The 60,948-nt window shown below is 40.7% G+C and overlaps 2 protein-coding genes and 1 non-coding gene across 6 annotated transcripts; all 3 read left to right on the forward strand.

The window, feature by feature from the left end:
• Positions 1 to 14,217: 14,217 nt before the first annotated feature.
• LOC102916392 (olfactory receptor 10V1) lies at positions 14,218 to 15,190 on the forward strand. The gene has a single exon (XM_006996731.4). The coding sequence runs from the start codon at positions 14,261 to 14,263 to the stop codon at positions 15,188 to 15,190; it is 930 nt and encodes a 309-aa protein (XP_006996793.1). The 5' UTR covers positions 14,218 to 14,260.
• A 14,419-nt stretch (positions 15,191 to 29,609) lies between these two features.
• On the forward strand, positions 29,610 to 60,140 carry Patl1 (PAT1 homolog 1, processing body mRNA decay factor). 4 transcript variants are annotated; one of them, XM_006996732.4, is made up of 19 exons: positions 29,615 to 29,787; positions 32,171 to 32,282; positions 38,386 to 38,603; positions 39,024 to 39,107; positions 39,692 to 39,886; positions 40,784 to 40,885; positions 41,466 to 41,555; positions 41,896 to 42,113; positions 43,261 to 43,350; positions 46,336 to 46,516; positions 48,557 to 48,680; positions 49,337 to 49,434; positions 50,106 to 50,165; positions 52,699 to 52,847; positions 54,413 to 54,572; positions 56,631 to 56,786; positions 57,903 to 57,994; positions 58,101 to 58,250; positions 58,539 to 60,140. In XM_006996732.4, exons 1-19 carry the CDS (start codon positions 29,773 to 29,775, stop codon positions 58,558 to 58,560), a joined length of 2,316 nt encoding a protein of 771 aa, XP_006996794.1. In that variant the 5' UTR covers positions 29,615 to 29,772; the 3' UTR covers positions 58,561 to 60,140. The 4 variants fall into 4 exon arrangements, with proteins under 4 accessions (XP_076416446.1, XP_006996794.1, XP_006996795.1 ...); XM_006996733.3 differs by having other exon boundaries at positions 29,646 to 29,787; positions 39,027 to 39,107; XM_076560331.1 differs by lacking the exon at positions 38,386 to 38,603 and having other exon boundaries at positions 29,610 to 29,787.
• LOC121826912 (U6 spliceosomal RNA) lies at positions 44,600 to 44,706 on the forward strand. The gene has a single exon (XR_006069073.1). It is a non-coding gene; the product is annotated as a U6 spliceosomal RNA (small nuclear RNA).
• Positions 60,141 to 60,948: the final 808 nt, after the last annotated feature.

Consider the following 60,948-nt stretch of genomic DNA (forward strand, 5'->3'; position numbering starts at 1 on the left):
ATCAGTAGCACAGACACTACAATTGACAATTAATAAATGAGACCTCATGAAACTGAAAAGCTTCTGTAAGGCAAAGGACACTGCCAATAGGACAAAAAGGTAGCCCAAAGAATGGTAAAAGATCTTCACCTATCCCATATCTAACAGAGGGCTAATATCCAAAATATACAAAGAACTCGACAAACTAGACATCAAAAAACCAAATAATCCAATTAAAAAATGGGGTACAGATCTAAACAGAATATCTCAAATGGCAGAGATACACTTGAAGAAGTGTTCAACATCCTCATCCATCAGGGAAATGCAAATCGAAATGACTCTGAGATACCATCTTACATCTGTCAGAATGGCTAAGATCAAAAACATTGATGACAGCTTATGCTGGAGAGGATGTGGAGCAAGGGGAACACTCCTCCACTGCTAACGGGAATGCAAACGTGTACAGCCACTTTGGAAATCAATATAGAGGTTTTTCAGAAAACTGGAAATCAACCTACCACAAGACCCAGTTATACCACTTTTAGGCATATACCCAAAGAATGCTCAATCATAGTATAAGGACACTTGCTCAACTATGTTCATAATAAGCAGCTTTATTTATAATAGCCAGAATCTGGAAACAACCTAGATGCCCCTCAACTGAAGGATGGGTAAAGAAAATGTGGGGCATTTATACAATGGAGTATTACTCAGCTCAGTTGTTAAAAGCAATGACATCATGAAATTTGAAGGCAAATGGATGGATCTAGAAAAAAAACATCCTTAGTGAGGTAACCCAGACACAGAAAGACAAATATGGAATATATTCACTTATAAGTGGATATTAGTGTAAAGTAAATGATAACCATGCTACAATCCACAGACCCAGAGAGACTAGGTAACAAGGAGGGCCCAAGGGGAGATGCATGGATCTCCTGGGGAAAGGGAAATAGAAGAGAGTTTGTAGATGAACTGGGTACAGGTGGAGATGGGAACATGAGGTATCATGTTGTGGGGTAAATGGAGGGAGAGAGTACTGAAAGAGATGACTGGAAGGAGGGAGGCATTTCAGTGTCAGGTAGAAACCTGGTGCAAGAGAAACTCCCAGGAATCTACAAGGATGACCCCAGCTAAGACTCCTAGCAATGGTGGTTGCATAGCCTGAACTAGCCATCTCTTGTGACCAGGTGGGACTTTCAGTGGAGGGAGTGGGAAACCAACCCTGCCACACAACCTTGGACCTACACTTTGTCCTGCCTATGAGAATTGCAGTGGGGGCTGGGGGGTATAAGGGTGGCACAGAAATTGTGGGAGTGGTTAACCAATCAGACCCATTCCATGAGAGTGAGTCCCCCCCCCCTGACACTACTAGAAGTGCCAGAAGCCAGAGGCTGGGTGGCCAAGAGACCTAGGATAAGACCAAACATGAACAGGAGAAAAAAAAGTCAACATAATGTTGCCTAACAATATTCTGCTATACTCATTGATTGGTAACTACCCCAACTGTCATCAGAGAGCCTTCATCCTGTAACTGATAGAAACAGATGCAGAGACCCACAGCCAAGCATTGAGCTGAGCTCAGGGAATCCTGCTGAAAGGGGGAAGGAAAGATTGTATGAGCCAGAGCAGTCAAGGACATTATGAGGGAACCCAGAGAAACAACTGACCTGGGCTCATAGGAACCCACAGAGTCTAAACTTACAGTCAGGAAGCCTGCATGGGACCAACCTAGGCCCTCTACATATGTGTGACAGTTGTGTAGCTTGGTCTACTGGTGGGAATCCTAGCAGTGGGAGCAGGTGCTGTCCCAAACACTTTGACTAGCTTTTGGGAGCCTATTCCTCATACTAGGTTGCTTTGCTCAGCCTTAATACAAGGGGAGGAGCTTAGTTCTACCTCAACTTGATATGCCATGCTTTGTTTATAACCATGGGAGACCTGCCCCTTTCTGAAAAGAAACAGAGGAGGAGTGAATTGGGGGAAGAGGATATAGGGGTAGGGATGGAAAGAGAAGAAGGAGGGGGAATATTGTTTGGAGTATAAAATAAATGAATAAATTTAATTAATAATTTTTTTTAAAAAAGTCTACCATCACACATGCATTATTTGATTCTTTCCTCACGGTGTTTTTCAGATCTTTACATTTGATTTTGAAAGCTTGATTGAATCTTACTGAAAACATTCCAGAGCTCAATATTTATATATCCTCCAGAATTTGAGTTTATCAGCTATTACATGTCCAATCAGTTTTCCTTTGTCTTTGTCCCTCTCTAACATCAATAACTTCAATGTTTTATCTTTTAATTATATCCAATAAATCTGGAATCTTTACCCTTACTCTTCATTCCTTTTTTCATATTTCTCTTTTAATGAATATTTTCAAATAATGTATTTTCTAGTTCACAGATTCTTCTACTTGATCAGTTGTTATTGATGCTCCTTATTGCACTTTTCATTTTGTTCACCACATTTTTCAACTGTAGGATTTCTATTTTATTTCTTTAATTATTTCAATATCTGTTAAGTTTCCCTAATAAATTCTTGAATCACTTCTTGTATTTTCCTCAAGTTTGCTGAGCCACCGTCAAGCAAACATTTTGAATTCTTTGTTGAGCTGTTTGTTCATTCATCTCCATTACCTTAAAGTCGGTCGCTAGTACCTTATTCGGTTCATTTCATGAAAAGTAGGAAGTTAACTGGAGCAACAAAAGGGACATTAGGAAGCAGGAAGAGTGGAGGATAACAGGGCATAGAGGACTATGCTCAAGGTATAATTTATACTTATACAAAAATGGCCTCATGTAACCCAGAATAAAGAAATTTTAAAACGTTAAAAAAGCCTCTCCACTGAAATACATGATATTTTCCAGCATATTCCAAGATAAATGCTACTTTATTCTCAGGTTAGCGCATTTTGGTGGATTTCTCTGATTAGTCATTATCCTTGACATTTATAGCTATCATTCAGTCATGACTTTTTTTCAGTCCTACAGTCCAGGGAGGCAGTGGTCAGCCTTAGTCACAACTTTTGGGATTTTCTGAGCAGTTTTCTTGCCTCTGTGTTATTAATAGTAGTTAGATTTCCATGAGAAAAAGTAAATCTGGTGAACAACTGGTATCTTCCTAATCAATCTATCCTCTCTCTTTCTTTCTTTCTCTCTCTCTCTCCCCCTCTTTCTCTTTCTCGTTTATAAATTTATATATTTATATAAGGATTTCACAAATAGGAAAATGTGAGTGGGTCAGATGCTTTGGGAGAACTGAAAATGTTTAGTAAGTGGGAAAATTGATTACATCCTTTGGTGGTATTGTGTTCCCCAAAATATTGTGCACTCTAATAAACTTATCTGGGGTCAGAGAACAGAACAGCCACTAGATACAGAGGCTAGAAAATGGTGGCACTCATGCCTTTAATCCTAGCATTCCAGAGGCAGAAGTCCATCTGGATCTCTGTGAGTTTAAGGCCACATTGGAAACAGCCAAGCATGGTGACTCACGCCTTTAATCCCAGAAAGTGAGCCTTTAATCCCAGGAAGTGAGGGCAGAAAGCAGAAGGTATATAAGGCCTGAAAACCAGGAACTGGGCTGGTTAAGCATTCGGGTTTTTAAAAAGCAGTTCAGCTGAGATTCATTTGGATAAGGACTGAGGCTTCCAGTCTGAGGAAACAGGATCAGCTGAGGAACTGGCAAGGTGAGATGGCTGTGGCTTGTTCTGCTTCTCTGATCTTTCAGCATTCACTCCAATAACTGGCCTCAGGTTTGATTTTTATTAATAAGTACCTTTAAGATTCATACTACACATCCTCTTGCAATTATCAAGTAGCAATTCCATAATCTAAAAGATGTCCATGCCCTGAAGTTTAAGAGGTTTGATTAAACATACCTAACATCTTAGCTACTAGGAGTTGTTGCTTCCAGATGGCATCACAATGATAATGAAATTAAAATGAGGCATTCTGAAGTCAGACAGCTTGTAATAAGTATTTGGTGGTTGCAGAAGTAGAATGTCAAGGAACAGTAAAGAGTTAAAATGTAGCAGAAGGAAAAGATTAAGAGGAGTTGGTATCTTAATGGCATACACAGATTGCCCCCAACTTACAATGATATTATCCTAATAAACCTAACACAGGTTGAAAATCTGTCATAATGCATTCAATACATCTAGCCTACTGCACATCACAACTTAGCCCCCTTAGTACTTACTTCAGCCCACAATTTGAGAAAAGCCACCTATCATAAAAGCTGTTTTATAGTGAAGCACTGACTGTCCATTCAATGTATTGAATTCAGTATCTTACGGACTCAGAATCCGCTGCTTTCCTTTGCAATCATGTAGTTGGCTAGAATCTATGCCTTCCTGCTGCTGTTTTGCAGCATGAGAGTATCATGCTATAAACTGCTTGCTTGGGAAGAGATAAACCCTAATATTTCAAATTTCAGTTCAATTTGTATTTAGCCTCTAATGCACTATCATAATTTGAACCATTATAAATCGGGAACCGTCTTAGCATGTGTATGTGTACATATATCTGACTTCAAAACTTTGTCATGGTCTGGAGTTACTATCAAAGAGACAAATCAAACATTGAGCCCTCATTCTTTCTGGGTAAATGAATCCATTGAAATACTTCTCTAACAAAGTTACAAATTGTTTCTTGCATTTTCTTAAAGTCTTCAAAGCTAATGTTTTAAAATTGTCAGGCAGTAAACTTTGTGCTGGACAGTAGAGTGACATGTTTCTATCATGGATTCAGCCACTTGAACACACAAACAGAATATATTCTAATATATGTAACTAGAGGTTTCCATGTGGATTCCATTTGTTTTCTTTTGACCCTGTGCTTATCTAACTTTCTGTCCCTGTACACCCTCTTCCATCCCAGGCATTTTCTTCTAGTATCAGTATGAACTCACTACACTCATAAGTACTCTGAGTAAGTAACTAGTATTTTTACACATTGTGGCTTCGTGGATGAAAAATAGTCACCCTGATTTACTAGTCTGTCCTCATCTCCATACTTTTCCCCTTGTAGAGCACAGCTAATTAGCTATTTCAGAGAAAATGTGAACAACATAATTTCATTTTTAACTTTTACACTGATGCCCTTGGAATGACGTGGACCTGTTGGAAGAAGTGGGTCACAGTGTGGTAGCCTCAGTCTTTGTTATAGACCACTTACACCTCATGCCTTTGTGTGATACTCTGAGAAAGTGAAGTTGTACGTCAGATCTCATGGTCATCATCAAGTTTTTCCTCAAGGTTTTGATCTATATCTGACAATAATTCTGTAGGACTATTATTTCCTTTGAAGTCTTCATCCCCTCTGTCCTAATTTAATTTCCCATTGTGGATGATCTGGGTTACTTAATTTCTGCCCAAAATAGTAGATGAATATCCATATTGGAAATGGGGTTAGATTACATAAGCAATTCTCAACGTTCTCTGCACCATGGGGATTTTACAGTGTTCTCTCTAAACAGCATAGTAATTGTAATAGAGCTAATAGTGTGCTAAGTCTTGTGATTAGCATTGCCCATGTGTTATCTTAGTCTTTCTCCAGAACTACTAGCCCATGAGGGGAGGGGAATAGTATTACTTACAATTTGCAAATTAAGAAACTGAGGATTTAAAAAGATAAGTAACTTATTCAAAAGCATACAACTGATGGATAGCTATGCCAAAATTTCAATTCAAAAATGTCTGAATCCAGACCTTTTGGTGTGTGTGTGTATGTGTGTGTGTGTGTGTGTGTGTGTGTGTGTGTGTGTGTGTGTGTGTGTGTGTGTTGCCCAGAGGTTAACATCAGGTGGCTTCCTTTGTCACTGCCTTATTTTCTGAGACAACGTCTCTCTCTAAACCTGAAAGTTTCTAATTTAGCTAGACTGGCTGGCCAGCAACAGAGATCTTCCCGCCTCTGTCTTCAGTGCTGAGATTACAAGTGTTTTACCTCAACTTTTTAAATGCATGCTAGAGATCAAAACTCCCAAACACTTTGCCAGCTGAGCCATCTCCCCAGCATCAGACCTGCACTATCTTTTAACCATTCTTGTACTTTGCCTCAAACCCTATTTTGAAAAATAGTCTACCCAATTTAAGCCTTTAAAAACAATAATCAAACAAACAAATGGTTTTTCAGGTAAACTAAGTGGAAACATTAATTTGTCTTGCCCCCAACTGACCTCATCACTGAAAACATGAACAAGTTAACTAAAATACAGTCCTTAGGGAAATTGTACCGGTGGAATAGCCCTGATACATGTTAACTCTTGGGTACAGTGTTTTTTCATCTTGCTAATTTATGCTTCCCAAGCTGACCTCAGTCATCTCAGGGGACCAACAATGGCTTGTTAGTTAAGTTAGTTATGATTGTTGTTTAACAATATTTTCAAGTCTGAATACTAGTGCAACTTCAAGGCTAAGTTCCAAGCTACAAAGATGTCATTAGTAAAAGCCACTTGTCACTTTGAACAAAGAAAAGGGTAGGATGGAATGTACACTTAGAACTAATGGGATAGGAATTTTGTCTGTTTTTTAAATGCTTTACCATCATGTTGTCGATTAGCAACACGTGTGATCTAGAAGTGGTCACCATTGCAGCCTGGAGATTTTACAAGAACAAAAAAGCCTTGAGGCACAGCCCTTGAGGTCTCAGAATTTTGCCAAGGATTCTTGTAAATTCATAATGTATAGAAGTCCAAAGGAGTCCATCAAAAGGTAAGAATTTCATCCCTTACATCAGATTTTATATTAGAAAACTCATGTGCCTGTCATCAGGCCAAGGCTTGAGTAGCCATTGTTCAAAGAGAGGCTGAGTGTGGAGCTTTGCAAAGGAAGCCACTGTGTCATTCCTACTCAGAAGCAGCATTTGATACTTGGAAGCTTTTCAAGAACTCAAGCATTGTGAAGCCGTGCTTGTCAAACTGATGCCAGGCAGGGAGAAACATCTGTTCCAAAGAGTAAGAGGTCACACATCCTAAGTTGGATAATATATACTCAACACTAAATCAGCCCTAAAACAGAGATATGAATATGTTCAAGGAGTTCTCTGCTTTTTGAAAATATCTACAATTTTAATTTCACAGCAAGAGAAAATAGGAAATACCAGTATTAAAAAAGAAATAATCAAATGTTTTTGGATCCTCCTTTTGTATTAAAAATAAAAACTGTGATGGCACACATCTTGTTCAAAGGCATTGCTGCAAAGAGAGGAAAATGTCTGGCAGCCATAGCACATTGTCCTAGAGCAGGCCTCAGCTGGATTTGCCTGGTGTGTTTTTCACTGTCTTCTGCATTCAGTGTTGAGCTCTCTCATTTTCAACTCTTCTTTCTCCAGAAACTAGAGCTAGGCCTTGTACAAGATAAAGTCTCCAAAAAAAAAAAAAAAAAAAAAAAAAAGGAAAGAAAAGATAAAGTCTCAATAATATTTGTTAAAATAAAGCCAAGTGTTGTGATGTACACCTTTAATTCTAGCACTCAGGAGGCAGAGGCAGACTGAACTCTGTGAGCTTGAGGCCAGCCTGGTCTATGTAGCAACTTCCAGGCCAGATAGAAATACACAGTCGGAGCCTGTCCCACAACCCCTTCCCTCCCTCCTTCCATCCCCTCCTCTCCCCTCCCCTCTGTGTGTATGGAGGGGGATGTGCGAATTTCCCTGGAAACATCACTCTCTCCCCAAAATGTTTATAATGTACACACATTTGTCAAAATTATTCAAGAAAATAAATATTAAGTAGGTAGTGAAAGAGGAAGAAGATTGGAGAGGAAATAGAAGTTCAAAATCAGCATGACTTTTTAAAATTTATTTATTTTTGTTTTATGTGTGTAGGTGTTTTTTCTGCATGTATTTATATACACCCTGTGTGTGTCTGGTGCCCATGGAGGCCTGTAAAGGGCATTCAGTTCTCTAGGACACTGAAGTTAGTAATGATTGTGAACTGTCATGTGGGTGCCACACATACTCAACCATTGAGCCAACTCTCTAGCCTGATAATCAACATAATTTTGTGATGAGATGCTTGGGTGTACCAATTTACAGTGGTATAGTTTATTTGTTAAAAAAATTAAAATATAGAATTAAAGGACTTCTCTCCAGGACAGCTGTCACTTACTCTGCATCTAGTGCATTGTTCAATGAGCTATCATTTATGACAGACTTAATTCCAGGTTGATCTCAGCATTAACTCCTGACCTGTCACTTACCAATTGGGCAAGCTAGTTAAACTTTTAAACCTCATTTTCTTCATTCAGAAAATATGAGGGGCTGAAGAGATCACTCAGCAATTAAGAACATTGGGTACCTTTCCAGAGGAACCCGGTTCAGTTCCCAGCACCAACATGGTGGTTCACATCTATAACTCCAGTTCCAGGGGATCTGACTTCCTCTTTTGCCCTCACATGGGCATTCACATGGTCCACATTCATACATGTAGGCAAAACACCTATACACATAAAGTAATAATAATAATAATTTTTAAAATTAAACATACACGAACAATAAAATCACAGGTTTTATGTGATACCTTCATGGTTCACTTGTAGACATATCGTATCACATTAAATTGCCTGCCTGGATACTGCCATTGTTGAACTTCAGGAGTATGCTATCAATAAAAGGGTCCAGTTTTGGCTCTGCTTCCTTTCTAGATGCTACTGACAAAAAAAAAAAATGAAAAACAAAAAAACAGCAAATCATACATAACTTTTATTCAAGAATGTCACAGCTGAAACCTGGCAGTGGTGGCACACGACTTTAACCCTAGCACTTCAGCCTACTCTATAGTTTCTGGCAAGTCAAGGCATCATAGGTAGACTTTGTCTCAAAAGATAATTTCTCATAAGGATGCAATAGTTTTTGTTTGGATGCATCTAACATTGAAACCTGCAGTGCTGCTGCTGCTGTTGCTGCCGCCGCCACTGCTGTCATTGTTTGGGAAGATCCAGTGCTTTTGTTTAACAAAAGCTGAGGCCAGAGATAAAGGGATTTTCACTGATACAAAATTGTCTTGATCCTTTTCCAACAAGATCATTATAAAACAAAAGAATAATTAAACGGGCTAGTGAATAGCAGAGGGGTCCAATTTTGTTTTATCTCCACTTTGCCAACTTCCTGTCCTCTGTTGCTATTAACTAGACATCAGCAGCTCTTCCAACAGCTGTAGCCAGTGTGTCTCCAGAAGCTACCACATGCTGTATTGCAGGCAGAGCTTTTGCCCTGGCTATGATGGTTATGATGCTCTTCCTCCAGCTCTGCTTATCTCACAATCAAAATCCCCAAACTAATGTTTTATTCCCCTCCTTGGGTAAGTACAGATTGATGCTAATATCTAAACTTAGGTCAGTCCTGCCATGCAGATGGACTTAAAGTCAAAATATTTTAAGATGGGGCTAGGGAAATGGCATGGGAATCTGAGTTAGAATCTTTAGCATCCGAGTGAAAAGCTGGGCATGACCACACTGCGGTGGGGCAGAGACAAGATCACTGGGACTTAACGACTTTTAGCTTAGTTCAAATAGTGGGCTCCAGGTTCAGTGAGAGACTCTGTCTTGTGGGAATAAGGCAGAGTGCACATACATGCCCATACCGCACAACACAACACACACACACACACACACACACACACACACACACACACACACACACTTTTACATAAGCTAGTATCTTTTTAACAGTAAAAGGTGATATAGAAAACTAGAAATGGAACCAAGTGAGCCACAGAATCTCTTCCAGAAAAAATGAGATAGGTTGCCACATATTCTATCCACTCAGAAATTATTTTCATCGCCAGGACAACGAAGGAATGAATCAATGAATCTGCCCACTTTACTGAATACTTCATAGATGCTAAGCATTTTAGATTATTTTTCTCATAGATGTTTCATTTGCACCTAACAATAACCTTATAGTGAAGTAGTGAGATGCTAGTCCAAGGAGATAAGGTAAACTGATTTACAAGATTACAAAACTAGTTAAGTGAGAAAGATGGAATTCTAACACACCCCATGTAATTCTATCATAGCCTACTTTCTGTCATCTTCCCTGAAAACATCACTCCCAAATTTATATAATATATAGGAGCATACATATGTAACACACACACACACACACACACACATACATACAACTGAAATTACATTATCAAGAAGGCAGTTTTATTGACCTACAGCCACTGAGATTTTCTTTTGAGGTTTTTAGTAAATAAAGTTTCTTTCAATATACCCTTTTCTCGCTGCAATTAAATGTTGTCTACAAATCAAAACTGACAGAAACTGACAAGGTGGGATTGTGCAAAAATTTTGGTAAATGGTGTTGTCCCATCAATCCAATAGAGGAGATGGCATCTCTATCATCTTTGAGTCCCCTTTAGCATCTTGTGTATTTAAATGACTAATTTTTAAACTGATCCATCATCAATCTTAGACAAATCAAACACTCTCTTCCTCGAAGAGAGAGACGGGTAACCTACAGAATTCTCACTCTACAGGTATCAGTGAGTTTCAAAGGCCACTAGCCAACTGGTACAGGGGTAAATTGATGGGCAAAGAACTTGTAAGCTGTTGCTCTTGGTTCATGCTGGTGAATAATCTCAAGAGATAATAATAAACTATCTTTTTAAAAAGGAGAGGCCTCTTGGGAGTTTTCTGAGTTGTATCTGTCTCAGAAGAAATTGCCTGATCCTTTAAAAATAGTTTTGTTTAAAAATATTAAGAGAGGAGCTGTTCTAAGTGAAGATTCTTGAAAACTTTGGGGAATTGTGTCTTGCACTAGGCGGTAGTCAATCCATGCTCTAAATCAACGCACCTAAAATCAGCAACAAGACAGTTTACACTTCTAAGAATTTAGCCACAAGGGGAAGGAAAAAAAAAACTTTACTTGAAATCTTATGGTTTTGATCCTCCCAAAATCACACAAACAAACCAATGTTTGTTTTGATATAAAAAATTATTGCCCCCAATTTTTCAAATTAAAAATGATTCTTAAAAGGTCCTGTGGCTTCAGTTTTCCAGGAACACAGCTTTGTACCCTTTAGATCCTAGAGCATAACACATTCCAACCCAGGAAGGATGCATGGATTCAGTGTCACCCCAAGACTTATATGAAGAATGAAATCAGCACTGTTTAGGGCTGTGTGTTTTCACAACGCCCAATGTTTGGCTCAATATTTTGCCCATGTATGACCTAACTTACAGCTTTGCCTCATCACCAGGTAGGAGGGGAAATGATGAACATGAAGCATTTTCATAAAGAAACTAAGATGGATGGTATGCCATAATGCTATGATACTTGGAGTTCTATTTTGTTTAGTGAAGTACCCTGGACTATGCAATATTTTTCAATGATTGTCCTCTCCTTTTCTCTAAACATTATTATGAAATGAAAGCTTTGTCATCATTGAAATACAAATGCTTTACAATTAGGTACATTTATGCCTAAATGGTGACTTCCTGAGCCTAGGAAGGCTAAAGAGAACATGATCTCTAGAGTCCCAGTGAATTGAGTAGTTCATTGTGTATGGGTTTACATTAATTTCAAGACACTGTTCTGATCTTTGAACTAGAATCTTGGCAACCAGGATGCAGGTGTTTCAAACCCTAGGCACCTAATGAAAATTCTTGGGGCATTGCACAAGGCATCAGGTCCTAGCTCACAGAGGACTCTTTGCTTCATCCCCATTCTGTCCCTCATGAAGGATAAATTAAACCACCCTCCCTCTCCCTCTGTCCAGAAACAGCATTGCCTTTAGACAAATATTTTCCCCCATGATTAGGAGACAAAGAACAGAGGTTCTTTCTGCTGCACTGGCGGGCAGCCCTTACTGGATAAGTCACAGTCTAGGTTATGGCAGCATTTTGAGTCTAAAAACACTATAACCTATCAATTTGTCCTTAGCTCCATCTTAGCTGTATTTTCCCCACAATGACCAACTAGAGTTCTTCCTAAGGCTATAAACATCAACCACTCAACAAAGCAACTTAACAGATAAAGAGTGAGGCAGTACAACATAACCTAAGGTTAAGTAGAAATGCTACATAACCAAATTGATCAAACCACGGCTTTCCTGTGTTATGGTTTTGGAAATTCCGACACCTTCTTTTTCTTTCTTTCTTCCTATTTCTTTCTTTAGAAATAAATATAAAGGCAGTTTATTGACAAAAGAAATGTATTTTTGAGAATGGGAGTGGGCTAGTGAAATGAGGGAAAAGCACCTGCTCAAGTGCTGGATGACAGACACCTCCTTTGATTTACATATCATTTGCATAGTGGCTGTCTCTTCCACCTTTGTATGTCACTGGGTTTTTTGTTTGTTTGTTTTTTTGGGTTTTGTTTTTTTGTTTTGGTTTGGTTTTTGTTTTTTTTTTTGTTTTTTTTCGAGACAAGGTTTCTCTGTGTAGTTTTGTTGCCTGTCCTGGTTCTCACTCTATAGACCAGGCTGGCCTCCAACTCACAGAGATCCACCTGGCTCTGCCTCCAGAGTGCTGGGTTTAAAGGTGTGCACCACCCGCTGCCCAGACTGGCTTTCTTTCTTAATTTAGAGTTAAGTTCAACAATGAAGGTCAGCCACATGGCTGATAAGCACCAGCGGGACAAAGGGGGACTATGTGGTCAAGAGAAGGAGTAAGGAAACCCACAGTGTCAAGGAAAGCATGCATATGAAAGAGACAGAAAGAAGAAAGGGAAAGTTATGCTTTTCTGCGTCACTGACTTCCTTAACCTCCTATGTGTGTCTTCACCTGTTAGATTGGCTTGGTGTTGATCATACATGACTACTGAAGTAGTGTTATGGATTAAGTGAGCAAATTTGTAATAAAGCATGTTTCATTGTGCCTATTTGTCATAAGAAAGAGTTCCTGACCTCAGAACCCCAGCCCTGATTTGGAAAAACTAAAAAAATAATAATAATTAGGAGCTGGGTGGTGGTGGTTCACGCCTTTAATCCCAGCACTCAGGAGGCGGAGGCAGGTGGATCTCTGTGAGTTCAAGGCCGGCCTGGTGTACAGAGTGAGTTCCAGGACAGCCAGGGCTACACAGAGAAACCCTGTCTTGAAAAAAATCAATATATTTATTGATATTAAAATTTATTATTATTATTATTATTATTATTATTATTATTATGTATTATATGTCCTGTATCCAATTATATACATATACAGGATACAGGACATAATGATACAAGAAAAGGCAGTGTGATGCCACTTAAATCATAATGTCATGAATAATTTCAGGAGGGGAATTTGAACTACAGTACCCTATAGTGATTTCATGGAAGAAGAACAGATCCTAGAATTTGAAAAGTGGATAGCTTTAGACTAAGCAGAAGAGAGGAGACTGAGAGAGGAAGTGGATGAAGTTGAAAGCAAGACTGAGATTAGAGTAAACCACATGGTACAAACATGAGTATTTCAGTGTCAATGTGAACAGTGAGGTCCAAGAAAGGCAGATGTATATGAAAGTAGGCATTTAAGCATTTAAAGAGGCAGTCACATTTACAGGAAAATTAATGGAACTACAGATCATCATATTAGGAAAAACAAGGTAGATTCAGGGCTGGGGATTCAACTTTGTTGGTAGAGTTCTTGCCTAGTGGGTACAAAATACCAGCACCCCATAAAACTGGGCATGGTGGTCCACACCAATAATCCCAGCATTCAGGAAGTAGAGGCATAAGGACAGAAGTTCAAGATCAGGTTCAGCTCCACAGTGAGTTTGAGGCCAGCCTGGGCTACAGGAGACTCTTTCTCAACAACAACAGCAAAAGCAAAATGAAACAATACTCTAGGTTTTGAAAAACACAAGAGTTTATGATATAATATCATAAAATACCAACAGCACAATTCTATCTAAATTATGAAAACACTTGCCTATTCAGTTCTAACTTTTTTATTTTAAGTTTCATAGAATGAATCAATATCCTGTTTCTCCATTTTGCAGCTTTGAACTTTTAATTGGTCTTATTCATTGATTTGTTCAGCACATACTTTGGAGAACTCCTCTACATCAGGAACTGTGGTACGCACTTCATTCAGATGTCATCAAAGCTCCCATCACTGAGGATTTCTCAGTCTTCGGCACTTGGAGAGAAAGAGAAGAGAGACAAGGAGATAGCAAATGTACAGGTCATATGTTCCATGGACTTCTGTGAAATGAACTGTGCATGTTGCTGCTGAGGTACCTTGAAAGGTACTCTAGCAGTGAATGGAGGTGTTAGGAAGGCATCATATTCAGTAAGAGATACCTTGAGACTCCTGTCATTTTACTTTGAGGTAGGTCTTACACACTCCCCGATGGAAACAACTAATAAAACTGCCAGGATCCAATTCTTCTTTCGTCCATTCTCACCTGACCCTGGGGTGCAGATGGTGATTTTTGTGGCCTTCTTGGTGATGTACCTGACTAGCCTCAGTGGAAATGCCACAATCGCTGTGATTGTCCATATTAACCACTCACTCCACACCCCCATGTACTTTTTCCTAGCTAACTTGGCAGTTCTGGAAATCTTCTATACATCATCCATTGCACCACTGGCCTTGGCAAACCTTCTCTCTATGGGCAAAACTCCTGTTTCCATCACTGGTTGTGGCACCCAGATGTTTTTCTTTGTCTTCTTGGGTGGAGCTGACTGTGTCCTGCTTGCAGTCATGGCTTACGACCGGTTTGTCGCAATCTGCTACCCTCTGAGATACACACTCATCATGAGCTGGTCCTTGTGTGTGGAGATGATGGTGGGGTCACTGGTGCTGGGATTCCTGCTGTCACTGCCACTAACTATTTTAATCTTCCATCTCCCATTCTGTCATAACAATGAGATCTACCACTTCTATTGTGACATGCCTGCAGTCATGCGCCTGGCTTGTGCAGACACACATGTTCACAGGACTGCCCTGTATATCATCAGCTTCATTGTCCTAAGCATCCCCCTATCTCTGATCTCCATCTCCTATGTCTTCATCATTACAGCCATTTTACGGATCCAGTCTGCTGAAGGGCGCCATAGAGCCTTCTCTACCTGCTCTTCTCACATCATAGTGGTCCTCCTGCAGTATGGCTGCACCAGTTTTATATATTTGTCCCCCAGTTCCAGCTACTCTCCTGAGATGGGCCGAATGGTGTCTGTGGTCTATACTTTTATCACACCCATTTTAAACCCTTTGATCTATAGTATGAGGAACAAGGAACTGAAAGATGCTCTAAGGAAGGCATTGAGAAAGTTCTAGGTGGGACTATCTTGTGATTTATTTAAATAAAGGCACTTCTGAAAGTGAAATGGGATGCTATTACTAATTATGAAGGTTCCAGGCAAACTGATGCAATCCTGTAATTCTGGCACTGGGGAGGCAGAAGCAGAAGGATTGCATGTTGGAAGCCAGCCTAAGCTACATAGGATAATCCCATTTCAAGACAAATAAACCAACTAATTATAGTAATAAAATAATGGTAGGATGACATGCATAAATTAGGAATGTCCTCAGCACTTAGAGACATGTGGTCTGATACACTAAGTCTAATTTGACTTCCAGAGAAAATTTATGCTTCTGTCTTTCTGAAAATAAGGCTATATCACATAAGGCAATATTATGCCCTGGGATGGAGAGAGGCAAAGCAACATTCATTGAGCAGCTACTATATACCAGGCACTTTGTATGAATTAACTCATATACCCTATACTAAACATCATCATTGTAACTTTTCAGAGAAAAAAAAATTAAGTGGCTAAAAAATCATGTATCCAAGATGAGAACACAGTATCTACAAAGCTAAAGGCTAAACTCTCTCTGGAAGATGTTCTTATAATTCTGGGCTTGCTTTGCCAATAGGACAATATGTAACTGCAGACAAGTCTCCCCATGTCTGTGGGCTCTAGTTTACTTATTGTACAACGAGGCCATGAATGGAAAAATAATAATAAAATATTTAAAGCTTTATAGTTAGCAATATGTAGGATAATTTTTCTTTTGTATTTTGTCGTTGTTAATCAAAATGAAAACTCACAACAGTGTTCAGAAATTTTAGAGAGACTTTCAATAATGAAAAAGAGTGGCAATAAAGGGGAAAGTTGTTTAATTTAATAAGTGAAAATAGTGGAAATGATGAAAGTAGGCATCACTGAATCTTATAATTTTTGAGAATATCTCCTCCTCCTCCTCCTCCTCCTCCTCCTCCTCCTCCTCCTCCTCCTCCTCCTCCTCCTCCTTCTTGGAGCTGAAGAGATGGCTCAGTGGATAAGAACACCTGTTGCTCTTGAGAGGACCTGAGTTCAGTTCCCAGCACTCACACAGTTGTCCATAACCATCCCTAACTCCAGTTCTAAGAAATATTATGCCCTCTTCTGACCTCTTCAGGCACTGAACACATGTGGTACACATACATTCATGAAAGAAAAACACTCATACACACAAAAATAAGTCAAAAAAGATTTCTTCTGGATGTTCATCAGGATCTGCTCTGGCTCCCGGTAGGAGAGATCACTACCTTGTAAGATGGACCATCCCTTACAAGATAGCTCAAGTCGTTAAACTTCATCTCAGGCTAAAATCTATCTACAACTCACATCCTTCTACTGGTCCCTTTGTTCCTCCTCTCTAGAGGTTACTTCTATCTGACAGTTCTTCAAAGATTTGTGGCAGATTTTGTATTTTATTTTACACTATACACAAAAATCAACTCAAGTTTTGGGAGTGTAACTTATTGGAAGAATCTCCACCTGGCATGCATGAAGCTTGATTCCCAGCACTACATAAAACTGTATGGTTCATGCCTATAATCCTAGTTCTTGAGAGGTGGAACTAGGAGAATAAGGAGAGCAAGCTCATCCTGAGGAATGACAGTTGACTTCTGACCTCTCCATTCATACACATGCACATATGCCTGTACACATGTGTGCACAGGCACTTGGGGGGGGGGTTAACTCAAAATGGATTAAAGACTAAGGATTGGAAAGATGCCTCAAAGGTTAAGAGCACTTGCTGTTCTCCAAGAGGACCACAGTTCAGTTCCCAGCACCCAGTTCAGTGGCTTACAACAGCCTTTAGCTCCAGCTAAAGGGGATCCGATGTTTTCTTCTGGTATCAGTGGGTATCCCACACATATGTGTACACACACATCCATACATACACATACACACACACACATGCACATAAGTAAAATAATAAAAAAAATCTTTAAAATGAATTTAACACTTAAACATAAAATCCAAATTATAAAATGCCTACAAGAAACATAAAAAGAAATATTCCTGATCTTGGTCTGGGCAATGGATTCAAGGATGACACCAAATACATTAGCCACAAAGTAAAAATAGGTAAATCAGGCAGCATCAAGCTAAAAAGCTTATGCATAACAAAGGAAACAACAGAGTGAAAAAAGGACACAAAGTAAGATATTATATTTGAAAATTATACATCAGAAACAGAGTTTATCTCCAAAACATGTATGGAACTCACATAACTCAAAACTGAACATCTTAAAAACTAGCAATTTGATCTAAAAATTACCTAAGAACATAAACAAACATTTCTCTCAGAAGACATACAAATAGTCAACAAGTATATAAGATGCTCAGTGTCATAAGTCACCAAGGATTTTGTAAATCAAAACCACAATTCAGAACCTCAATCATGTTAAGATAGCTACTATCAAAAACAAAAGATACTAAAGGTATAATAATAAATAAGCAAACAAACAAACAAAACAAAAGATAGGGCTGGAGAGATGGCTCGGCAGTTAAAAATATTGGTTGCTCTTCCAGAGGACCTGATTCAGTTCCCAGCACCCACATGGTGGTTCACAACCTTTGTCAAAAATTATATGTTCATAGGTGTGTGGGTTAATGTCAGGGTCTTCAATTCGATTCCATTGGTCCACATGTCGGTTTTTATGCCAATACCAAGCTGTTTTTATTACTGTAGCTCTATAGTAGAGCTTGAAGTCAGGGATTATGATGCCTCCAGAGGTTGGTGTCCACGTTTTAAAACTATTTTCCTCTGAAAGTTTATTCACTATTAACTATTATTCATATGAAAACACAAAGGACTCTGAATAACTAATGCAATAATTATCCGAAAGAACAATGCTGGAGGAGGATAACAATGTAGTGGCACACGTCTTTAATCCCAGCACTCAGGAGACAGAGGCAGGGGGATCTCTCTGAGTTCAAGGTACACTTCACACAGTGTGTTAATATATAGACTACATGAAGGACTGAGAAGAGAATTAAATGCCAAAAACTCATCCAGGGGCCGGAGAGATGTCTCAGCAGTTAAGAGCACTTGCTGCCCTTGCAGAAGACTCAGTTTGGGTCCCAGCACCCACACAGCAGCTCCACTTCCAAGAGAATCTACCTGCAAATCCTGGCTTCTTTGGGCACTGCAGACATGTAGTGCACTGACACACATGCAATCAAAACACCCATACACATGGAATGAAAATAAGTAAAATCTCAAGTTATTGTAAGTTAAATTCACGTTCATTTACATTTGAGTCGTGCTAAGGATTGACCCCAGAATCTTGTGCACTTTGGGCAAGCAACTTAACTGCTTAGCTATTTCCACAGTCCAAAGTTAAATTTGTAAGTACTAGTGAGTGAATAAATATTAAATGGTTATGTGTTCTAAACACAGAGGAGTTAAGCTGCACTACACCTATAAAATAAATATTTCTTTACATGAACGCTTAAGTACCATTTCCTAAGTCTAATCTTCACCTGGTTATTAAAAAGCCTTATTTATTTATTTGAAAAACATTTCTTCATCATCATGGCAGGCATGAAAAAGAGTAAGATACAGTTTTTCCACGGAGAAAGATTATATATCTATGAGGAATAAAGATACACACAGAACAAATATTATAAGGCTAAAGTTTATATTTTAAAAAATATGCAAGGGGCTGGTAAGACATCTCAGCAGGTAAAGGCACATACCACCTATCCTGAAAACCTATGTTTCATCCCTGGAGCTCACATGATAGGAGAGAACAAACTTCTGCGAGTTGTCCTGATGTCCACATGGATGACATGACACCTGCATGCCCACACACATACATATATGCATACATACATACACATAGAGTAAGTAAATATAATTTTAATATTTATTTTTAATTGTGTGTAACTGTGAATATGTACATGTGAGAATAGGTGCCTGAAGGCCAGAGGCATTGGACTGGAATTACAGGCCATTGTAAATCAAACGTGGATCCTCTCTTCCTTCCCTAAATATGGTTTGTTTGTTTGTTTGTTTGTTTGTTTGTTTGTTTGTTTGTTTGTTTGTTTGTTTGAGACAGGGTCTCACTATGTAGCTCTAGCTGTCCTGGAACTAACTCACTATGTAAACCAGGTTGGCCCTGAACTCACAGAGATCATTTTAATTCAAGTGATGGGATTAAAAGCATACACCACTATGCCCGACTCCTAAATATACTTTTTAAGAGATATACAGTATATGTTTTCTTTAACTTAAAAGAAATGTGACCACCCATCTAATTGTGACGGAATATCTATAAACTCCTCAAAGCCTAGTGATTATATTGCTTTTTGCCCAATTTCTGCACTTTCATTGACTTGTGGTTAGAAGCATAGAAGATGTTTACAAATTTTACAAACTAATTCTTAAACAACAACAACAATAAGCCGGGCAGTGGTGGCGCACGCCTTTAATCCCAGCACTCGGGAAGCAGAGGCAGGCGGATCTCTGTGAGTTCGAGGCCAGCCTGGGCTACCAAGTGAGTTCCAGGAAGGCGCAAAGCTACACAAGAGAAACCCTGTCTCGGAAAACCAAAAAAAAAAAAAAAAAAAAAAAAAAACCACAACAACAACAAAAATGAGGTCAGTGTCTTGATTTCAGTTGCCCACAAGGGGCAAATTAATTTGACTTATCAATGGTGATGAGCTTGGTAGTTAGACTCAGTCAGAAGTGTAACCTGAACAATATAAGTTCATCTTCAGAATTGTATTTTTTTTTGTAATTTAATTAGTTTTTATTGTATGGGTTTTTGCCTGCATGTATATCTGTGTATGACATACAAGCAGTATCCATGGAGGCCAGAAGATAGCGTCAGATCCCCTGGGACTGATTGTGAGCAATTTTGTGGATGTGGGACTGGAACCTGGGTCCTCTGGAAGAGCAGTCAGTTCTCTTAACCACTGAGCCATCTCTGCAAGCCCCATCTTCAGAATAGCTAACACTACCTATGATAAAAAACAGTATCTTACCTTTTATCAGCTGGAGCTCCCAGCTGACAGCACCAACACTCTGCCTCTTAAAAATTTTTCTTCTGTTTAGAAAACCTGATGTATCATATTCATGGGGTGGGGGGAGGGGGACCGTGGCGCAAAAACCAAACTAGAGAGACCAGATCTATTTCCACCATCCTGAAAATACAGATATTCGTTTTCATGGGTTTCCTGCTAATGTACACTGGCAATATGACTTGAAATGGTAGTCTCTCAGGGTCTGGCAGCTCTCAAACTCTTTCAGTCTCCCACCAGTGTCCCCCAGGCTTGGTCAACCTCCTGACCATGAGAAGAATACTGTCTTTCCATTTCAGACCTAGGTGATAAATGTTGTACATCTTCTCACTCGCTTTGGGGGGACTTGTTCTTGGAATCCAGCCATCACTCTGCAAATAAATTTGGGGACCATAAGAAATACCCACAGCTGAGTGCCTCAGCTGAGAACTTCAGATCTCCCAAATGACAGACTGCACCAACTTCTAACTTCAGGTGATTCCCACTCCCAACAACTGACTGACTCTCAGCTTCCAGGCAGCACCAGCTAATGGTCCATGTTGTGGAGATGAGCAGTTCCCATGGTGTCATGGTAAAGTTTTAGATTCATTAATAAAATAATTGTTTTCATCCTCTGAATCCAGGATGGTGTGTTGTACACATTAGATAACTACAACAGTTCCAAAAGTTAAATAGTGTTTATATAGTTATATAAAGTTATATATTGAGTTATATAATTATATGTTTTATATAATAAGTGTCTTAGGGTTTCTGTTTCTGTGCAGAGACATCATGACCACGGTAACTCTTATAAAGAAAAACATTTAACTGGGGCTGGCTTACAGTTCAAAGGTTTAGTCCATTATCATCATGGCAGGAAACATGGCAGCATGCAGGCAGACGTGGTGCTGGAGAGGTAACTGAGAAGTCTACATCTTGATCTGCAGGAAGCAGCAGGAGACTGTGCCACATGGTCATGGCTTGAGCATGATATCTCAAAGCCCGCCCCATGGTAACACACTTCTTCCAACAAGACCACACCTACTCCAACAAGGCCATACCTCCTAAGAGTGCCACTACCTATAGGCCTATGGTGGCCATTTTCTTTCAATCCATCACAATAGGCAACCTAACTCAACAGGGAAGAAACACAATGCTAGATAAATACAAAACTCATTTTGAATTCGCCAATGACTTATACATATCATATGCTATAGGCTGAAGAATAGCTCCCCAAAGCTATCCAGATCCTAATTCCCAGAACTTTTGTATGCATTATTAGAAGGGCGTGGGGGGGGTTGTCCCTGCAAGCTCTACTGCTGGCAGAGAAATGAAGCATGAGAGCAAGAAGGGAACTTGGTTCAGCACAACTTAGCTAGCCAATCTGGTTCAAACATCTAGAGTCTGTTTATTTTTTTCATATTTAAACACAGTACAACTTTGGGAATAAGTTTCCTCATGACAATTGTTACAATAAACCTTAGGGCATGACTACATCAAAACTCCTTGGTAGAATATGTGTCTTTTGCAAAGCACTTATGACCTCTTTCTAGGAATGTGTTCTTTTGACTGAGAAACAATGCTCAGGATAAGGGAGGAAGGGTTTGTAGTAAGCATGGTAGTAAACTTGTTTGCAAAGTACATGGGACCTCTCTTATAAGGATGGATGCTATTGACTGAGAAACAATGCTCAGGAGTGTGGGGGATTGGAGAAGCCTTACTCTACAGAATAGCAAACATCACTAGGCTGTAAACAACATCCACTCCAGCCTTCTGGATGGAAAGCAGGTATAAATCCCTTCCACCTCATGCCCTCTACCCAGTATGTTACTTGACATTGTAAAAGAAATTCTAAGGGCTGAAGAGATGGCTCAGTGGTTAAGAGCACTGCTTTTCTTCTAGAGGACCTGGGTTCAACTCCAAGCACCCACATGGCAGTTCACAACTGTCTCATGCCCTCTCTGGACTCTGTGCTCTGTGGGTACCAGACATATACATGATGCACAGACATACATTACAGGCAGAGCACTCATACACATAAAATAAAAATAAAATGAGAAAAAGAAGGAGGAGGAGGAGGAGAGGGGAATGAGGAAGAAGATGAAGATGAAGAAAAAGAGATTGTGAAGATTAAACTCTTGGGATGGGAATTTTATTCTAAGTTTTTCAGGTATACCCAATATTAGCACAGAGTATAATAGAGGGAGGCAGAAGGGTGGAAAATAAAAAATGTCACAATATGAGTAGAAAATGAGAGTTTAGAAGATAAGCCTTACATTTTCCCATTGCACAGAGACTAGACAACAAATTATACAGCTAACTCTCCCAGGACTTGACGATTATCCCAATTTTCCCAGGGTATCCTAATGATGCCAGCACCCTAGACAAGAGGAAGCAGTCTAAAGAACACAATGCCCACACTCCTAAGAGGTGGGGTGGATGGCTTTTGGTCCTTTGATGGGTCATAGATGTCATAGATGTCATCACTTAGGGGGGTTAGTTACAAGTTGTTATTGGTCATGACCAGGAAAAAAGCTAAACAAGGGAGTTAGATTCAAGGATCTCTTTCTGAAGAAACAAAGGGGGGTATAGTATAAAAATAATGAGATAGAAGGGTAGATTGTTGAGTCTACTTTTGAAGAACCACTAGTCTCAAATATTTTACATTGATATGGATTTTTGTATATTGATACAAATTTAAGGTTATTATTTTTATACTGTGGTGATATTGTGTTCCCCAAAATACTGTGTACCCTAATAAACTTATCTGGGGTCAGAGAACAGAACAGCCACTATATATAGGGGCCAGAAAATGGTGGCACACACACTTTTAATCCTATCACTTGGGAGGCAGATATCCATCTGGATCTCTCTGAGTTTAAAGCCACACTGGAAACAGCCAGGCATAGTGACTCACGTCTTTAATCCCAGGAAGTGAGCCTTTAATCCCAGGAAATGATAGCAGAAAGCAGAAAGGTATATAAGGCGTGAGGACCAGGAACTAGAGCTGGTTAAGCTTTTAGGTTTTGAGCAACATTTCAGCTGAGATTCATTCTAGATGAGGACTTAAGAGGCTTCCAGTCTGAGGAAACAGGATCAGCTGAGGAACTGGGAAGGTGAGGTGGCTGTGGCTTGTTCTGCTTCTCTGATCTTTCAGCATTCACCCCAATACCTTGCTCCAGGTTTATTTTCATTAATAATACCTTTCAAGATTCGTGCTACATTATACTGTATACATATTTCTATTCTTGTTTAAGGTATTGTACCTATGCAGCTTATTTTAAAAGGTTATGTAAAGTTTTAGTGTTTAAAAGCTATTTAGGGTCAGGCAGCGGTGGTGCACACCTTTAATCCCAGAGGCAGAGCCAGGTGGATCTCTGCGTTCAAGGCCATCCTGGTCTACAGAGTGAGATCCAGGACAGGCACCAAAACTACATAGAGAAACCCAGTCTTGAAAAAAACAGGAAAAAAAAAAGCTATTCAGGATAATAAATAAATACAGGTTAGTAGTTAGTCATCTATAACTATCAAACTTAGAGTCATGTTAGATATGTTTTCAAGGTCATATAGAGATATATTTTAGATGATAGGTGATCTTCTAACACTTCAAAGACCTACAGAATATGGTATTTAAAATGTTTTAATAACATAAGACTTTTCTTGACAATGAGTTATGTCTGCTCCTGGCAGCACCAATCTACTTCAAAAAAGGATGATGGTCATCAAAGAACCTCCAGCTGGAACTTAACTTTCTTTATGGCAAAAGCTAGCCATTTAGTCAAGAAACTGCCCTTGCCTCGACTGCTGACAGTATGCTGTCCAAACTGGGCCAGCAGGACACAAAGAAAAGCAACTGCCAAACATTGCCAAGACGGGATAGGATGGTCCTTCCAAAATTCCTGCTTCACAGAAAAGTCTGTCAGATATTCTAGACCTATAGGCCAAAAATGGATGCCCCAATGTTGCATGGGAACCGTGGGTGACTGTCTAAGCAGCCAGCTGTTTTTGTCATTTTTTAGTTTTGGAAGTTGCTTGCTCTGCACTTCCTGTTTATTCAGGTAATATTATATCCTCCTGGGGTCTTTGATGGAATTGAAGACTAGCAGTTATAGTTATAGCTTTCCTTAGTTATGATAAAAGGTAAATTAGGTACAGAACTTTGGACTCACCAAGATAGATAAATATTAGAGTATTTTCTCCAAATATGCAGAATAAAAATGGACTGGACATTGTAAATGTAATTACATCTGTCTTCTCTATGGCTAATTCCTGTCAACTAGTCACTGGCTTCACCCTCTGATCCAAAGGTTAATTTTATTTTTTTTGGGGGGGGGGGGTTGAGACAGGGTTTCTCTGTGTAGCTTTGGGCCTGTCCTGGATCTCGCTCTGTAGACCAGACTGGCCTCGAACTCACAGAGATCTGCCTGGCTCTGCCTCCCGAGTGCTGGGATTAAAGGCATGCGCCACCACCACCCAGCCAAGGTTAATTTTATTAACAGTCTTGGAGTTTCACAGTGCAATCAAATATCCTGCAACACTTCACCATAGGGGGCCAACCTGTAAATTTTCTGCTGGACATGGTGCTGCTACTCATTAAGTATTACAAGAGTCCCTAGGACCCTTTACCAACCAAATAGTGGAAGTACAGAGGGCAACAGGGGATGTCAAAGAATACAAATGGACCATTGACCAGACTGTTAACCTAGGACAAGGACCTGTGACTCATTCTTTTATTGTTATTCCTGAATGTCCCTACCCTTTATTGGGACAGGAACTCTTGAACAAACTCCAGGCAACAATACAGTTTTCAGGAAATATTCCTAGGTTGCAATTGGGAGGCTCTACTAAGGCTTAACTATATATTTATATCCTGCCCAATAAGTGTAAAATATCTGCTCCTCCAAAATCCAACCCATTCCCTGGAAGGGGAATGGAAAAAGTTATTGATCCAGGAAATTCCTACAGTTTGATCAGAAGACAATCCTCCTGGCTTGGCAAAACATATGCCAACATCATAGTGTAACTAACATCTGGGGCAATGCCCATTTGAGTCAAGGAATGCCCCATCAGTCAGAAGCCAGGTGGGGACTAAGACTCACATCAAGCGCTTCTTTGAAGCGGGCATACTTATTTCTTGCCAGTCAGCCCAGAATTCCCCTTTGATGCCTGTCCAAAATCCTGAAACTTGAGACTATAGACCAATGAGGAAAGTGAGCAAAAGGGTAGAATCCATTTACTTGACTGTTCCAAATCCCTACAGTTTGCTCAGCTCATTACCACCAGAGCATATTTATTGGAATGTGCTGTTTTAATATCTCTGACTTCTCTCATGTTATTGACAACCAAACTGATGACCTACGTAAAACATAAAATCTCACATACAAGTTTTCACAGGCCAATATGGCTAAGATGGTTCTCCCCCTTCATTGGCCCTCTAATATTATTTCTACTAGTTATCATAATCAGGCCCTGTGACCTCCAATGTGTCACTAACTTGACTACCCATCAGGAAGACAATGCTAGAATCATTGCCACTGGACATTATTAAGGAATCCCCTATCAAAGATTTGATAGGGAAACATAAGGGGGGGGGGTGAGGAACCTGCCTGACTCCATTTTGAAGGCAGGAGCCATCATGCTGTATTGTTAAAAGTAAGTTTCTGTTTACTGTAAAAGATAAGTTGTTTTTGTCTGTTTTCTCCTGGAGCCTGACCTGCCCCAACCCATGACCTTGACTTGTTTTTGAGAATACTCTTACCCTCCCTGCCCCTCTCTAATCACCCTCGCTAAACACGTGGTGACCGAGTGGTGGGGGTTTTTGTTTGTTTTTTGTCTTGAGATTTTTCTGTATTTCTTTATTGCCTCATTGTTGTAGGATAATCTTTTTGTATACTATGATGTGTCTGTTTTACCTCATTTGCCTAAGGCACCTTCTGATTGGTTTAGTTAAGAGCTAAACTGCAAATAGCTAGGCAGGAGAGGGTAGGCAGAACTTCCAGGAAGAGAAAGGAACTCAGGGAAAGAATCTGGCGCCTGGGATTCCACAGCAAGATGCGGAGGAATTTAGAAGTACTGTACTGAGAACTAATGAGCTATGTGGCAGAATGTAAATAATATAAATTGGTTAATTTGTTGTTGTTGTTGTTGTTGTTGTTTTAGTTTTTCAAGACAGGGTTCTCTGTGTAGCTTTGCACCTTTCCTGGAACTCACTCTGTAGCCCAGGCTGGCCTTGAACTCACAGAGACCCTCCTGTCTCTGCCTCCCGAGTGCTGGGATTAAAGGGATGCACCCCCACCGCCCAGACTGGTTAATTTAAGTTTTAAGAGCTGGTTGGGAGCAATCCTAAGGTAAGGCCAAACTTTCATAATTAATAAGAAGTCTCTGTGTCATTATTTGGGAGCTGGTGGCCCAAAGGGACCTGCTTACCACACTCCATTGTCCCTCTTCTGTAAACCTGCTTTGCAACCACTTACAATTTTACTCCTTACGAGGGCCCGAGAAATGGATCTGGGCTGCTCTCCTTAACCCGACTTAGGAGGCACTCGATGGCCAGCTCTTGGGTGTATCCCAGTAAAATCAAGCTTGCTTCAAATCTGGCTCAAAATTGTGATGATGACTTTTTTCTTTCCCAATGTAATTAACACTTCTCTCAGATGTTTCTCACTTTCCCACTATATAGTAATAAAAAGAGCATTTCATCTCTTTTCCAATGTGATAAGCAGGTTTTACAGAAGGCAGCTGTTAATGCCTCACGGCCCATTATGCTATTCTTTTTTTTTTTTTTTTTTTTTTTTTTTGGTATTTTCGAGACAGGGTTTCTCTGTGTAGCTTTGCGCCTTTCCTGGAGCTCACTTGGTAGCCCAGGCTGGCCTCGAACTCACAGAGATCCGCCTGGCTCTGCCTCCCGAGTGCTGGGATTAAAGGCGTGCGCCACCAACGCCCGGCCCATTATGCTATTCTTATCTCATCTGCAGGGCACTAGCCTCTCCAAGGCATTCCAGAGCAAAGTCAATGGTCCTTAAGAGATGCCTGGCTCCTTATTAAGTTGCTTGAGTCATCACAGGGGGCCTGTGTAAACTATTACTCAGGTCTGAGCACTCTAATGACTGGGATAAAGTAATTCATTTCTGGGCAAGCAAAAACAGTGCCATCAGGTTAGGGCTGGCTTTCACATCCTCACATATGTCTGTATACCACGTACATGCCTCATGCCCCAGAGGTCAGAAGAGGGCATCTAATCCCCTGGAACTGAACCTACAGTTGTGACCCACTTTGTAGGTACTGAGATTTGAACCCAAGTCCCCGGAAGAGTAGCCAGTGCTCTTAAATGGAGACCATCTCTCCACACACCCAATATTGTTTTTAAGACAGGCTCTTATTATTATTAGCTTTGGTCGGCCTAGGTCTCATTATGTAGAGCTGGCCTCAAACACACAGAGATCCACCTACCTCAGCCACCTGAGTTCTGATATTAAAGGTGTGTGCCACCACATTCAACTGTTTTACAAGTTTTTTAAATGCATGATATATGTATAAAGTAAATAAAATTACCTTTACAAATTGGAGAAAACATGAAACCAAAGAAAGTTGGTAGTGCTGTGAGGTCTCCACCAGAGAAGACTACTTGGACATGGGTTTAAGCCAATAGAAAGTCTTTATTAGCTGGCTTCCGACTATAATGGGTGTTCAGGACCCCAATGCAGTGCTGAGCCTTTCTCAAGGTGAGATTTAAAAACAAAAACCATACCCTGAGTTGGAACACCTTAGTTAACAAGGACAGTTAGCCAGAAGCCAAACTACAGAAACCAAAAAGCAAGGTCAGTACATTTAGGAACTTTCCAGTCTATGGGACTTTGATGGATTAGATCTTTGTTGTCTTTTTTTTTTTTTTCTTTTCAGCAGGTGTTGCTGCCTACATACATGCTGAGTTTCAAGGCTTGAATGGTGTTTCCATTATGTCATTAGTTGTGTTAAGCTCTGGGGGCCTGTAATAGTATGGTGATGTCTGATTCTCAGCTTGATTTTTTATTTTTAAGGCAAGGTCTAGCTCATGTACCCCGGATGACTTCCAATACTTCAGTAAAGTATTCTTTAACTCCTGATGCTCATGCCTCTATCTTGATCTGAGTTCTGGAATTATGGATGTGCAACCTCTATACCTGGTCCTTTCTCGGCTCTTCTTGAGACAAAGTCTATGTATCCCTGGTTGTCCTGGAATTCAATACATAGACCAGGCTGGCCTTGAACCTACAGAGATACACCTGCCTCTGCCTCCCAAGTGCTGGGATTAAAGGCAGGTGCCCCCCCCCTTGAGGTAGATACAATTATATCCATTTTACAACAGAAAAATCCCAAGGGTCAGGTGTTTAAAAAAAACATAACCAGTATCTCACAGCAGTGAAAATACAGACATTTCCCACCCAGAACGTCTATTTACAAACCCAATGGTTATAGTAACCTAGTTGATTAATCCAGTCACAGTTAACATGTTAAAAAATTTACAGTCAGGCGGTGGTGCAGACCGTTAATCCCAGCACTCAGGAGGCAGAAATAGGCAGATCCCTGAGTAGACCAGCCTGAACAGTGAGAGGTACATAGAGAAACGCTATCTAAAAACTAACAAACAAACGAACAACAAAAACCCACCCAGTCCTTGAGGTGGGGAAGGAGAGGTGCGCCAGCGCAACACCAGAAACGCTATAGGCAATAGAACACCAAAGCACTAGACTTCCAGAACCAGGTATTGAGGCTTGCAAGCTTGTTCCTCCTCAACGGAAGTGGCTGTCGCCTTGCTGTGCACCTAGGCTTGCAAACCTTGCAGCGTTAACCCCAGCCCCCAGGCTGCGCCGCCCTTTTTAGAGCTCTCCCGCTTCCCACCAGCCTAAAGTGTGTGGCGCCCAAAAAACACCGTAAAGTAACCCTCCTAAAATGTGCCTCGGGCTTTTTCCTAAGAAAAGAGGCGCCGTCAACACTTTGACCCCTTATCAATCACAGCCTCGGCCTCCCGCAGATTAAGCCAGCGACCTTTCCCTTTCCAAGAACCCTGGCTTTCCATATTATCCACCCCCGCACGGGCAAAGTCAAGGCACCCCGGTAAGGACGTTAAAGAAAACCACCCAAGAATAAATCCCCGACTTTCTCAGCCGAGACGCTTCAGGGACGAATACGGTGACAATCACAAGGCTTTTCTCCGCCCAATCACCGACGGGAACCTCGTGACCCCGAGCACCGCGCAAGGTTGCCTTTGGAAGCTCGGAGGCGGAGCCGCAGGCCCGGGCTCCCTAGGTCGTCCCCGACAGCCCGCGCGTGCGCAGTGCCTCGCCTCGGGATTTCCTTCCCGCCGCTCACACTAGGAAGCCAAACGCCAAATCTGTCCCCGCGTAGCCGCCGCTGCCGGGACGCCCGCCCAGCCCGAGGCGCGCCTGCGCACGTCCCCACGCACGCTCCGGCGTACGGCGGCGGCCAGGGGTCGCGAGCCGGTGGAAGACCCGCGCGCGCGGAGCAGCCCGGGGAGTCGGCGCTTCTTTCCCTCCCTCCCCCCATTCCCCTCCCCGCTCCCTTCCCCCCTCCCCAAGAATGTTCCGCTACGAGGTGAGTGGCTGCGACCGGAAGTGACCCCTCCCTCGCCCGCGCGCCCCTTTTTTCTTCTGCCGCCCGCCGCGTGGGTCCTGTTCCGCTGAGGAGGGGGGCAGGGCACGGGCGGCCGGGGACCCCGCATCGGCCGTGGGGCTCGGGCGGGGCCCGGAGCGGACCTCAGGGGGCGGGACTGGCGAGAGCCGGCCGCTGGGTTGCGGCGGGGAGGGCCCGTTAAGTGCGGTAACCTGACCCTACACTTGCGCCTCCGCTCCCGGATCTGCCGAGGTGATTAGCATGGCTCCTACCCGGTTGCTTTTCCTGAGGCAAGATCCCCGAGGAATGCCCACGGAAGCTTTTCCCGCCCTGCACTCGGAACCCCTTCGCCCCTAGTGCACACACCCCTAGGCACGCGGGCAGCCGTCAGGTGGCAGGGCCGGGACTGGCCTTTGGGCTGAGACTTGAGTCCACTCGTAAAGCAGGCTCGGAGTGGGGAGGGGGGCGTGTCCAGCAGAAGTTTCTTCTGGGTGCGTGGAGGAAAGTGGGTTTGGTGACGTTGTCCAGAGAATGTCGCTGTGTGCTGACCGTCGCCCACTGCTGCGTGACCTTGAGCAGCTCCTAATCTTGGGACGAAACAGATTCCGGATTTATAGTTTAAGGACTGAGCTAGGGAAATCCTTACAGAGCCATCCTGATTGGGTCAAGTAGATGCGTTGTGATTTCGTAGAGAACTGCCAGAAGTTGCTTCTGGTGTGGAGGCAGTTGCAGGGCGGGCTGGCTCTGTGGAAGTTTGAGAGGACCGTAGCATGGGTAGAAAAGTTCCCAGGTGCGGTGTATCACAAGCCGTCCCACTGGAGTGTGGGATTCCAGTTTGGAATCTTTGAACATTGAAAACAGTAGGTAGGATACTTGATTTTACAACTTTTTACACAACTCACTTTGTATAAACATGAAGAAAGATGATGAGATACGGTGAATAGAAATTGCCAGAAGCACGCCTTTAATCCCAGCACTCCGGAGGCAGAGGCAGGTGCATCTCTGAGTTCGAGGTCATCCTGGTCTACAAAGCAAGTTCCAGGAAAGGCACCAAAACTGCACAGAGAAACCCTGTCTTGAACCCCCCCCAAAAAAAAAAAAAAAGAAAAATTTTCAGAAGCAGCAGTGGTGCATGCCTTTAATCCCAGAACTGAGAAGGCAGAGGCAGGTGGAAAGGCACCAAAACTACACAGAGAAACCCTGTCTCGAAACCACCAACAACCCCCTCCCCAAAAAAAGAAAAAAGAAATTGCCAGAAGCAGCAGTGGTGCATGTCTTTAATCCCAGAACTGAGGAGGCAGAGGCAGGTGCATCTCTGTGAGTTCGAGGCCAGCCTGGTCTAGAAAGCTAGTTCCAGGACACCCGGAGCTGTTACACAAAGAAACCCTGACTTGAAACAAAACAAAGTTGCCAGAAGCAAAGGAAACTTGGTAAATTGAATATAAACTGAAGTGGGAGGAATGACTGAAATTAAAATACATCAAGCTAATCTGGTGACAGCTTTATTTACTCGCTGGAAGGGGAGGCAGGAAGATCTAACTAAGCCAGCCTGTACCTAGAGAAATGGTAGAACATACCCAAGGTATAATGGTGATTCTGGCTTTTATTCCGCATTCTACAGTCTATGCCTTGTTTGGTCTTCACACAGATTTCTTTCAATCAAGTTGTATTTGGCTCAAAATTACAGTTTAAGGCGCTGAGGTTTAGTACCTAGCACAGAGTCTGAGACATAGAGGCCCTCAAACGGGCCTACTATTTAAATTAATTTAAAAAGTGAGTTGCTGGGGCTGGAGAGATGGCTCAGTTGTTAAGAGCACTGGCTGCTTCCCAGAGGACCCGGGTTCAATTCCCATCAACCACATGGCAGCTGACAACTATAACTCCAGTTCCAGGGGACCTGGCACCCTCACACAGACATACATGCAGGCAAAACACCAATGCACATAAAATAAAAATAAATTATTAAAAGGAATTTTTAAAAGTTAAATTGCCTATGATTAGACTGTTGTGTAAGAGTAGAGCAAGAACCTTTGACTTTTTCTGATGTTCAACTTAATTGTGGTTTTTGAAAATGTTTTGAGTTCTGCATTCTGGCTAGATTTAATTCTACAAGAAAGAGGAAGAAAGATGGAAAGATTTCAAAGGGTTGGCAAAACGACATGGATGTAATGAGGAAAATGTAATTTTGTTGAAAAAGCTATATTAAACTCACCGCTATCTCAGCTAGTGGTTGTAAAGGAATTGTGTGCTTATTTACAAAAAGTCTTGAGATGTTATAGTCATTAAAAAGAACCAATATTAGGACTTACTTGAAATAATCACATAAATGTCATGAGAAGTTAACTGTCTTTCTCTTTTTTTGTAGTCTTTAGAGGATTGTCCTCTAGATGAAGATGAAGATGCATTTCAAGGCCTGGGAGAAGAAGATGAAGAAATTGATCAATTTAATGATGATACATTTGGGTCAGGTGCAGTTGGTAAGTGAAATCTTTCTTTTTATGGTGTCTGTTCATCTTATAAATCACTTTGGTCTTAGTAAAGTCAATCTCTAAATTTTTGTTGTTCTGTGTGTATATGCATATGAGTATGGGTAAGCATGTGCTGGGGCTGTCTTGTGGAGTTCAAAGGACAGATTTCAGGAGTTGGTTCTCACATTACACCTTGTTGAGAAATGATCTCTTTTGTTTCTGCCTCAGAGCTACATATTACAGAATAGGTGACCCAGAGACTGAAGTTATTCTTGTGTCTCCACCTCCTGTCCCAAAGTAGGAATGTTGGGTTTACACATGTGGACCCAGTGCATCCAGCTGTGCTCTGGGGTTCATACTTAGGTTGTCAGACTTGTGCATGAAGTAGTTTTGGTTTTTCGAGACATGGTTTCTCTGTATAACTTTGTAGCCTGTCCTGGAACTCTCTCTGTAGACCAGGCTGGCCTTGAATTCACAGAGATCCGCCTGTGCCTCCCAGTGCTGGGATTAAAGGCATGCACCACCGCTGCCTGGTTAGTGAAGTGGTTTTATCTACGAGATGGGCCTTCTTCCTGGCCCACTCTGTTCTTTATATACTACTACAACCTTCACTCAGTCATAGTAGTTTACCTTCTGTTCTGTTCACCCGAGCCTCTTTGCCTTACCTATAATAACAGGTAATCTCTATGCATTGTAGCTCTAGGTTGCCAATATAAGGAATTTAAATAATGGAAGGGTAGACATTTAAATGATGTTGAAAATAATTGTAGATGAAGGGAGTGTTTGTAGAGCATGCAAAGAAAACTAATGGACTTGTAGAAAATTCAGTTTCTATGTAAGACATGTTTTAAAATTCAGTCTACCACAATCAAGTGGAGGAAGAAGGAAAGATCTTAAGTTCTAGGCTAGCCTGGGCTACATGAAAAAGAACCCTGTCTCAAAAAGGGGGAAAACATTCTAGACCATCACTAGTATATTGTATAATTATTTCTGCTGTCTCAAGGTTTCTTTAGTACAATGAAAACACTTTCTATACAAAGAATTTTGGTGATAGAATGTCTTCATGAGTTAATAAAAGTACTTAGAACAAGTTCGGAGTAAGTAAACTAATAAGCTAAAGTTTATGCTTTAAAAAAGAACAAGTAGAGTATACAGATGAGAATGTGGAATGTAGATATTGCTGCTTTGGTTGTTGGGACGCAGCAGTAACAGTGTTTAGATTGGGGATGTGTGTAAATATTTCTGATTTCTTCGGAATTGCTGAAGTTCAGTCTGTGCAACAAGTGTTCCAAGTTAAATAATGAGAGAGCCAGGAAAAATAAAGCAGTCGTAGATGATCCTAAGGTGTTCAGTATCAGAAAACTTTAAAAATGTTATAGTGGTTACTGGTTTTGCAATAATTTAAACAGCTTAAATTCCTCAAAGCTCACAAAGTTGAATGAAGTGGCAAAAATAGAAAGGTTTGCTTCTGTCTATCATTTACAAAATTCAGTAGAAAACCAAAATTGTCACAAGGGAGAGCAACAAGAAATATGCTAAAGTAGAAGCAATGCTTGGTAGAAAAGGGAATTAAAGAACTTTTGGAGGATAGCCAGAGTTCAGGAGATGAGACTGTCCAGGAGAATGACATGATCCAAGATGCTGTTGTCTGTCTCCATGGAGATAGCAAAGGAAGCTATGTAGAATAGAATTACAAGCACTGAGAAGTGATATGAATTGCAAATCTTATTTAGGAGGTAGTTTAGCAGTAACCCCTAAAATACAATACAAGCTGCAAGCAGTGTATATATTCTTCTCTCTAGATTTTTCTATTATTTACTGGATTTCTAGATTTCCTAAAATGAGACAGCATAAGAATGTGTTCTCAATTTTGAACCTTGACAGAATGATTTTTGCCTCTCACTGACAGAGTTTTGACAGGATCCCCACTGCCCCCTTATGTTTTTGTTTGTCATCACAAGATGACTTGAAAAGATCACTGACTTGAAAAGGATACTAGAATATGTAATCTATTTTATATGATCGAGTGAATGTTCTTGGGGTGCATAGTAGAAGAACAGTTGGTAGACTGTAGAGGCAACAGGGTAACATGGCTAGCTTACTTTGCACCTGAGAACAGAAGGGTGATTAAGGACTTCTTTGCCAACAAAGATTATAATAGAGAAAAGTTTTCCAAAGGTCTTCTCTTTCCGTTCAGAGTTTGATATGCTGGAATTGTAAACTGAAATTCTTAATTCCTTTATAGCATCTTTGTTATGGAAAAAAATATTGCTTTCTAAGTTGATCTGTAACTTCTTTGGAAAAACCATTGTAGATACACAGAGTTGATAGGAGTTTAAACCAGTGGGTGAAATGTTAATTTGATGATTTGTAATTCGTGGAGTTGGCACCTTGAATAAGGCCTGTTAGTATAGTGGATACCTTAGGTCACTGGCACCAAAAGTTCTGATGTGACCTTTCTGTAAGAAACTTAACCTTTATCTTCTGCATAAAAGTTTGCAATATCTCAGAGCAACAAATTGTGTTAAGTAATCCCTGTCCATTCTTTAAAAATAAAAGCTTAAACTTACCTGGTGGTCACAGACTCCATTCTCAATAGTTAACATATTATTAATCTTTACAGCAGTGTTTGTTTTCCCTGTACTAGGGGTTGAACAAATGCCTCACAAGGTGAGTGCTGTACCACTGAGCTATATCCCCAGCCCCAGTATTGTCCTAAGTTTAACAGGTAAGCACAGTGACCAAGGGCTCAGAAACTATAAACACAATTAGTGTGAACTACTGGCTGTAGTACAGGTGTCTTTGGGGAAGTCTGGAAATCTCCATTTAGGTGGAAGAGCTCCCTGTACCTTCTCCCCTCTTTTCATTAGCGTAAACTTAATGACTTAGATGATCTCCACTTTTTGTTTTTATTTAGAAATAGCCTGAATATGGGCTTCAAGTTGGTTAAAGTTTATGGAAAAAGTTCATTCCGGGTATGCAGGTTAATTAAGTGAAGGAATCTCTCCTTCCTTTTATTATTCTTTATGTCTTATCTGTTTGACCAATAGTATACTTAGGTCAAACATTGGCATATAGCTAAGCAACTATATTTTTACTTTGTGTTCATGTTTTAGTTCATTTGTATGTGCCTGTTGTTTGTGAAGGTGCATATGTGTGTTTTTAATTTCACTTTTTATGTGTATTTTGTGTGGTGTACATGTGTGTTCATATTTGCATGTGTGAAGGTACATGTGGAAGCCAGAGGTTAATGTCAGATTGACTTCCTCAGTCACCCTCTGACTTTATTACTGAGATAAGTTTTCTCGCTGAATCCAGAGCTTGCTAGTCTTTCTAGCTAACTTGGCCCTAGGATTCCTCCCTATCCCCACCTCCCAATTCTCTGTACCACTGGGATTACAGATGGGACACACACACAGGTTTTTATGTGGGTGCTAGGTATTTGAACTCTTGACCTCATGCTTGTGTGCCAAGTGCAGAGCCATCCACTGAGCTGAGCCAACTCTCCAGTTCAGTTACCCTTTTTTTTTTTTTTTTTTTTTAATTTTTATTTTATGTTCATTGGTGTTTGGTTTACATGTATGTCTGTGTGAAAGTTGTCAGAAGCCCTGGAACTGGAGTTACAGACAGGTGTGAGCAGCCATGTTAGTGTTGGGAATTGAACCCAGGTCCTCTGGAAGAGCAGCCAGTGCTCTTAACCACTGAATTGTCTCTCCAACCCCAGTTACCCTTTTCTTAATGTTTCACGATTAGCCACTTGAATTCTATAATTTTATTTTATAAGTATATATACATATATATACTTATAAAATAAAATTTATTATAAATTTTAAAATAAAATATAAAAAAGTAAAATATAAATTTACATATATATATATATATATATATATATATATATATATCCCCCAAGACAGGGTTTCTCTATATAGTGACTGTCCTAGAACTAACTCTGGCTGGCCTTGAACTCAAAGATCTGCTGGCCTCTGCCTCCCAAGTACTGAGATTAAAATTTTTATGCACCACCACCGCCCACCTAAATTCTATAATATTTTTGTTTGTTTGTTTGTTTTTTGAGACAGTTTCTCTGTGTAGCTTTTGAATCATGTCCTGGAACTCACTTTATAGATTAGGCTGGCCTCGAACTCACAGAGATTCACCTACCTCTGCCTCCCAAGTGCTGTGATTAAAGGCATGCACCACTACCACTGCCCTGAATGATCCACAATTTTTTAATTTATTTTATGTATATGAGTGTTCTGTTGACTTTATGCCAGAAGAGGGCATCAGATCCCATTATTGATGGTCATGAGCTATCGTGTAGGTGCTGGGAATTGAATTCAGGACCTCTGGAAGAGCAGCCAGTGCTCTTAACCACTGATCTCTCCAGCCCCCATGATCGCATCACTTTAAGGACACAGTAAGAAGACTAATAAGTTTGGAGCTTTCACGGAGTTCCGAAAGCTCAGACCTTGAGTCCTTTAACATCAAAATCTTAAATTTGGAAGTCCTACCTGCTTTGCTTTTTGAATTATTAGTATTATATATTGATGCATTTCCGCTTGATAAATAGTACATTTTAAATACATAGCCTGACCCTAAAAAACAAGTTAGCCTACATAAATACTTAAGATTTTAAGATATGCATCGTGTTTCCTACAGTATAGTTTTAAATCCTCGGAATGTTTTTTCACTAGGGAATAAGCTAAATTAGTTTGTTGATAGATTGGGATCATATATAGTGGTTAAAAAGAATGAGAAAAAAATAAATATCTATACCTAGTATTTATACATAAGAAGGTATCCAAGGTACATTGTACAGAGGGAGAGTTAAAATTTTGCCTCTATTGTCATCTTCACAGTGTGGCCTGTCTTTGACCATCTATTTATTTACATTTTCAGTCTACCTTTCTTCCATATTCCCATAGAATTTTCTTCTAATGCAGTATGTCATTTGCTTATTCATTGTGTATATTATCTTTATATGTCTTCTTGTTTGAATGAAGGCTATGTGAGGGTAGCATCCCTGTTGTGTACATTGGATCCTGTGTTCCTGAAACAGTGCTTGTCATATAATAGAGGCTTAAAAAATATTGAATGAAATTAATATATTCAAAGACTTAGAGTCTAAGTGGTTCTCAACCTTCCTAATGCTTTGATCCTGTAACACAGTTCCTCACGTTGTGGTGACTCCCCAACCATAAAATTATTCTCATTGCTACTTCATAACTGTAATTTTGCTATTGTTATGAATTATAATGTAAATATTTTTGGAGATAGGTTTGCCAAAGGGTCCGTGGTCCACAGGTTGAGAACTGCTGATTTAGAAGAAGATGGCAGTTAAAATATGAGAGAAGTTCTTCTGTTAGTGCTATAGGATTTTACTTTTTCCTGAAGTTTTTTCCTGAAACATTTGAAATCCCAAAGTCAGTTTCAGACTGGGATTCAGACACTGTTAGTTAATACTTGAAACTGTTGATCCAAAAGGTTGATTGATTTTAGAGAGAGAGATCGTGTGTGTGTGTGTGTGTGTGTGTGTGTGTGTGTGTGTGTGTGTGTGTGTGTGTGTATCCCCACGTGTGTGTCCAGGTGCATGCCTTTTTGTGTGGAGGCCAAAGCAGGTGTCAGAACCCTTGGAGCTCGTGTGCCAGGCATCTGCCGGACCCCTGACTTGTTATGCAGGTTCTGAGATCCAAACTCCAGTCTTCATGATTGTATAGCAAGCACTGTTATCCACTAAGCCATTTGCCTAGCCCCCTAGAACTTGTATTTTATTCCTAATATAATGTTTTTTTCTTTTTATTAGTGAAAAGTTCACTTTATGTATATCCTGTCTGCTTACAGAAGCTTAAATGTCATAAAACCGTTTTGTTATGACAGACAGACAGATAGATATATAGATATAGATAAAGGGTTTTTTTGTTTTTGTTTTTTGTTTTTTGAGACAGGGTCTCATTGTGTTACCCTGGCTGCTCTGGAGCTTACTATGTAGGCCAGGCTGATTCAGAGCTCACAGACATCTGCCTGCCTCTGCCTCCCAGGTGCTGGGATTAAAGACATGCACCACCCTGTCCAGCTGAGCTACATTTCTTATATGAACTGACCTGTCTTACAGATGATGATTGGCAGGAAGCACATGAGCGCCTGGCTGAGTTGGAAGAGAAGCTACCTGCGGCAGCTGATGAGCAAACAGGCAATAGAGAGAGGGATGAGATGGACTTGTTGGGTGACCATGAGGAGAATCTAGCAGAAAGGCTCAGTAAGATGGTGATTGAAAATGAGCTAGAAGATCCAGCTATCATGAGGGCAGTGCAGACCAGGCCGGTTTTACAAGTAAGTTACTCTGATTTGGGAACTAACAATAGCTCAGATAAAAAAAGATTAATAATTAAAGTACTGAGCTTTGTCATTTGTTTTCTGTTTAATAACAGAATTACATGTGCCATAGAAAATTATTAATTGGTCAGATGGGGTGACTCAAACATAAAATCTCAGCACCGGGGAGGCTGAGGCATGCAGATTACTGTGGGTTGGAGTTAGCCTAGCTACCTAGCAAGTTCAAGGACAGCCTGGGCAACAGATAAGATCCTATCTCAGAAAACAGACCAAAAGGTTGATAACTCCTGATGTTGGCAATTTTGTAGATAAAGTTGAGGAATCGTGTATTCTGGGACACTGTGACTTCTTATTCCCAAGTAGTTGAGGTTAAAGTCTGAGAGCCATCTAGACTCTGTGTGTATGTTCTTTTTTTAGCAGCCTCAACCCAGAAGTCTAAATTCCAGCATCTGGGATGGATCTGAAGTTCTGAGGCGAATTCGTGGACCACTACTTGCTCAGGTATTAAATACTTAGCCTCTTCATGTAGAATGACTTGTATCCACAGATAAGTTGGCTTCTCTTGTCATCCTTTTCTTACGGTAATAATATAGTATATTATTTGTAATAATACACTGTAATAATGTAGCAGTATGTCTCATTCACCAGTGCTAACCTTGACTGCTACATCCAGCACTTGATGGTTGTGCCTGCTGATGCCCTTCCTTAGCCCTCAGTTTAAAGGCTGAGAGGGAGTTGTTAAAGCTCATCAATGTCAGTGTGTGATTTGAGCTAGTTAGAAATCTAGGCACAACTGCAGATCAGGGACAAACTGTTGGACAGTGGTTGGGCACAAGGCCAGAGGGATGATTATAAACAGATAATGTAAAGGAATTTTATGGGAATGATAAAATTGGTTTGCATATTTATCAAGAGTCAGAGAATTGTATACTAAATAAAGGATAACTTTTACTGTATATGAGTTAAAATTAAATAAAAATTAAGATAATTTCTCAAAGTATCTTTGGCATCTGTAGAGATTATTAAAATATTATAATCAACTTAGCTAATTTCTCTGTATGCTTTTTAACCACTTCCTCAATTAGGAAATGCCTACAGTGTCTGTATTAGAATATGCCTTGCCTCAGAGGCCCCCACAGGGCCCAGAAGATGATCGGGACCTTTCTGAGCGAGCTTTACCAAGGCGGTCAACATCACCTGTCATTGGAAGTCCTCCTGTTAGAGCTGTTCCTATAGGCACCCCACCTAAGCAGATGGCCGTTCCCAGCTTCAACCAGCAGGTACCTTTCATTAACATACACAGCCCAGAATATTGGGAATCTGGGCAAAACTATTAGGGATACTGGGAGGAGGGTGGGCATTGTGGGTAGGCATTAAAAGAATAGCCAATTAGAGAAGAAGTTAGTACGAATGAGACACATTCCCTAGTACCATTTGCTGCTGCTGCTGCTTCTGATATCTTTTAACTGGGGGAGAAAAGAGTAGTTAGCCACATTAGTGCATATATCCTTTTTTAAGTGTTTTGCTGGCTGCCGGGTACATTAGCAGAGAGATAACAGAAAGCTGGGGGGAGTGGGAACACTCAGCATTGTCCACATCCCTTTTTACCTTTAAGATATCCCTGCTTTCCCTAGAGCCTGTGCAGTCCTGTTCCATAGACTTTCCTCCACCTGAAACCAGCAGCTGAAAAGGAAGGCCAATTTGGAAGGTATGGGGGGAGGGTGGTGTTGGTATGGCCTAGTTAGGCTCAATATCCTAAGAAATGGTGGAGTCACAATGTATCACAGCATTGCTGAGCATGGCGGCCATATCACTGAGGCTTCAGAATAGGACTTAGTTAATCCTCCAGCTTTCTTATCATTCCTTGCCCCTCACTAGAACCAAAATATATCCTCTTGGAGAAAATTTTCAAGTCAGAATGTCTGCTGGTACTTCCCTCAGATAGCATGGAAGGGTGGGGACACTGGAGAATTAGCTAAATCTTCCTCAGTTAAGATGAAACTGATTTGTGAGAGGAAGTAACCAAAGTTCTATGTTGAACCCATAGCCAGAGCAATTTGCTTAGAAGTAGGGCTTTGCATTGAGTTCTGTGTCTCTACCAGTACTCGAGGGGAGGGAGTGTAGGAAGGCAAAAGACTGATTTCATTGAATGTAGTTGTGTGTGTTTGTCTTAATAGATTCTGTGTCCGAAGCCTGTTCATGTACGGCCCCCGATGCCACCACGTTATCCTGCTCCCTATGGTGAGAGGATGTCTCCAAACCAGCTCTGCAGTGTTCCGGTATGTCACTTTACAACATGTAGGAATGTTTAATGTGAACTTCATAATCACCATTAATATGTAGTAGCTCATATTTCCTAGATTATCTGTATTCCTTGTAACCTCTCCTTATTTTCTGGGGTTTGTGGTTCCAAGGTCAAAGGACAAAGGTTTACTTTGTTTCATGCCACTTTAAGATTCTAAGCTTAGCTGGGAATTGCTGTATATGCCTGTAATCAGGCACTCAGTAGGCTGAAGCAGAAGAGTCCTTAATTACAGGCTAGCCTTGTCTACATAGTGAGTGAGTTTCAGGCTACCAGTTTGAGCTACTTAAGCAAGACTGTCTCAAGAAAAGGAAAAGCACAGAAAGATTCTAAGTTCATTTTTATTTCTGCTGCTTAAGCCTTTCATTCTACTGCTGTCTTTTTCCTGTTAAATGGACATAGCGTTTCATAATTTCTAACAATCTTTTCTGACATAAGACTCTACAGTTTGAGAGTTTTTACACCTAACTGTATACCAGATGTATACTGAGTTTGCTTAATACATTGATTTGCTTGATCCGTAATATGAACATAATTTCCCTTTTTTGTGTCCTTAGAACTCCTCCCTTCTGGGCCACCCTTTTCCTCCTAGTGTTCCTCCTGTCCTCAGTCCCCTGCAGAGAGCACAGCTTCTTGGAGGAGCACAGGTAAGCCTAAGGTTAGCCATGCCCATAAAGATGATCCTGCTGTCCTAAGATTCATTGCTTGACACCTTTTTCTTTCACTGTTAGCTGTGTCTCCCCCAATGTACATACTTTGTTATCTCAAGTGAAGATATTAATGGAAACAGTGTTTCCATTGGTAGTGCATGCCTATAATCCCAACACTTGGGAGGCTGAGTTAGGACCCTGTGTTTGAGACCAGCCTGGGCTACACAGGGAGTTCCCAAACAGCCTGAAGTACATAATGAGACCCTCTCACAAAGTTGGGTGGGGCCAGTGGGAATAACTAATTCTATTATGTTAAAGATCTTGTTCCTCTTTGCAGCTACAGCCTGGACGGATGTCTCCCAGCCAGTTTGCACGGGTCCCTGGATTTGTTGGTAGCCCCCTGGCTGCCATGAATCCTAAGTTGCTACAAGGGCGAGTTGGGCAGATGCTTCCCCCAGCACCAGGCTTCCGTGCCTTCTTTAGTGTTCCACCCCCTGGTACACCACCTCCCCAGCAGCATCCTCCTGGCCCAGGACCTCACCTGCAAAACCTAAGGTATACAAAATGTGCCTCTGTTGATCAATTGTCAGCCAAGTCCCTTTTAGTTTTATAAGTGTAAAAATTATTTCTCATTTAGTTTTGTAATGTAAAATTCTTATGGTACTTGCTCAGTATAGTGTTTGAGAAGTTCCTGGGTCCTCAAGTTCTCAGAGAACTGCTTGAGTCTTCAGGCTCTCCACTGTCTTCAGAGTATCATGCTTCCTTTGTACATGATAATAACTGCTTCTTTTACTAAAGTTTCACTTCATACCCATTTTTTGAACATTCATGCAGTAAGATGTACAGTGCTGATGACTAAAGATTTACTACAAATAAGTAACAGATAGAAACAGGCCAAGAAGCTAGCTGATCTCAGTGCCAGCTGAATTGCTGGTTTTATAAGGAGACAGACTTGGTTTCTGCTTTGGTAAAATTGTGTCTTATTGTATAAATCATGTCAGTTCATGTTCTCAAGAGAAACATCAATAGAAGATACATATATGTGGGAAAAGTTAATTTTATTCCAGGGAACTTACTGGCAAATTGGAAATCCATTTAGTAGGCTAGAAACGAAGATTCACATTGCAGTCTTGACCTTGAAGTATGTCAGCCAGTAGGCTAGAGACCCAGCAGAACATCGTTTCTGGTCTTGATACAGGTTTCTTCACTGAGTGACTTCTGGTTTTGGCTGTTAGGCCTCCGAGATTATGGAGGGCAGTTTCATAAAGTCAACTGATTGTAAATGTAAATTTGTCTCTAAAATGCTTTCATAGCAGCATACACTGGGGTTTGGTTAAACTTGGGTATCATAGCTAGTCAGTTAACATGTAAAATTAACTGCCACACATACAATTTCTGTTTCATTCCCTCAAAAAAATTAAAGCTGAATACATTAAGCCTGGTAGGAACAAGAAGAATTGTATTGTTTTACTACTAATGCACTGGAGTAGTTCACTGAAGGAACACTAAAGGTGTTTCATAGTCATCCTCTTAGGTTTAAGAATTGGTCATTGTGGAAGAAATAAAAACTTTCACTTCTAAAAGTTTGTTTAGAATACACTCTGGCCATCCCTTGAGTGAACCTGTATCCTGTATTGACAACCTTTTTTAAAATGAAGTCATCAAGATAAGATAATCAAGAACCATTGTCTTTTTTCCTTAGACCTCAGGCCCCAATGTTTAGACCAGACACAACCCACCTTCATCCACAGCACCGGCGCCTGTTGCATCAGCGGCAGCAGCAGAGTAGAAAGTGAGTACTCGTCGTTCTCCTGATGTGTCAGAGGAAGCTGCTGGCGTGGGCTGCTTTTTTGTTTGTTTGTTTTGGTTTTGTTACTACATTTACTGAAGGTGGAATATATTTTGTTGGCTTGAATGCTGTCCTTTATGTTTTGTTGTATTACATTTAGTTTATGCTGTGTGTGCATATGTATATCTGGAGGTCAAAAGACAGCTTTGCAGGAGTTGATTCTTCCCTTCCATCAAGTTGGTTCTGGGGACTGAACTCATCTGTCAAGTGCCCTAACCCCCTGACTGAGCTGTATTGCTGGCCCTTCTCTTTGTTCTTTTTTGGGGGGAAGGTAGGAGAGGGGAAAAAAACATACATATATATTTGTGTGTGTATACACACACACACACATATTCACTCCCTCCCTCTATATGCTAGCTTTCTCTTACATTTATTTACTTACTGTATATGACAGTCAGTTATCTTCCAGCACATGTGTCCCAGGAGCTGAACTCAGGTTATCAGTCTTGTTGTCAGGTACTTTAAAGACTTGAGTCATCTGGCTTGTCCAAATGACCCTATTTTTATCAGTGAATTCATAGTTAAAGTCATGTTGATCTTAAGTCATAGTTAAAGTTGAGCTCTGACATTTATAGTCCTTATCATATTTATAATCTCCATCTTAACTACCTTTTTCTTTGTCTTCTAGTTCAGAAAGAATCTTAAAACACAGTAGCCAGTTCTAAATGTAGGTGTTATGTGAGCACAATGGCCATCTTTTCCTCACATTATTTCATCTTTGTTTAAATGTAAATGTATTTTTATATATGTACACCTGGTGTGTGGCCAAACTATGGTAGGCTTTGAAAACTAAAAACACACATAAAGCCTCTGCCTTCTGTGTCTGTATCAAGTCATTCTATAATTATTTGCCTAGATAAATTATCTAGATTTATATATCTAATTAGGAAACTAGATAGAGCTGGAAGGGGTCCTCAACATCCGTTTTTGTTCTCTTTGAATAATTCCTTTTCACTTTCAAAAATGTTCTAGAATATATTTTTCCAAGGGAGAATAAGGAAACCAATGTGGACTTAGAAACAAAATTCCAAGTATTAGCTATATAGAGAAAGATTAATACATTTAACTATATTAAAATATTAATCCTTGGTTGATGACACATGCTTATAATTTTATCACTTGAAGGCAAAGACCTAAAAAAAGGAAGAAGCCAAACAGTTAATAAACAAAGACCACTAAAAACAATATTTTGGTGCTCGCTTCGGCAGCACAGATGCTAAAATTGGAACAATACAGAGAAGATTAGCATGGCCCCTGCGCAAGGATGACACACAAATTCGTGAAGCATTCCATATTTTTAAAAAATAAATAAAAATTAAAAAACCAATATTTTGAGGAAGAAATGAAAACACTAACAAAATACTTGCCCAAATATTCAGTTCCTAATAGAAGAAAACTTATTGAGTGGTTCCTAAAACTGTAGAGATGTTCAAGCACACTTATTTCAGAGTAATGTTAAAATTAGATAGTTACCATCATCAGACACATAAAACTTGAAGTGTCTCACTACTTCATTTGGGGTGAGAATTAAGTTTGTAGCTCCTCAGGAGAGGATTTAGGCAGTAGAAAATAAAGTTATAAACATGGCTAGACCACACCTCACAATTTCACTTTATAGTATTCCCAGGATACTTTTGTTATGTAAAGAAGCAAGGAGTAAAATTATGCCCGTTACCATTTACGTAATCAAAAGCATACAGAATAATGTTGTGTAAGACTCAAAGCCCAGCAGTGGTGGCGTACACCTTTAATCCCAGCACTTGAAGGCAGAGGGAGGCAGATCTTTGTGAGGTGGAAGCCAGCCTGGTCTACAAAGTGAGTTCCAGGAGAGGATCCTAAGCTATAGAGAAACTTTGTTTCAAAAAACAAAACCAAAAAAAGACTGAAAGACAAAGCAAGTGTGGTGGCTCATGCATTTAATCCCACCACTGAGGAGGTAAAGGCCTTGTGGGTCTCTGAGTTCCAGGACAGCCTGGTGTACATAGTAGGTCAGGCTAACCCGGTCTGCATAGTGAGATCCTGAATCAAAGAAAAGGAAAGAAAGAACATTCAAAGACAGATGAACAAGCAGCATAAAGGTATGGACATGTGGAAGAGAATCCATGTAAAGACAGCTTGGTGGTTCTTTGAAAAGAAGACCAGAGGTCAGTTCCTAGCAGCTGCATCATTCAGTGCATAACCACCTATCACTCCAGCTCCAGGAGATTTGACACCCGCTTCTGTCCTGTACGTGCACAAGTACACATCAAATTCTTAAAGATAATCTTGAAGGCCTTCAACTCTCACCTGTATTACTTGGTTTTTTGAGACAGGTTCTTACTGTGTAGTCAAGACTGGCCTCAGACTATCCCAGGCTGGCCTCAAACCCACAGTTCTTAGTAAGCCTTGAGTGTTGGGAATATAGGGTTGTATCACCATGGTTGACTGTGTGACTTCAAAGTGAACCAAGTTGGCCTAAATACATTTTTAAATCTGAACGATAGGTAGATATTTATTATAGTATTTGCTTGAGCTAAATACATTAAAATGTTTTGTGATTTTCATTGAGTTAAAGAAAAATTATACAGACTTCAAGATCAGATTATCCAGTATTCAATCTTACTCTACCACCTGTTAACCAGCTTTGATTTCTCCTGGTCTCAGTGTATTGTCTTAAGTGAAGAAAAGAAATCTACCTCGTGTGTGTGGCTATAATTTACACAAAAGTCCAGATGTGCTTAACAAAGGGGAAGGTACTTAGATCTTAGTTTGATTTCTGTGATTATCACGTAGCTTTTTCCCCTTTGATTCTGTTAGGGTGCAGTTCTGTTTTTCTTCACAAAGGCAAAGAGGGGTGTTTTTGAACCAGCAGTACTGTATTCCTGTATTTCGAAAAGCATGGTCTATGTGCTGACTTGGCTTGAATGCATCGGTCTGTTTGCCTTTCAGTCAGCATCGGAATCTCAATGGTGCCGGAGACAGAGGAGGTCACCGGGCCAGTCATCAAGATCATCTCCGGAAGGATCCATATGCTAATCTCATGCTGCAGCGGGAAAAGGATTGGGTCTCTAAAATCCAGATGATGCAGCTGCAGAGCACTGATCCCTACCTGGATGATTTCTATTACCAGGTAAATAGCCAGTGCTTGTTTTGAGAACAGTTTGTCTGCTTATGCTGTAATAGAATTTTCTTTTTCTTAGAATTTTCTATGGAGATATTGTCCCCTGAATGCAAATTGACTAAGCGATTCCATCCATTTTTTAATATTCAGTGTCAAGCTATATGTGCTCAGATTGATATTTTCATTTTGGCATTAATAATCTGGTTCTTCCAATTAAGAATATTGGTGGTGTGGGGCTGGGAATGTAGCCCAGTGGGAGAGCACTTGGCTTAGCATATGCAAGTCCCAGGCTTTTATCCCTAGTACTCCTCATTACACACCAAAAAAGAAAGAAAAAAAAAAAGAAAAAGAAACATTCAAAGACAGATGAACAGAAAAGAATATTAGCAGTCTAACTTTAAAGACATCTTCATTAATTCACACTTGTAAAATACTCTTTTAAAAACATTTGTTTTGTGGGCAGTGCGGCACAACTGTCAAGGTCCGTCCACATGTGGATGTCAGGGGAACTAGTTTTTTCCTTTCACCAGGTGGATCCCAGAGATTGAATTTAGGTCATTGTTAAGTCTCAAACTCCAGGACAAATGACTAAGGTGCCTATTTAACATCCAAATGGATCTGGCCACCAGTTTCTCCCAGAATCCTTTCCTACCTACTTGTTATAGGGTATGACTGGCATATCCCACCCTTTATCCCTCCCACTCCACCCCCTACCCCCCAGAACTCTCTAGCCCAGGGCCTGGGCAGCTCTTCCCTGTATAATCCAGCCATTTTGGTTACCTGCCTTTTTTGTATTTTTGTCCTGTTGCCTGCTTTACCTGTTCTTCCTCTCTCCTCTCTCCCCTCTTCTCCCTCCCTTCCCCTCCCCGTCTCACATGGCTCAGTCATGTCCCCTCTGGACTCTGCCAGATGTCCCTGTCTCTGCCTATGCTCTCCCGTTTATCTACAATATTATCCACCATTCCTAGGAGCAATGGCCGAGGTACCTATTTAGCAGTCACCATGCTTAGTGACAAGTGCCTTTGCCTACTGAGCCATCTTATCAAGCCAGTTAATGTTTTTGAAGACTAAGGGGTTTGTGGGTGTGTGAGTGTCTGGTTTGTGGTGCTGGGCATTGAAAGTTGGGTCTTGAACATGCTATAAACCTACTCTGTTGTTGAGGTTTACCCATAATCCATAGATTGGACTTTTAATGAAGCCAAGGATGTGTGTGCATGCCTTTAATCCCAGCACTCTGGAGGCAGAGACAGGAAGATGTCTTGAGTTTGAGGCTAGCCTGGTCTACATAGTTCTAGGACAGCTGGGGCACATTGAAAAATCAAAAAAATAAATAAAGTAGCCCAGCAGTGGACATTGAAAAAAATTTAAAAAATAAATAAAATAGCCTCTCAGTGGTGGCGCATGCCTTTAATCCCAGCACTTGGAAGGCAGCAGCAGGTGAATCTCTGAATTTGAGGCCAGCCTGGTCTACAGAGTGAATTTCAGAACAACCACAGCTGTTAAACAGAGAAACCCTGTCTCAAAATAACAAAAATAAACAAATAAATATGTAGTAAGCTTTCGTGTTGGACTTTCTTAGACTGCCAGCCTGCAAATAATGACACAGGGACTTACTAATTATGAAAGCTTGGCCTTTAGCTTAGGCTTTTTCCCAACTAGCTCTTACAGCTCAAATTAACCTGCTTCTGTTAATCTACGTTCTGCTATGTGGCCTCTCGTCTATTCTGTATGTCCGACTTGATTTGCCTCTCCTGGCAGCTAGATTCATCTCTTCTTCTTCTCTCTACCTGAAAATTCTACCTATCCTCTCCTGCCTAGCTATTGGCCATTCAGCTTTTTACTAAACCAATCAGAATGCACCTTGGCAAAGACACATCTTCACAGTGTACAAAAGGATTATCCCACAACATAAATAGATAAAATATAACCAAAACTAGGCTTCAGTGTATTTCTAGAGTCCTCGTTGTAACTACCACTGGTGTAATTAGTGTGAAGAACAGTGGTGGTCTGTATTTGTTTTGCAATGAAAACCATCTTCTCTTTTGATAGAATTACTTTGAAAAACTGGAGAAATTGTCAGCTGCTGAAGAAATACAAGGTGATGGTCCTAAGAAGGAGCGAACCAAGCTCATCACCCCCCAGGTGGCCAAACTGGAACATGCATATAAGCCTGGTAAGGTTCTAGTTCTTTTTTTCGTGGGTTTTTTTGTTTGTTTGTTTGGTTGGTTGGTTGGTTGGTTTTTGGAGACAGGGTTTCTCTGTAGCTTTGGAGCCTGTCCTGGAACTCGCTCTGTAGTCCAGGCTGGCCTTGAATTCACAGAGATCCGCCTGGCTCTGCCTCCCGAGTGCTGGGATTAAGGGCGTGTGCCACCAACGCTTCTAGTTCATTATTAAGAGAAATTTGAGACACGACTGTTTTGATAAACTTGAGATATTTATATGTGGAGAGTATGAGTAGCCTGACAGATGAGCTCACAGGTCCTTTGCTCTTTGAGAAAACTTACTATGATTTTTTTTTTAGTACTCCTAAAATGAAGAGGAAATAATTTTTGATGATGATTTCAATGAAGGGATGGAGAATTGATTATGCAAAGGAGTTGCTTTAGATGGCTGTGGTGGCTCTCCTCTGTAATCTCAGTGTTGAGGAGGCAGAGACAGAAGGGTCATGAGTTCAAACAAAACCAAAAAAGGAAAGGGAAGGGGTTGCCTCACTACAAACATTCTTGAGCAGTGAATTATTAAACTGAGGGTGAAGCACAAAGAAAGCTTACTGAATGCTGTCTGCAGTATTCCAAGTCGTTATTAACAGAGTCTTTTTTGTCCTTGCAGTGCAGTTTGAGGGCTCTTTGGGTAAGCTTACTGTCTCTAGTGTGAATAATCCTCGGAAGATGATCGATGCTGTTGTGACATCTCGGAGTGAGGATGATGTAAGTGCCAGCTAATGGGGTGTTCATTTTGGCAGTCATTGGAATGAGATGAGGCATGGTAGATTTGTCTGTAATCTAAGCTGACCTGATATGTCCTAATTTTTTTTTTTTTTAGTTTTTCACACATAAGCTGAAATATAATACCTTCATTTAAAAAAAATGTGTGTGTGTGGTGTGTGTGTGTGTCACATGCCATGGTGCACTTGTGGAAGTCAGAGGACAACTTTCTAGAAATAGATTCTCCTTGCAACAGCGACTCCAGGAATCAAATTCAAATGGTCAGTTATGTCCATGCAGCAGCACTGTTTACCAGTTGAGCCATCTTGCTGGCCCTAATGCCTTTATTTATGAGCAGCCAGCCAGAGCATGCAATAGCAGGAGTCTTTGGATCTGATACCTCTGGCTGCAAATAGTGCCTATTTACTCTAGTTTACTACTTAAAACAATATTTCTATGTTTTTTAGATTTATTAATTTAGTTTAATAATTTATGAGCTGACTCAGTCAATGACCTTTGTTTCATACTGTTGTCATTTTGGATTGTTAACTTTTAAGGAGTCTGGATTCTCAAGTATTTTCACCAGTGAACCTAAAGGTGCATTCTTGGTAAAATGGTCTCAGTAAAGGTAAAGAATTCATACTGAATAATCTTTTTCTTTTTCTTTTTTTAAGGAAACAAAAGAAAAACAAGTTCGGGACAAGAGAAGAAAAACCCTTGTCATAATTGAGAAAGTAAGCATTTATTTCTATATTTAGTTTCAATTTAAAGAACTATCAAAATGTGTGTATCTAAGAAGTAGAGGAGTGAGCAGGAAGTCAGTGTTAGTTAATTTTTTTGTAATTACATTTGAGGATTGGTGATGGCACTGTGCATGCATGTCAGATGACAACTGGTAGGGTGGGTTCTGACCGTCCACCTTGTGGTTTCTGGGGCTCTTAACTCAGATTGTCAGACTTGGGGGAGGTACCTTTACCTGCTGAGTCCTCTCACTGGCCCAGTTTCTTTTATATTACCTAAGAATTGATTTGTGTTAAGTGCTTGTTGTTTACCAGAGTATTCTAGAAATGATTGTGCTATACCTTGCCTATGGAATCCTGGAAAGAACACTTCACTGGGGTTTTGTTCATAGCCATCTCATCAGCCCAACTCATCTTCAGTCTAATAAAAATTGGAATAAAAGTTTCATTGTTACATGAACTAATTTAGTTTTACAGCATTTATTAGGCATTCCCTATGTACTAAGGAAAATGATGATACGTATAGACAGTCTGTAAAGCACACATACCACAGTGCAGTATTACATACCTAATACCATACTACCCTACTTAGAGCACAGTAGTTTAGAACACAAGTTCAAACCATCCCTTTTCTGACTCTAACGTGAGGCTGAGTTATTTAACCTTTTATGCTGTCCTTAGTTTCTTCATGGAGAGGATTGTAGTTTTGTTTTGGGGTTGAGTTTGCAAATGAATTGAATTCGTGCAAAGTGCTAGACCACTGGCTGACACCAGTAGTAAAGTTAACTTTAAAATAGTGCCTGGTTGTGTAGTTGGAAGTTTTTCTATGTCCTGCCTGGTCCTGCAGCTGCTCAGACCTAAATAAACATACAGAGGCTTACATTATTTTCAAACTATGGCCATGGCAGGCTTCTTGCTAGCTAGCTCTTGTATCTTAAATAAACCCATTTCTATAAATCTGTACCTTGCCACATGGCTTGTGGCTTATTGGTTCCTTACGTCTTACTTCTCTGGCGGTGACTAGCAGTGTCTGCTTCACTGTTCTTTCTCCTCCCACTGTCTCTCTTGGATGTTCCCGCCCAGCTCCATCCTGCCCTGCCATAGGCCAGTGCAGTTTTATTTATCAACCAGTCAAAGCAACACATATTCACAGCGTACAGAAAGACATCCCACAGCATGGTCAGACTGGAGAGATGGCTCAATGGTTAAGAGTACTGGCTGTTCTTCCAAAGGACCCTGGGTTCAGTTCACAGCACCCGTGTGGCTGCTCACAATCTGTAACTCTATTTCCAGGGGATCTGGCATCCTCACACAGACATACGTGCAGGCAAAACCCCAATGTATATAAAAGTTAAGTCTTTTTTTTTAAAAAAATCTTGCCTGGTCTTTTGTTTTACATGCCTTTAATCTCAGCACTTGGGAGGCAGAGGCAGGTGAATCTCTGTGAGTTCAAGGCCTGCCTGGTCTACAAAGCTAGTTCCAGGACAGCCAAGGTTACACAGAGAAACTCTTGTCTCGAGAAACTAAAAAGAAAAGAAAAGAAGAAATTGCCTGGTTAGCAAAATCTTTATCAGGAATCCAGTATGGTGGGGGCTGGAGAGATGGCTCAGAGGTTGAGAGCACAGGCTGCTCTTCCAGAGGACTCAGGTTCAATTCCCAGCAACCACATGACAGCTCACAACTGTTTGTAACTCCAATTCCAGAGGATCTGACACCCTCACACAGACATAAATATAGGCAAAACACCATTAAAGAAAGAAAGGAAGGAAGAAAAAGAAAAAGAAAAAAAGGAATCCAGTATGGTGATTTTAATCACAGAGGCAGTTTTTGAATGTGAGGACTACATAGTAAATTCCAGAAGAGCTACACAGTGAGACCATATCTCAAAGATTAGCAGGGTTGGAGAATATGGTAAAATGTTTGCTGTGTAAGTTTGAGGAACAAAGTTTGCATCCTCATCATCCACATAAATGCCAGACTGGTATGGCAACCCTCTCAGTGCTCAGGTGCAGAGACAGAATCCTTGGATCCTAGACAAAAAGATAGTTAGTTGAGCCTATTTGGCAACCTCTGGGTTCAGGTGGGAGATGCTGCATCAATACAGAAAATACTGAAAGATGGAGGAAAACACTTGACAGTCAAGCTCTGACCTCTTTATGCACACACATTCTCTCTTCCTCACTCACTCACTTATTACTGGAAGGTGACCCTAGTGGCATTGTTAGGAAAGTTGGGTGTTTCAGCCTAATATTGCTGCTAGGAAATTTGGAAAACATAATTACTTCACTGTTTTTACTACCCGACTATCAATCCAAGAGAGAGAAAGACTGATGCATGAAGGATTATTATTTCACCATGTTCCCCTGCATTTAATCAAGCACTTTAAAGAAAAGAAAAACTTAAAAAAACTCATTTTGTTTGAATTGTACTCTCGTATTTTTACTTGTTAGCCTTAAACTGTGAAGATGTTTATCTAATACTCTGGTCCTGACCTACCATGTTATGGCTTGTTCTGTCTCTCCCCTAGACCTATAGTTTACTCCTTGATGTTGAGGATTATGAAAGGCGCTATCTCCTAAGTCTAGAAGAAGAGCGGCCTGCCCTGGTGGATGAAAGAAAGCACAAAATCTGTAGCATGTATGACAACCTGAGGGGCAAATTGCCTGGACAAGAGAGGTAAGCACTGTGCACTTCAAGGAAATGGGATTCCTTCCATTGCCACTAAACTCCACATACTTGGGATTGTGGTGTACCTTGTCCTATCATCTCTATAAGCTTAGCATCTATTCTTGGGTTTTGTTGTTTTTGTTTTGAGACAAAGGCACACTGTGTAGCCCTGGCTGACCTTGAATTGCTTTCCAAATGTTGCTGTTAAAGTTATGGGCCACTAGGGCTGGAAGAGATGGTTCAAGAGGTTAAGAGCACTGGCTGCTCTTCCAGAGGTCCTGAGTTCAATTCCCAGCAACCACATGGTGGCTCACAACCATCTATAATGAGATCTGGTGCCCTCTTCTGGCATTCAGGCATATATGCAGGCAGAACACTGTATATGTATATATAATGAATAAATAAATAAATAAATCTTTAAAAAAAAAAAATAGAGGGTTGGGGATTTAGCTCAGTTGCAGAGCGCTTACCTAGCAAGCCCAAGGCACTGGGTTCAGTCCTCAGCTCCAGAAAAAGAAAAAAAACAAAAGGAAAAAAAAAGGTATGGGCCACCACACCACACTAGTATCTATCTTTTTGTCCAGACTTGGGTGCTACTTCGTATAAAACATTCCATAATCCTTTTGAGTTCTTTCTTGCATTAATATATTCAACAATATATAGTCAGTATCTTCTACAATTGTGCTAGTGCTACAGATACAGAGGGGACGCTACTCGATTTTGGTTTTGAGGTGACAGATTATATCTGGAGTATGATTAATAGTGTGTTCTACTTTGTAATTTTTATGTATTGACTTTTCTGCTAACGTGGCGCTTACCAACATTTGTACTTTCTTGAGATTTCCATAGAGTGTGTATGTGGAAGCCAGTCCATCTTCCAGTGAAGATTGTTACCTCTTTCTGAGTCATCTTTCTCCTGCTCATTGTCTGAAGCAAATCTAGTTGTGATAATGTCCTATAAATCCCAAATATTTAATGTAAGGTGACTGACTACACCTGCTGACAGCTCCTTCCCTTCGCTCAGATTCTCCTGAGCCAGAACTTACACGCACATAAGAATAGACTTCTTTTCAGCACACTTACGTGCTGTTGGTCTGATAAATGTCATTTATCCATAGATAGGCATGTTATGTAACCATTAAATGCATTTAACAGAAGCAAATTTATTGATAGAGAAAAGTGTTTAAAAGGTTAACTGAAGTTGGATATAACTAGATCAGTGGTAGAGCACTTGCCTAGCATACAGGAGGCTCTGGACTTAATTTCCCATTCTGGGGAGGAAAAGTGAAAGAGTCAAATTACAAAACCATATAAATTCTATGTGCCCTATTAACACTTATAAATTAACATTTAATTTTTACTTAAATTTGATCACATTTTTACATATAATATGGGAAATAGTTTTTCATATTTGTACAACTTAATTTTACTATTTATTATATGGTTGGAATTGGAGAGTAATCCTCAGTTTGGGTACTACAGATGATTGTGAAGATAGGGTTGCATATTTTTAAAAAAAAAATGTGGGTTTTCTGTATTGCCCTTGCTGACATTAGATGGCATTCTTCTTGCAGGCCAAGCGATGACCACTTTGTACAGATCATGTGTATCCGAAAAGGGAAGAGAATGGTTGCCCGCATTCTCCCTTTCCTCTCCACAGAGCAAGCAGCTGACATTCTCATGGCAACTGCCAGGAACCTCCCTTTCCTTATCAAGAAGGACGCACAAGATGAGGTACTCACCACACAGGGCAACTTTCCTTGTGCTTCTCAAGTTGGAAAACTTTGACTTTGGGTTACTGTTATGGATGTAAAACATCCCTCCCTGCTCTGTTGTCAGTAGCTTCGTGTTAGCCTGGAGGTTTAGTTCAATGGTGTCCCACAGGTAAATTTTTGACTAAAAGATCTCTGCTTGCGGGGCAGTGGTGGTGCATACCTTTAATCCCAGCACTTGGGAGGCAGAGCCAGGCGGATCTCTGAGTTCAAGGCCAGCCTGGTCTACAGAGCGAGATCCAGGACAGGCTCCAAAACTACACAGAGAAGCCCTGTCTTGAAAAACAAACAAACAAAAAGATCTCTGCTTATCCTTGTAGTAGCTTTTCAAAGATTAGCAAATTTTCTTGTACTTTTTCAAGTGCAAATCAAGAAATTAATAAAGGAATAGTACTATTGAGCATGGGATTCAGAGTAGCGAGATACTTGTGAGGACATTATAGTTGACTACAGATTGAGTAGTAACTGCCTGAGTTATCTGCAGAAGACATGCCTATATAGCATGAAACACAAAAGAACTGGAAATTGCTACTGTAGCTTTTGAGATTTTAGAATTTACAGAAAGAAATGAAAAGTTTAAATCGTATGAGAAAAATGCAACAGAATGAAACAAATACATTTTTTTAATTTAATTGCTTTTTCAAATTGTACTTATGAATGAATAATTTACATGTGCATGTGTGTATGTGCATGATTGGTATCCATAGAGGTCAGAACAGAGCATTGGATCCCCTACAACTGTAGTTACAGTTTGTAAACCACCATATGGATGCTGGGAATTGAATCTGAGTCTTCTGTAAAAGCAACAAGTACCTGAGCTGTCTCTCTAGCCCCAAGAGACTCCCAAGAAAGAAAAATGGGATGGAGGAAATTTTAAAGATTTTAGATTTATCCTAGAGAATAAAAGGCCAGAATAAAAAGGTATGTCTATTTTAAAGCATAAATGCCAAATGAAAAGAATGGAGCAGTAGGCACTCTGTCAGTCATGATCTCACAGAAACTCATCAATGGAAGTAAGTTTGGGAGAATCTTATCCATTTGGCAAATACTCGCTGAATACCTCTACATGCCAGGCACCATTTTATATTATAGAAAGAAAGCTAGGAATAAAAAAATACCTTCATAGAGCTTACTTGCTAGTAAAGAACACTTAGTTAACTATGGTTAACTATGTGGTAACTCATGCCTGATTTCCCCACATTAGGTAGGCTAAGGCAGGAGAGTTGCTGTATATTCGAGGGCATCCTAAAAATATGTTTGTAGAATGTAGTTCATTCTCTCTTTTCTCCTCTCTTTGTCTCTGTTTGTGTGTATGTATACATGTGTATGTGTACATGCATATGCTGAATTTTTTTTTTTTTTTTTTTTTGGTTTTTCGAGACAGGGTTTCTCTGTGTAGCTTTGCGCCTTTCCTGGAGCTCACTTGGTAGCCCAGGCTGGCCTCGAACTCACAGAGATCCGCCTGGCTCTGCCTCCCGAGTGCTGGGATTAAAGGCGTGCGCCACCACCGCCCGGCCCATATGCTGAATTTTTAACCTATGTGAATTAAAAAGTAATTAACCATGTCTCAAGAATCCATTTTCTTCCAGTAAGAACTGGTTCCAGGTGTAAAGCATGGGAGTACAGATAACCCTGGTCTTACACCAGAGACAAGGGACTAATAAATTACTAGGGATACACAAACCAATTTGAGAGGACTCCTGTTTGCCAGAAGTGGTATACTTAATATCAGAAAGAAAAATTACAGCAGTAGACTGCATTAGATTTCACTTAATGAGTTCATAAATGATACCAAAAATATATCAATCATTTGTAGTGAGTGCTGGGCCAGTAACTCATCTCGAAAACTGAAAAAGGAAGAGTCAAGTATTTATCCTGCCTTTCCATTACAACCAGATGTCCTGGCCACAGTAATATCATAATGATTTTGTATATAGTGAGCATCCTGCTGGCCACAAGCACTGGTGGGAGGTAGTGAAGGACCAGTTGGCAGAAGGTAACGCTCTTGTTTGTTTTGTAGGTGCTGCCATGCTTACTGAGTCCCTTCTCTCTTCTCCTCTATCATCTTCCTTCAGTGACTGTCACCAGCCTTCTGCAACAGCTAATGAACCTACCTCAAAGTGCAACTGCACCAGCACCCTCCAACCCTCACCTCACTGCTGTGCTCCAGAACAAGGTGGTCTTGTCCTCTAGTGTCCCTAACTTATGTGGCATCTAAAGTTGACATAGGAAAATTATGACTGCTGTAGCTTCCTTCCACTCAGGAATTACATTACACTAGAAAGGCTAGAAAACAAACAGTGCTTTGGAGGAAATTTGTGGCATCAAGCATCTAGTCTTTTTACAATTATTCCTGTCCTCTTTAACAGTAGATTCCCATACTCATGAGGTTCCTGTTTCAAGACAGTTCTGAAAGTTAAAGCTGTCATGGCATGCGGAACAGAACCTGGATGTGGATGATTAAAGTATAGACTAACTGCCTGTCCTCTTTGTTAGGACTTTCCCAGAAATTCTAACAAGCTTCTGCTGAGTAGCAGTGGCCAGGATTTAGTCACATGGCATACCTAGCTGCAGGCAAGCTACATACAGCTTTCAGTTATGTCCTGTTAAAGATGCAAAGGTTAAGGCAAAGCCTGGTGCACTCGTGTTTAATCCCAGCATTCAGGCTTTGATCTCTGTGAGTTCGAGGCCATCCAGGTTTACATATCGAGTTCCAAGACATAAATCCTACCCCAAAAACAAAACCTTTTTTTCTTTTTTAGTTCAAAGCCTCTTAGAGGAAACCTAATAAGAAAAGAGGATTGTGAGTTTCTAAACAGGCAATGTCGGTCCTTGCCTGCCCTTTTCCAGCCTTATGATCCTGAGTGTTTGCTCAGCCAGTTTCCTGATCTGTGATGTGCAAGTGTTGATGCAGGCTTTGCACAGTTGTCCTAGTGTTTAGAATCTAGAGGAAAGACACACCTCTAATTCCAGGCTTGCCTGACCCTCTCAACCTGGCTACACAAAAACCTTGGTGTACAGCCATTCCCATCAGTGCCAGGGTCCCATCAACTGAGGTGTAAGAGGCTTAGATGCACTGTTTTGGGTTTTGCTGTTGTTGCTTTTAGATTTATTTTATGTGTATGAGTGTTTTACCTTGTAGATGTCAGTGAATGGTTGTGGGCCTTCATGTAGTTTCTGGGAACAGAATCCTGATCCTCTACAAGAGCAACAAGTCCTCTTAACCACTGAGCCATCTCTTCAGCCTCCTACATGCATTGTTAAGTTTGATTCTGTCTGGCTTTTCTTCCAGTTTGGCTTGTCACTGCTCCTAATCCTCCTAAGCCGTGGGGAAGACCTACAGAGTTCAGGCCCTGCTATAGAATCAACGCAAAATAACCAGTGGTCGGTACTGATTGTTTATCTTTTCTTTCAAATTCTTGTAAATAACCTTTGCTCTGCTTTCTCTTCCCCTTCTGCTTCTCATATTGTTTTGGGTTTTCTCTATCAGGACAGAGGTGATGTTGATGGCAACCCGAGAACTTCTACAGATCCCCCAAGCAGCCCTGGCCAAGCCAATCTCTATACCCACAAATCTAGTGTCCCTTTTTTCTCGCTATGTTGACCGGCAGAAACTGAACTTGCTGGAGACAAAACTACAGTAAGTTCCAAATACATTTCACTACCTTGGTACTTTAGACATCATACTGTGGGGAGGATGAAGCTAAATGGGAGTGAGAGATGGAGACATCCATTAAACGTGTGTGCTGAAACAAACCACTGTGTTGTATGCCACAGTACCTCAGAAAATGACAGAAGCTGAGAGAACAGAGAGATCTAGGGTCTTTATTATGAGAGTTCTCTGAAAGATGTAACTTGAATGCAAACGATTCATCCTACTTTAACTTACTTATACAAAAGTTGTCTTTCTCTCTCTCCATCTCCTCAGGCTGGTCCAGGGGATACGATAAGCCCCCGGTGTGTCCTGTACCTCCTTTTTGGCTGCCGCCTGCACTGCTGCCATCACCAACCGAGTGTTTTTAATGAGGGGAGGGAGGTAGCTTATGACCCAAAGGAAAGTCTGTGGGATCGACCTGTTTGCAGAGGTTAGCTCTGAATGCCAGGTATTTCCCCACTGCTCTGATACTTCTGCTGGGTGATACTTCTGCTGGTTTCTTTTACCTTCTGTGTTACACTCTGCATGTCCTACTTTTACTCAATTCTTCTCAACTTTGCATTTTCTTTGCCCTAGAGACACAAATATAATATCCCTTTATCCCATCACCACTATTACAGTTCAAAGTAGGTTGTAGTCTGCCAAAGGTTCCCTCCACCTTTATTAATATGACTATAGGAGAGCCAAAACTAAGTAGAAGTCAAAATATAGGTAAATGTACACACACCCCTACACACACATTCATGTGGTCTCCAGAGGGTCCTTAAAGGATGAGTTTTAGTTTGAAAAATATTTAGTTGACATATACCTCTAAAAATAAACCAGCTGATATATTTTTAGTCTGTTTCTGTTCTATCTTGTAATTTGGTGGATTCTACTTTTTTAATATATAATACAGGGTACACAGCACATTACATTAAATCAAACTTGTTAAATGGCTGATGCCCAGCTCTAGGCTGAGAAGTCTTCTTTCTCCCTACCGGTATTTCCTTTGTTCCTGACCACCGTAATGGAAACAGCACACACACAGTTAAGCCTTTTCCTGTGATGACTACAGCGTGCTTGAGCCTGTCCCTCAAGTGCATTCAAGAGTACCCAAGATGAGCCTCACCTAGAGCCTGCTTCTGCAGTGTGGCTTCTGTGCACCTGCACTGTCTTCCTGACGTGACTTCTGTAAGCCATGCTTCTGCTTCTCTTCCCCATTTTCATTTAGTGTCTTGGGTAGAAGCCTCCAAATGTAGCCATGGCTGCTAAGCTTGGGCTGCTCAGCTCTTCGGTCTCCTCTGCCCTGCAGCAGAACTGCTGTCCTGGCTGCTTAGTCTTGCCTGAGCCCCCATCCACTGGCAGCCGGGGCTTGGGTTGGAATCTTAGGGATACTGTCCTTCCACCTCTCTGACCTTCAGCAGTCAGCCAGGGTGAGGGACCTTGCTCCCTAGTAGTTGCAATTCTGAAAACTAAATTGGATTTATTTTATATTCCCATCCTGATCCTGCTTTCTGCTCTTCTCACCTTTTTGAATGTAGTCAGGGGACAGGCTATGATATTTAAGGAGAATAAACGTTTTGCACATACATGTATTGTATAACAGTAAAGCCCTCCGTTACAACCAGCTGTCCTTGTTCTCATCTCCATTTCTTCTCATTCTGTGGCCTCAGGCTCCACCAGCTGCTCCCAGTGACAGTCTCTAGCTTCCCTCTACCATCTGCTGACTGTCTCCACTGAGCCTTTCCTACCTTCCCTTCACACCTGAGCAAGTAAACACTTGATTATTTTTTCTTCCTTATTGTGCTTTTTGTTCAGTTCTAATAAATAAAAGTTTCTAAATTTACATTTTTATAGGGTATTGTAAATAAAAACAAATTGTATACTTGAAAACGTGTACTTGTATTTTATACCTTTTTTTGTTTCTGAATTTGTTTTTAATGGGTTTTCCATCATACTTGGATTCACTAGCAAAACTCTTTGTTGTTGTTGTTGTTGTTGTTGTTGTTTGTTTTGTTTTTTTCCAGAGCTGAGGACCGAACCCAGGGCCTTGTGCTTGCTAGGCAAGCATTCTACCACTGAGCTAAATCCCCAACCCCAGCAAAACTCTTGATGTTGGAGAAATACCACTTTGCCCTCAACAAATTTATGTATTTCTAGAAAGATGCCTCTCTCTCTCTCTCTCTCTCTCTCTCTCTCTCTCTCTCTCTCTCTCTCTCTCTCTCTCTCTCTCTCTCTCTCTCTCCTTTTAAGAGACTTGGGTAGCTCCCTTAAGCTGCCCCTCATGGTTTGTATTTCTCTTAGGTATAGCCCTGCCGCTTGTTTAATCTTTAAAAACAAAAAAACATCTTGCTAGGCACATATCTATAATCCTAGCATGCAGGAATGTGAAACAGGAAGATCATTCATCATTTTTACTCTTAAAGTGAGCAAGATTGAAAATTAAGCAAGCTAGTAAAATCAGAGGGGGATAAGGAATGGAGAGAATGGTTAAAGGCACTCGCTGTGTTTCCAGAGAACCCGAGTTCAATTCTCATCACCAACATTGGCAGTTCATAGCCCTCCATAACTCTAGTTCTACAGGATCTGATACCCTCTTCCGGTTTCTGTGGACACAAAGGCGTGGTGCCAACGTACTCATGCAGGCAAAACACCCGTACACGTACTTTTTTTTTTTGAATCGGAAAAACAGTGGGAAGGG

This window comes from Peromyscus maniculatus, chromosome 1, assembly GCF_049852395.1.
Source record: "Peromyscus maniculatus bairdii isolate BWxNUB_F1_BW_parent chromosome 1, HU_Pman_BW_mat_3.1, whole genome shotgun sequence".
Classification (NCBI taxonomy): Eukaryota; Metazoa; Chordata; class Mammalia; order Rodentia; family Cricetidae; genus Peromyscus; species Peromyscus maniculatus.

What these genes read in the sequence shown, in the direction of transcription:
- Patl1 (XM_006996732.4), top strand. An exon ending in TTCCCAGCTTCAACCAGCAG is followed by an intron (nt 39,887 to 40,783) that starts GTACCTTTCATT and finishes TTGTCTTAATAG; the next exon opens with ATTCTGTGTCCGAAGCCTGT. An exon ending in AGAAGGACGCACAAGATGAG is followed by an intron (nt 54,573 to 56,630) that starts GTACTCACCACA and finishes TTTGTTTTGTAG; the next exon opens with GTGCTGCCATGCTTACTGAG.
- LOC102916392 (XM_006996731.4), top strand. Translation starts at nt 14,261, where the DNA reads ATGGAAACAACTAATAAAACTGCCAGGATCCAATTCTTCTTTCGTCCA.